The sequence below is a fragment of the Panthera leo genome, chromosome A3 (assembly GCF_018350215.1).
Source record: "Panthera leo isolate Ple1 chromosome A3, P.leo_Ple1_pat1.1, whole genome shotgun sequence".
Lineage (NCBI taxonomy): Eukaryota > Metazoa > Chordata > Mammalia > Carnivora > Felidae > Panthera > Panthera leo.
In genome coordinates, this window is record NC_056681.1 from 914,601 (window position 1) to 982,246 (window position 67,646).

Here is a 67,646-nt window from a genome sequence, read left to right on the forward strand (position 1 = left end):
CTCCCAGCCCTGGCTTTCATCCCGTGGCCGGCACAGCCGAGGAGCCACAGCTGGGGGACCCGGTGTCATTCCCCTCCCCCGCCCCAAGGCGACGTCAATAGTATCCCCGTGACCCTGGGGAAACGTTTCCCCGGGGGGGCTTGGGGGGGCACGTGCTGTCCCTGGGCTCTCCCTCTTTCTCCGGAGCCCTTAGGCCCCGAGTACCGGGGAAGGGGGGGAGGACAGTGTATTCAGAGGCCACCCGGAGGCCAAGGAGTCTGTTCCTCATGTTGATGGTCAAAATCGTACCTCCCAGACCCCCTGACTAAAGGGGTGCCGTGTGGCAGGTAGGAGCTGGGCCTGGAGCCCCGCCTGGCCCGCGAGGTCTGGGTCCAGAGGTACTTGGCGGCCTGGAGAGAAGAGTCACGTTCGGAACCGAGCACAGACCAAGCATCCGGTCCGAGGACTGGTCGCCGCCCAGGCCCGGTCGCTGGTCCCGGTCGGCCGTGGTGCCGGGGCACAGCCACACCCTCACCCGCTCTGTGAGGCGCCTGTGACGCGGACCCTGACTGGGGCCGGAAGGTCCTCGCTCCCAGGAACGGGATAGAGACCCGAGGTTCTGAATGTCCCGCCCCATCTGCCGGGCTCTGACAGGCACCTGCCCGCTGGGGGCCGTCCGGGCGGCCTTCCGCAAGAGGCAGATGTCACATGTAGTCCCCTCAGTCCTTACGGAGTCGGACCCGGCTCCAGATGTGCGGCGGTGGTGGCGGGAGGGCCCTGGCACTGGCCCAGCCGCGGACACTCGTTTCTGGATCAGGAGAGACCGCGGAGCCGCTGGGACGGAGACGCTGCCTTTCCCTTCCCTGTTTTTGTTTCTTTGTTGTGCTTTCTTGAGACTCAATAAATAATGTCAGAAAATCACACACAAAAACCTAAGTACCGGGTTCCCCTCACGCCAAATGAAGGGACGACACACACTATTTTGTCGTATTTGCCTCCAGGGTTTTGCTTTTTGGATCGAGGCAGATTTCACATGTGACCAAAGTGCACGATCTCAGCCCTCACCTCGGGGAGTTTTACCAGACGAGACACCAAGGACCCGGGACTCCGCTCCACACTGAGGGCGCCACGGTCGCCCGGAAAGCCCACCGGGCCCCTTCTGGTCGTGAGTGGAGCCCTGCGGCACGGGGTCCACGGGCATCGCCGAGACCCCTCGTGGTCCTGGGGCTGCCAGTAAACGCAAAGGAGCTGCTCAGCGCTGTTCTCCACCCGAGCAAACGGAAACGCGTTTTCTTGCCCGTCACCTGTGAGCAGACCGTCCTTCCCGTTTTCGAGGATTATGGCTCAGGCCGCTGTGACCACACAGGACCGTGCCCTGAACTCTCTTCGTATTAACCACATTCTTATGTTCTGTATCTTGTGACGTTTGTCATCTCGGGGGCCTGGGGACAGACGCCCCCCAGGGCCAGCCCATTTTGGGGGTGGTGGACATTTGCCTGGAGCGGGACATGTGTGTGCCACACTCCCTCCCCACCCCCCCCCCACCCCCGCCTGGGGCCAGGCGTCACCACCGGCCACTCCGAGCCGCTACTCCCAGCCGTGACACCCAAGTCACCCAGGGCCAGGTCCCAGGCAACGAGGGCGGCCCTGTGCGCCCTGCACTGCAGGTCCCTGGCCCAGGCCTTCCCCTCACCCTGCCTGGTGGCCCTGTGGGCATGGCGTGCCCTCTGGGGAAATTGAGTCAGATCCTTCTTTCAACGGCACTGGTCTCTCCGTGGCATCACGTGGTCACCTGCACCAGCTGAGACGGGGCATAGAGAACTGTGGGCGCGCACGTGTGCGAGGTCCAAAGCGACCGTGCACCTCCCCCTTCTCGCCAAGTTTCTAAGTCCCTCGACGGCACCTGGGGCAGCAGACCAAGCTGGCCAGGGCATGTGGACACGCCCTGTGGCACGTGGCCCGCAGCGGCAGGCCTGGGAGTTTCCATGGAGACCTTGTGGCCCACAAAGCAGAAACTGCTTAGTACCTGAACCTTTACGGGCCGGGCCCGTGGTCCCAGTGTGCGTCCCCACATCAGTGACTGACCTTTCCTACGGTCCTGTGCTCTGGGACTTTTTATTCTAGAGTTTTCCCTTTCCATCTGAATAACAATGGTAAGTTGGGGGTGGGGTTCCTGCCGGGTTACCGCAGATCATGCCAGATGCTGTCCACCCGGCTGGCAGGGGTCCCATCCCTCAACTGCCGCCGCGTCTGGATATCTGCCTGTCGCACGGGTGTAGCGACAAGGGCATAGCTTGACCTGTTTTCTCTGGCTGACCGTACAGCCGGCCCCCAGCCCCCAGCCCCCAGCCCTCCATTAGTCCTGCCTCTTCTGGAATTTCCCGGAGAGGGGATCACACAGTGTGCGCTCGTGCCGGCTTCCTTCCCTCAGCCTGAGTCCACACTCCATCCACGTGCCACACCGGCCACCATCGGCGTGTCCCGGCTGCTCTGTGGGTTGCCGTGGGAGGATACACCGGTCTTTATTCATCTGTCTCCCAGTCGATGGCATTCGGGCTGTTTCCAGTTTGGGGCTGTTAGTATTTCTTTCTTTCTTTTAAGTTTATTTATTTTGAGAGACAGAGTGGAGGAGAAGAGAGAGGGAGGGAGAGAGAATCCCAAGGAGGCTGTATGCTGTCCCTGCCGAGCCCGATGCAGGGCTTGAACTCAGACTGTGAGATCGTGACCTGAGCCAAAACCAAGAGTTGGATGCTTAATCGACTGTGCCCTCCAGGCGTCCCTGGGACAGCTAGTATTTCTGCTATGAGCATCTTGGGGCATGTTTTGGTACATTTGTGCATTTCTACTGGCTGTAACCCAGGGAACGGACCGCTCTGTGCCCCGCGGGATCCGCCGTGGTCAGGTGGTTGGCCCACAGGCTGTGTCACTTTGCCTCCCTGCATCAGGGCCCGGTTGCCCCGTCCACAGCAAGGGTTGTCATCTGTGCCTTTGGTGGGGACACAGCTGTGCCTCCCTGTGCCGTCCCCTGCATTTCGGTAGCTAAGTAGTGAGGTGGGTTTCTTATCGAATGTTAATCGACTCTTCCAGAAAATGCCCATCACTGGCCTTTGTCAGCTCCCTTTGACCAGCTTCAATGCTGGTCTCTAACGTAATTCTGTTGTAGACAGAGAACTACTCGGTTTGATCTGAAATTTGTGACACTTGTTTTGGGCCAGCCTTCCACATGTGCTTGACGGGGAGGTGTCGCTTGCTGTGGTCTGGGGAAAGTTCTAGCAATGCCGGCCAGGTCAGGTCAGGGGAGAGGTCTGCTCTGGTCTTCTGTCTGCTTTCTCTCTCGATTCCCGTGCGGGTGTTAGTGCCACTGAGGACAGCTGTGGGTCTGTCCCCTGCTCCTCGGTCAGCGTTTGCTTCCTGTATTCTGCAGCCCTGTCACGTCGAGGGCTGCCGTGTCCTCCCGGTGAGCAGCCCCCTTGGCCTCATGTCACGTCCCCTTCCTCTCTGGCCCATTCTGTGTTTTGAAGTCTACCTTTGCTGACAACAACATAGCCACTCAGCTTCCACCTTTAACCGCTAACCTGACTCTTGTCGCTGTTTACGACGTGGACAACCCATGGCTACCACCCAAGTGGATGGATGGAACACGTCCATCTACCTTCCCTGCGCCTCCCCGGGAAGCCGCTGCCCTGACCGCCATTGCACTAGAGCCTTCGTGTGTTCTAGAACCTCACGTAAATGGAGGACTCTCCTTTGTGCACAGCCTGTTTGCTTCAGCGGGCTTTGCCGTTCATCCCCGGTAGTACGTGTGTGATTTGCTTGTGTCTGTGAATACTCCGCCATTTGTTTATTCATTGATGGACGCTTGGATTGTTTCCTGTTTGGAGCTATGACGGATCATGCTGCTTCCCGTGCGCGCACGCACACGCGTCTTTGTGTGGACATGTTTTCATTTCTCTGGCGCAAATACCTACTAGAACTTCGGGGCCCCGGAAGGCCCCAGGAGGTGTTTCCAGAAGCTTCCCAGCCATGTGGCCTCGCACCCCTGCAACAGCCTCAGAGACACCGGGTGTGGGTTGCACTGCATGAGTGGCTTTCTCGTCTCTGAAGACCAGGGCTGCTGAGCGCCGTGTCGTGGATTCACTGACCGCCCGTGTGTCTTGCTTAGTGAAGTGTTGAAATCTTTTCTCATTACACATCGCCTTCTTTTAATGAGTTGTTAATATTTCTTTCCCATCTGTGACTACAATTTTCATTTCCTTAATGGTGTCTTTTGAAGAAAAGTTTTTAATTTTGATGAAGTGCAATTTATTATTTTTTTCCTTCTATGGTTATTGCTTTATGGACCCTGCTTAAGAAATCTGTGCCTATCCCGAGGTTTTGAGTATGTACTTCTAGATTTCCTTCTAGAAAGCTTCGTTTTAGCTTTTATGTTTCGGTTTATCACACTTTCCGAGCCAGCTTTTGCACGTGGCATTCGATGAGGGTGGTTCATGATTCAAATCTCCAGCTGCCTCTGCACCATTTTCAGAAAACACTATCCTTCCCCGTGGAAACGCCCAGAATGACCACCTCGTACATTCTCCCGGCTTCCGGGTGCTCTAGTCCAACCCTGGCTGCTCCGAGCTGGCTAGAGGCAGAAAGCTGGGTCGTGCCTCTCAGCACAGTTTGGAAGTTCACTCATATTTATTGTAATTTCTGCTACACTGGGAAATGCTTCTGTTTACATGTTCTATCCCCTCCCATAAAGGAAATGCTAATCTCGAAGGTTACACGTTCTATTTTCTTCCTCCTCATGGCTGCTGCCAAGATTTATATGTTCCAAGAGTTTAATAAATTGATATCAGGCTGCCCATCTCCGAATAAAGCAAGCGCATTGGTTGCCTTCAGGAATCCTGGCCTCCCACGCACCAGCCACAGCGGAACAATCTAGAAGTGCAGAATTTGTCCACGTGGAGGGCTTCATTGTCCAGTCGGCAGTGAACTTCATCACGTGTCTCAGGGACTGGGCTTTCCTGTGTATTGGATCTAATTTCTGGTTATTTTCCCCTTTCTGGGGGGGCTCCCTCCCCCCCTCAGGGGGAAGGTGTTTCCCCTTCTGAGACTTTGTGGACTCGGGACATGTTTTTGCCCCATTCATTCCAGTGATAATTCACTGGATGTGACACTTGAGTGCTTTCCCTCAACACTTCGGGTCACCATGCTCCCGCCTTGGACACCAAGCTGACTCATTCTTCCAAGAAGTATTTCCGTTCGCTTCACCATGTTTTGCATTAAAGAGTCTAAGGGAGTATTTTCACAATCGATCCCATCCAGCTCTCTGAGCCCTTCAGTGTGAGGTCTGAGATCTTCTCTAATTTTCTAATTTTTAAAAACTGCCTATTTGAACATTCGCCAGTCCTCGCTTCCCACCTCTTCCCACTTGGACCACCCCCCCACCCCCCACGTGGATGCCAACACTCGAATTCTCTGTTTCATCCTTTTCTGAGCCTGAGGGGAGACGTCTTCAAGCTGACCCTGCAGCCCGGCTTCGGCGCGTGTCCGTAACCGCCCGCCCGCCCGCCTCGCTGATACTTCTCCTTTTGCAACCTCCATGCCGTGTTTCCGGCTGTCTGTCCTTTCTACTTACTGATTCTGGCTTCGTGTCGTTACATCAATCCTTCCCTCTTTGAACTTGGGAGTTTTAGGTTAATGGGCCCAAGAGGACATCCTTGTCGGTCCTTGTTGGTCTGGTGGGCGCGGCACGGTCTCCCCGGGGCGTGGCCCTGTCCCTCCGATGTCGTTTTCCCTGTTACTTGTCTCCTGGACCCGAGAGTCGTGCCGCACGTGAGCACGTGTGCGGCGCGTTCATCCGGACACGCACGTGTGGAGGGATTGGGGGTGCTGCGGTGGGCTCCCACAGACCCGCACGGTCAGCCACACCGGAGGCAGGGCCGGGGAGGGCGGGCGGCAGGGTTGCGCTCTCCCCAGCCCGCTGGGCCGGGACGTCGAAGGTTGGGGACGGGGGGGGTGAGCTGGTGCCTGCTCCCCCGCCTGGGCTCTCGTGTCCCGGCTGCACCCCGCCTCCTTGAGCAGACGGTCCAGAGCGGGCGTCTCCCCCGGTCCCTTCTCTGACCGTGCCGCTCCTGGGCCAAGCCTGCCTGCAGCCCAGGGAGCCAGCCCCAAGGCTTCCGCTCACACTGAGATGGTGGCCGACACGCTGCCCGCCTGAGACCGGACCCAGCACCCCTCTCCGGTGGGCTCCCGCCCCAGATGCCTCCCGCAGTCGCTCCGCCACCGCCCCTCCTCCCAGGCTCGGCCTCCCGCCTGCTCTCGTCACCTCCGTCTCAGCTCGCAACGATGAGGCCCTGACCCCACGGGGCTCCCTGAGTTCTTACCCACAGATCATGTATAACAGAACAGACTGCGGGTCCCATCAGTTCCTTGCTCAGAAGCCCTGGTGACCCGCTCCTGAGTCCAGACCACACACCCCTCCCCCACCCCCCCACCCCCCTCCCCGTGCCGTCCCCCGGGTCTGTCAGAGCCGAACTTGCTCCTGGCCCCGGGCTCAGCTGTCTCTGTCCCGGCCGCTCCGTCCTGTGTAGCCTCCTGCCGTTTCTGGGTGGTGCTGTGGGTTCAGGCCCCCCACGTGCTGTGCCCCTGCTGGAACCTTCTCCCATCTTCCACTCCCCACTTTGTTCCTGTCTCTGCGCAAATGTCACCTCGGAAGCTTATGTTGGCCTCCGCGTCTGAAGGAGGCCCGCCCCAAATTCTTCCCAGTTTAGAAAATGACGTGGTGTTTATAGGCCACAGCAGGTGAGGTTTCCAGGTAAGTAAGGGTCAGGGGCGGCCAGGGTGGTGTCCAGGCTGGTGGGCTGGAGAAGGGGGGTGCTGGCAGTGACAAGGCACGGGGCCAGCAGGTCAGGGTCCCCAGGGACTCAAGCGCATGGGAGGCGAGCCGGACGCTATGTCGTTACTGAGGGGATGCTACTAGGGAGAGAGGAGCCCCCTGACACCGGCCCGGGAAGGTCACATCAGCGAGTGTTTGACAGGGGGTTGGGCACCGATCTCCAAGCCCCCCCGGGTCACTCAATGCGGCTGAGAAACCACGTCCTGGGCAGGGCCTGAACTGTGGGGGTGCCGGGGCACTGAGTCACAAGGTCACAGGAGGCTGCAGGGGCGGCGGGGCGGCAGGGGGGGGGGGTCCCTCAAGCCACGGAAGGATGCCGGCTTGTCTCTCTGAGGGTGGGGGTGGGGCGACTTGGACTCGACTGGGCAGGGACGGACTCCGGGTCCCAGGGACGCCCCTCCCTGCAGTGAGCAGGCCACTCCCTTGCTGAGCACGCTGTACTTTATCTGAGTGTGGAAACAGTACAGAGGGAAGGCCCCCCACCCCCACCTTCTGCCTCCAGGCCCCTCCCGGGACTCGCTTTCCAGGCTGCTCCTGCAGGGTCCAGGGAGGGGCAGGGTCACTCTGGGCAGCACGGGGGCCGTCCTGGCAGGAGAGAGGGTGAACAGTCTGAGGGAGGCGGCAGCCAGCCGGACGGCAGCAGCCCCGCCCACCTGGCACCGAGGACCCAAGCCCCCAGGGTCCCCGTGCCTCCAGCTGGGCCACGAGCCCCGGGCACGAACCTTTCCCCAGGATGCTGCTGCCAGGTGCCCCCGGCCCTGATCCTTTCGCCCACCCGATCCACCCTCCTGCCCTGCTAACCCCTGACTCGGGCCTCCCTGGGCTCTCCTGGCTCCCCCTGACGTGTCTCCAGGTCTGCTGGGCCCCCCAAGGCCCAGGAACCCCCACTCGTGTTCTATCCCAAGCCGCTTCACCAGCTCCTGAGCCATCTGTCCGTGCTGCACCCCCGCCTCCCAGCAGCCCCCCGGGAGCTCCTCCTCCCCGAAGGTGGGGGGCTCACCTGTTCCCCCCAGGGGTCCGGGAGGCTCACTCCCTTTCAGCCGAGGGCTGCTCCTCTGACCAAGGGCTCCGGGCTCACCTGAGCGGAAGGGGGTGTGCTGGAACCGGGGTGCGTATGGTAACGGTCTCCCTTCTCAGGGACCCTGTTCTGACCGAGGGGAGGTGGGCACCCGACCCCAAGCAGGCACGTGTTGTTGGGTCAGTGGCCAAGGTTAACTGAGGGGGGGCCTCGTGACAGCACTTGCAGCCTTGTCCACGAGGCTGGGTACAAAGAAGGGTATTTATGCCAAAGGCAGTGTCTGGGGCACTCTGACGGACCGTGGGGGGCAGGGCTTCCCGCAGGGGAGCCCCTCTCCCCTCCCAACGCCCAGCCCAGGGGGTGAAGCAGGACCCCGCGGTCCTGCCCATGGGGCGGCACCACAGCCCCACCCCATCCAGGCCCACGAGCTCTGTCTCCCCTGATCAGCCTCCCATCCATCTCGGCACCTGAGCCGTGACCGGCGCCACGGCCCCAGTCGGATGGACGAACGCGTGACAAGGTCATTAGACCAAGCCTCCTGCTGCATCAGAGCAAGGAGAGAGAGAGCACGTGGGAAGGACAGGAGGGAGGGGACGGCAGGGCAGGAGGTGGCCCTAATCTTGGGCTTCCCGGTAGGAAGGGAAAGGGGGCCCTCTGAGGACCCCGGGGAAACCAGGCCGCGTCCAGTCCTGCCTTAGCAACCTCTGTGTGGGCTCAGGGGCCCTGCCTCCGCACCCCGGCCCAGGGAGGGTGCAGGGGATGCCGGGGCCACACGGAACTCCCAGCCGGGGACTGGGAGGGAGCTGCAGTTGCCCCCACACCCCCCGCAAGGGGGCCAGTACCTCCGTCCTCAGGGTGGGGGCCGTCTCGTCCTCCTCTTCCAGGGAGCCAGGCCTCACCGTGAGAGCTGGGGTGTCCGAGGGCCTGCAAGATGGGCCTGGGGGCCCTGGCGCTCTCATGGTGGAACTTCAGCACGTGAGCTGGGGATAGGGGTGGAGGGGTGACAGCAGGGCGGGGCGTGGGACAGGGGGACTCCCCGCTCCTTCCCCCGGATTCACTGGGGCATGGCCGAGGAGAAGGGCTGCATCAGGCTAGTGACGGGTGCCCGCGGTCCCTTTCGGCCCGGCTGGGGTGAGACAGAGGCCGCACGGGGGTGGGGGTGGGGGGCTCTGGCACCCTCACGAGGAGGCCGCACCACTCACTCTGGATGGCAGACTCGCAGGCCTGGTTCACGAGCTGGTAGATGGTGGCCAGGGACTGCGGCTCCCCCTGCAGGGCAGATGGGCCATGTGGCCAAGTGCTGTGCCCAGTGGCACAGGGGCGGTGCCTCCCACACACCCCCCAGGAAGCACCTGGACCCTGGACAGGGGCCTCACTCACCTTCTCTCCTCGCTCCCCTTTGGGCCCCGGCAGCCCCTGAAATAGAGGAAGAGGAGAAAAGCGGGTCAGCACAGAGAAGTCAACCCGCCTGGACCCTGTCCCGGGCCGGGTGAGGGCTGCATGCTGGGGGCCGCTGCTCCCGACTCTAGGGAGCTGGCAACGCAGAGTCCCCCGCAGCTGGGACACGGGCCCGGACGCCAGCTGGGCCTGCCCGGGGCCTGCCTTCCTCCACCTCCCAGCTGAGCCCTTGCCTAGCTGTGGGACCAGGCCTGCCCCACACCCTGGGGCCCCCAGGCCCGCCCTGTTCCCTGGCCGGTCCCATCTCGGGCTCCCTCTGCTGCAGATCAGTTCCAAACCCAAGCTCCCAAAGTGGCCCTGACTGGGCGGGAAGGAGGCATTTACCCAAATTTGCTCCCCCGCCTCCCATCTTTGCTGAGTGGCTGGCCGGTAGGTGGGAAGGGGACTTACCGTGAGCCCCACAGGCCCCGGGAGTCCTCTCTGCCCTCCGGAGCCCCTGGCCCCCACCGTGCCCTGGAAGCCCTGCAGGGGTGCAGAGGGTGTGGCCGTGGCCCCCCCCCCCCCCCCCCCCGACCCGGAGGACGTGGGTCCTCCTCCCTCCAGCCTTGGCTCCCTGAGGACTGGGTCCCTGCCCCCTGCAGGCCAGGCCGGGCCTCCTCACCTGCCTCAGAGCTTGTCCAGGCCAGGTACCCAGGGCAGAGGCCCTCCCACCCCACCCCACTTGGCACTGGCCGTCCCGAGTATGACCACTGTCGCCCCCCACCCCAGGGACAGCTCCCCGGCACTGAGCCCAGCACAGACCCCGGAACCACAGGCTGGGGAGGGGAGGTGCCTCTGAGCGAGGCCGCGGAGAAGGAGAAGACGGCCCCGGTCATTTCCCCGCCGCCAGCCTCACGCGTCCACCCTGCCTCGGTCTACCCTGGAGCCCAGGCACTTTCCTGCCACACGGACCGAGGGTGACTGGGGCCATGCTAACGTGGCGTTTCCGACCTGCCCAGCGGAGGTGAGGAAGACCCTCGCTTGGAGCCACCCCTGGGCACTCGCGCGCCCTGCGGAGCCCCACCAGGTAACAGCCCAGGAGAGAGAGGCGTCCCCAGGTCACCTGCGGGGGAAGGGGCTGCAGCCACAGGGCAGGCTCTGACCTGATCGGCCCTAGGAAGTGGGGGGAGCCTCTCAGGAGGACCTACCCTCGGGCCCGGAGGTCCAGGCAGGCCAGCACTCCCCTCCAGACCCCTCATTCCCTGAAGAAAGAGGACAGGGCGGGCTAGGGCAGAGGGCGGCCTGGTGCCCCCACACGCCCCTCCCGCGGTGGCCCACGTCACCCCCACAGACAGAACCCAGCACCCAGGGACCCACACCTCTGAGCGGGGGGCAAGGCCAGCCAAGCTCAGGGCCTGCCCCCGGCCCCTGGCAGTGACCACCCTCCCCTCCCTGCTGGGGAGGCCCCTGCACCCACAGTCTCTATCTGAGATCCACCGCCCCCCCCGCCCCACCCCACCACAGGCTTCTCTCCCACCTTAGGTCCCTGGAGGCCGACCTTCCCGGGAGGGCCCTGGTGACCAGGATGGCCCTAGAAGGAACAGAGACAGCTGGCCAGGCTGAGGCCCCATCCCGGAGACCCAGGTCCCCAGCCCGTGCCCTCCCTGCCCACACACTCAGAGCAGCGTCTGATCCCACTACCTGCAAACCCGGGGCTCCGTGGTCCCCCTTCTCTCCTTTGACCCCTGGCGGACCCTGGAGAGGAAAGGGACTCAGTCTGTCCCAGAGGAGCGGGGGAGGCAGCCGGGGGGAGGGGGAGGGGAGACAGCACCTACCACAGGCCCCTGCACGGTTCGGCCCTGGGTCCCTGGCGACCCCTGCTGACCCCCAGGACCCTCAGGTCCCGTCTGTCCAGGTGGCCCGGGCTCTCCCTGCAGACACAGGCGAGGGAGGGGCTAAGAAGGCCTCCACCCTGCCCTCAGTGGCCCCCCTGGCCCTCCAGCTGACCGTGGCAGCCAGACCCAGCCCTACAGAGACGCCCTCCCCTCACTGCCCACCCCGGGAGGGGTCCTGCTGGGACCTGCTCGACAGCCGGGGACTGACCCCGGCCACTTCTCCGGGTCACAGAGCCAGTGACCCCGTTCTGCCTTCCTGACCGGGAGGGGTACAGAAAGCCCTGTGGCAGAGCCGACCTGGACAGGCCAGTCAGAGCTCTGACGCCCCAGCACTAGGCTCTGTCCTCTCTGGAGTGTGCCACGGGATCCCTAAGGGCCAGGGACAGACTCTCTTTCCACCGTTTGAGATTCCAGGGCAAAATCAATGCTTTCAAAGAATTTTTGTGAATTTAGCATATAAGTGTACCAAACTCCCTAAAGAAAACTGCAGACATTCTCATGTCTGAATATCAATGAGAAAATCCTAAGTAAAACGTCAGCAAACAGAACCCTGCAGCACACGAACGGGTGACAAGTACGCGGTTTAACGGGTACAGGAAGAGTTCAGTGTCAGGAATGCGCTAAAATCATTCGCCAAACTAAGAGCTCCAGGAGAAAGAATTATTTGGCTGTGTCCAGCTGAGGCAGCACCAGATCTTAATATCCACCCTTGATTTTCTAAATCTCCTAATAAATAGGAACACCCAGAGGTGACTGTCACACAACAAAATCTATCTGTCCCCGCGCGAGCTCCACACCAGCGGGGGGCAAACCGGTCACAACGCAGATCACAGACATGTGGCTAACGTCCATAATCTGTCGAGTGCTCCCAAGAATTAATACGAAAAATAACCCAGCGGCAAGGGTTCCAAGGACATTTGTCAAGGGGAAAACTCCAGCAAGTTCCAGCAACTCCCACAGGGTGTTGGAGCTCCTGTAGGAGAACTGCCAACGCACTTCACCTGTCAGGTTGCTCAAGGTCAATGACGTCGCGATTTCTGGGGTCGGGGGTGGGAAACGGGCCCCTCACTGGGGAGGGCACTTTGCTTCTGGCTGTGGGGCCCCACCCTCCGGCCCCACAGGACCCCCCACAACTCACCCTGGGGCCTGGGAAGCCCGGTTCTCCTGGGACTCCGTTCCTTCCGGGGAGGCCCTACCAGGACACAGACCGGGCTGAGCTTCCGCGGCGCCCACCCGAGGGCCCCGCTGCGCTGCCCCCCGGGGACTACAGTCCCCCAGTTCAGGTGGGGGAGGGGAGGGGTCTTCCAGGGCCAGGCCTAGCCCGCCCTCCCCGCCGCCCCCCACCGCCCACAGCTGCCGGGTACACCAGACCAGTTCTGGCGGGTCTCCGTTCAAATTGCGGCCCCTGCCCGGTGCGGTCCGCGGACGGCCAGGCCAGAGCCCTGCGCTTGAGCGACGCTCCCGCCACACGGGCCCCGGAGCCTCGGGGCTGGCAGGGGTGCGGGCCCCGCCCCACGGTGGTGTCCCACAGCCGGAGCACCTGGGACGGAGGCCGCCCACATGGCTGCGACTCACTGCCGGGCCACATCGCACCCACCGGCCACCACCAGCACAGTGCCGCAGACTGACTGGGCCGACTGGCCCCCCCCCCCCGCCCCACAGGGTTGGCTCAGGGGAGGGAAGCGGAGGGAAGGAGAGGCTGGCTGGGAGGGGTCTCACGAGGCAGGGGGGTGGGGCCGCTGGGGGGCTCGTGAGAACATCCCATCTTTGCGCAGGCTGGCTCGGCTGCTCGGCGGTGTGAGTGAGGGGGCAGCGGGCTTTGCCAGGAGCCCAGGTCACCCGGGGAGCCGATGATGGACTCACCGGAGGTCCCTGGGGCCCCGGGGGCCCCGGGGTCTGCGAGGAACAGGCACAAGAGGAAGAGAAGGCAGGGCAGCTCTCTCCATCCTTCTGGGAGGAAGGAGACCCCACTCATTAAGTGGACCCCCACCTGTTCCTGTCTGACCTAGAGCTCGGACAGCCAGACAGCTGGGTTCCAGGACGCCGGGGAGGCTGGGAGTGAGGGGCGGGGAGCTGGTCCCCGGTGCCCTCCCCCCCCCCAACCCCCGCTGCCGGCTGCCCTGCACGGGCCCTCTCCCAGTCCCTCCCAATCCCCAGCATGCCCAAGCCCCGTGTGGGTACAGCGTGAGGAGCCCTGCCCACATCTTCATGGTGCGGAGGCTGCCCGAGTCTCTGGCAGTCCCTCTGGCTTTGCTGGATGAGCCCCTTCCTTCCTGGCCAGCTGTCTACACCCCAACTGCGCCCACAGAGAAGGGAAGTGGCCCCCGAGTACACAGCAGTGGCCACCCCTGCAGCTGGCAGCTTCCTGACGCACTCCAGCCTGCCTTGGCCTCCAGGGTCTCTTGCATTCAGCTGCCCGGGGCTCTGGCTCTGACCAGAGGCCACCTCCTCCAGGAAGGCTGCCCTGCTTTCTCCCGGTGCCGTGCTGGTGCGCCTCCTCTCTACCCCCAGACTCTGCGCCCTTGGCAGGCACTGTCCCACCTACCGACGCAGGGAGCTCGCAGCACATGTCTTCCTCCGCCCAGGAGTCATTGCACACGATCTGCAGCATCTGGAGCTGGAACTATAATGCAAAGCAGGGTCAGCCAGATACGGTTGTGGGCTCTGGGGCGCCCCCTCCAGCCCGGTGCAGCAGGACGAAGCCCATGCTCACCGTGGCTGAACTGCTCCGGGGCCCGCGGGCCTTGGCCAACCGTCCCAGCATGACGAAGCCAGTAACAGGTGGGCTGCCTGCCTCCCCCATGGGCCTCTCAGCCACCTTCCGGCAGTCCACATAGAGCCTGACCTTGGAGCGGCCCACAGCCACATGCACCTGCCAGAGAGACACCACCATGGGTTCCCCCTGCAGCCCCGGCGGGGGTGAGCACCCATCTGTGGCCACAAGGCCAGGCCAGATGGGGAGGAAAGGGCCCATTTACCTGGGGGTCAGGATCCTGACTCCATCCTGGGTCGAATGGGACACCCCCTCACTGGGCCTCAGTTTCCCCTTTGTATAATGGAGCAAACTACACGTGTTGCAGACCCCTCCCAGGGATTCCTGGGACCGGGGAAGGGTTGGGATGCTCTCTGACCCAAACTAAGACATCTGTCATAGAGGGGATCAGAGGGACAGAGGCTTGGACAGGACAAGATGACTTTAGAGGAAAGTGGGAGGGAGTGGGGGGCAGCAGATGGTCTTAGAGGAAGTGCACTTCAGTCTTTCGGGAACCTTCCAGGACCTTGTGGAAGCTTCCAAAGAATATCCTCCTCACTTCGGGCAGGTCAAAGGTGACCTCTTGCAAGGTGGCCCTGGGGTCGTGGTTGAAGTAGGTCAGAGACTTCCTGCCGGCTGCAGGGGAGGGGTGAGGGACATGTGAGACCCCCCAAACAGAACAGGACAGCCCCACGACAGGGCAGCGTGCAAAGTCAAATGCACCCCAAGCCTCGGGGACCCGAGCTACAGACATGGCCCCTGTTTGGGACTCCTGCCTCCCGGTGATGGCGGCCCCGGCCTGGCCTGGAGGCAGGGTTTCTCAGGACCCACAGCCCTGGCCCCACCGCCCTGCCTCTGGGCTGACCATCCAGCAAGACCCCCAGGACGGGCTGGGAGTGCTCGGCCGTCATCTGCCACAGTGCAAAGGTCTCGCGGGGTGTCTCGGGCAGCAGACGCAGGAGGAAGACAACCGTGTGTTCCGGTGGGAGGGCGGCCAGGTGGACGTCACTGTTGGGACACAGGCGGGGGCCGCTGCAGGCCTGGGAGGAGACGGGGTCCCGCCATGCAGAGACTGCAGAGAGGGTTCTGTGACGGCGCTGGGCCCCTCCTGTCTCCAATCCCCAACAGTAACAAGGGGTATACAAGGGACAGAAGTGCCCCTGGGCTGGTGGGGGCTCAACAAGATGGGCCCTGAGGACGCAGCCCACAGCCCCCTGCGCCCTGAGGCCTGGCCGGGATGGAAGGCCCTGCCACAGCCAGTGTTCACGACAATCCTGGGCAGGGTCCGCCAAGACCCCATTCTCCAGGGCCTCTGCATGGATGGAGAGGAGGCAGGTCAAGGAGGTTCAGCAGGAGGGTCTCTGGGCCCGATCCCTGGGGTCAGGAACCCACAGGCAGCCCTGCCCTCAGGAGTCGCTCCCACTGACCTGAGCTTGTTGGGAGGGGAGTGCTCAGAGGGGTTCTGTGCCAGTGCTGGGGCTCCCAGGGCATGCTGAGGGCTGGGGAGGGCAGGGAACAGGGTGTGATCACCCAGTGAAACTGTTCCTAGAGACCTCCAGCCTTGTTCTTTGCCCTTCATTTGCTCTTGGGATAACAAAGAGCCCAAAAGACCCAGCCCTGCCCATTTCTGTGGTTCTTTAAGTAAACTGACCCCAGGGCCTTGGCACAGGCTGTTCCTTCTTCCTGAGTGCGCTTCCTTTCCCCATTGTCTCCCTGCCCTTACTTGTTTGCCACTTTCTTGGGGAGTCTTCCCGATCCCATTACAGGGAGGGACCCTTTCTACTCTTAGGAGCCCAGAGCCCCATTTGTGGCAGCTATCATGTGGGCGGGGGGCACCTGTGCTGGGCGACCTCACCTGGGGTGGATGATCACATCTGGAGTGGGGGCCACCCCAGCAGAAACATCTGCCCCCACCTCTTGGGCTGTGAGCTCCAGAGGGCAGACAAACATGAAGCGCCCAGCGTGAGGGCCCTGGGACAAGGCTGTCATTTGCAGAAAAGGGGTAAATCACAGGAGAGCTGCCCCCACAGTGATTAACAACGGTGGTGGCATCCAGGTAGGGTTTGCTCTGAGAGTCGGAGCGCAAGCCTCGGGCTCGAGCCCCACATTAGAGCTTGGACGGGAGGAAAAGCCAGGCTTCAGCCACCCCCACAAACGTGAAACCCGTATGCCGCCTAAAGGAGAAGTTAACACAGGAACAGATCGGGGCCTGGGTGGCACAGGGAAGCCATGAGTTCAGGGGTGAGGCCGCGGCCGTGCCTGCTGCACCTGCTGTGCCCGCTGGACTGGGGAGAAAGTCCTGAATCTTAGCAGCGTTGGCCGAGTTTTGCAAAATTATCTATTTTGTATTTTTCAAATTTCCATTACAAAGCATACGACTGCGTTGACAATTTACAACATTCTAACTTAAGAAGAGGCTTTGCTGTGTGTGTCACAGTTGCGATTTTGATTCAAGATCTCTCCACAAGCAGGGGAGGGCGGCTGTTAGACGTCAGGAATCACGCGGCCGTTTTCGTGCTCACATAGCAGCCGCTCGCTAAAACCAGGCATCTGCCTGCCTGGAGCCCACACGGGAGGCAGGGCTTCCCAAGGAGACAAATGGGGGCCACTGTGCGGAAGTCTGCAAGTCTGATGGATGCCTGGGCCACACGGAACAGGACCCACTCGTGGCCTCATTCCACCCATGCAAGATTTGTTCAGTTGGAAAACGCTGCTCGCCGGGGTTGGGGGGGGGGGACGTCCGCCTGGTTGGCTCCGGGGGACCGAGCGGCAGGACCTCCCCAGGACCCACCCCCACTGTGCAGCTGCCCCCCATCTCGGGCCGCGGTCTGTCCCCTGTCCTCCCACCTGGCCCGGCGCGTCAGCTGGGCATCCTTGAAGAGTGTGAAGGTCCTGGCGCGGCCGAATGCCGAGGGCTCCATGGCGACGCCGCGGATAGACGCATACTCCTTTTCCACCAGACCAAAGGCCGCCATGAGGTCAAAGCCTGGGACAGGAAGCAACACCAGGGGACGATCAGAGACGAAAGGTGAGGGCCGGAGGGGCAGGACGCAAAGAGAAGGCAGCAGGAGTCAGGGGAGAGGAGGGGAGACGCAAAGACAGGACGCCCATCGACGGGAGGAAGGTGATCAGGGGGCCCACAGGTGGACGCGTACTCGGGGTGCCCGCCCGCTGGCCTCCCCCTCTGGTGCACAGCCCCCGACCTCCCGGCAGAGGCGAGGGTGCACACGGGTGGGTCACACCGCCCGCCCCGGCCCGGCGGGCTCCCAGCGTCTGCACCTTCTGTGATGCTAAGGGCACAAAGTGAAGGGGAAATCTTATTTGCTGCATGCTCAGCGCGGCCACAGGCCTGGGGCAGGAGCGGGAGCAGGACGGAGAAGCCTCAGCTCCCTGCCAGGAGTGGCGCCGCCTCGCAGCTCACGGTGGCCCCCGAGGGACGCTCGGCCCTGGAGACACAGGCCTCCACCGCCCCCGCTCTGCACGTGTGTGCCTGACCACGGGCGGCTCTCACGTCGGCCCCGCGTCTGGGAGCGTCTCAGACCCACGAAGCACTGAAGACGCTGTGTGAGCCCCGTGCTCGGCCCCTCACCCGGCTCGAGTCAGCAGAGAGGCTCGAGGAGGCCACACAGGACCCAGGGCTTCGTCTGCCCTGCCGTGTCCCAGCTGTGACCGTGGACATGCCTCAGCAACCCCGACGGTGAGGCAGGAAGAAAGCTCTGGCCAGCCTCATCCCCACTCTCCCCTGCGCAGGTGAGACTGGGGCCTCCGACGACCACAGGACCTTGTTTCTTGTCACTGCCCCTTTGTGGCGGGTGGGGTCCCAGGCCACCCTCCTCAGACGGTTGTGAGAGGAGGGGGGGACAGGTGGGGGGTGCGGAGGGTCAGCTGTCACACAAGGGCAGGCCTACCTGAGAGGGAGCCATCTGGGCTGAGGGCAGGGCAGGCTGCTGGGAGGCAACAAGGAGTCGGTCAGGGCCAGGCTGGCACGAGGCCCCGCCCCACCTGGGGAGCGCCCTGCCCTGAAGTCCGCAGATGCCCTGGAGATGCTGGTCTTCAGCCTGCGGTCTCCACGCCTCAGGGTAGGATGGACATGATGTCCCGCTCCCTCGGGGACCTCACTTCCACCCCCTGCAAGACAGCACGCACCCAGGGGCGCTCCCACTGGGCACCGAACCCTGAGGGTACTGGCCACCCGATGTGCCCCAGGTGGCAGGGCCAAGGAGACGGACACACCGACCTGGGGACACCTCGACTGGGGGACATGCCAACCTGGGGACAGGCTGACCTGGGGACATGCCGACCTGGGGTCATGCCGACCTGGGGACACCTCGACTGGGGGACATGCCAACCTGGGGTCATGCCAACCTGGGGACACCTCGACCTGGGGACACGCCGACCCGGGGACACACCGGCCAGGTCCTTGGCTGTGCAGGCTTCCTCCGCTGCCAGGGGCACAGTGGGTGCTTAGAAGTTGTTCATGAGCCAGTAAAGGCACCACTGAGTAGGGAGACCCCCATCCCCAGAGGCATTCAAGCCAAAACTAGATGGCCCTACGGGGGGGACACAGAGGGAGACTGGAGTGGCCCAGCTCAGTGGCCTCAGTGGGCCCTCTGCTCTGCAGTGTGTGACCCGGTGTCCTCAGCTGGTCCTGCCTGTGGGTGGCCATCCCCCAGGGCCGACTGAGGCCACATCCCTGTACTCCGTGCGTCGAGGGAGGCCAGCCCGGGCCCCTCGCCTGCCCTGTCTGTGAGGTACAGCCAGCTTGCCCGGGACTCCCGCCGGGCTGGACGGGACTCCCGCCTGGCACCCCCAGACGCAGAGATGGGAGAATTATGAGCCCGTTCCCCAGCTTTGAGCATTGCTGGCAAGGTTCCAACCAGGAGCCCCCAGCCACATCAGCCTGCATGCATTGCATTCACCAGCATGGTCCTAACCCCTGGGTTGGTGTTTGCGCTGTCCAATGGGAACAGGTTCCATGAGAACCCTGATTGCCCTTCTGGTAGTTGGGCAGTGCTCGGCACAGCCTGGGGCAGGACTCCAGTAAGGAGGCCCACGGGTTCTAGGCTCCCAGGGGCCTGGCTGGGTGTGAGGGTCTGGGGCTTGGCTGGGGCCTGGCTGGGTGTGAGGGTCTGGGGCCTGGCTGAGGCCGGGCTGGGTCTGGGGTCTTGGCTGGGGCCTGGCTGGGTGTGAGGGTCAGGGGCCTGGCTGAGGCCTGGCTGGGTCTGGGGTCCTGGCTGGGGCCTGGCTGGGTCTGGGGTCCTGGCTGGGGCCTGGCTGGGTCTGGGGTCCTGGCTGGGGCCTGGCTGGGTCTGGGGTCCTGGCTGGGGCCTGGCTGGGTCTGGGGTCCTGGCTGGGGCCTGGCTGGATGTGAGGGTCTGGGGCCTGGCTGAGGCCTGGCTGGGTCTGGGGTCCTGGCTGAGCCTGGCTGGGTGTGAGGGTCTGGGGCCTGGCTGAGGCCTGGCTGGGTGTGAGGGTCTGGGGCCTGGCTGAGGCCTGGCTGGGTGTGAGGGTCTGGGGCCTGGCTGAGGCCTGGCTGGGTCTGGGGCCTGGCTGGGGCCTGGCTGGGTCTGGGGCCTGGCTGGGTCTGGGGTGCTGGCTGCGGCCTGGCTGGGTCTGGGGTCCTGGCTGGGGCCTGGCTGGGTGTGAGGGTCGGGGGCCTGGCTGAGGCCTGGCTGGGTGTGAGGGTCTGGGGCCTGGCTGAGGCCTGGCTGGGTGTGAGGGTCTGGGGCCTGGCTGAGGCCTGGCTGGGTCTGGGGCCTGGCTGGGGCCTGGCTGTGTCTGGGGCCTGGCTGGGTCTGGGGTGCTGGCTGCGGCCTGGCTGGGTCTGGGGTCCTGGCTGGGGCCTGGCTGGGTGTGAGGGTCGGGGGCCTGGCTGGGGCCTGGGGGTCTTGGCTGGGGCCTGGCTGGGTGTGAGGGTCTGGGACCTGGCTGAGGCCTGGCTGGGTCTGGGGTCTTGGCTGGGCTTGGCTGGGTGTGAGGGTCGGGGGCCTGGCTGAGGCCTGGCTGGGTCTGGGGTCCTGGCTGGGGCCTGGCTGGGTCTGGGGTCCTGGCTGGGGCCTGGCTGGGTCTGGGGTCCTGGCTGGGGCCTAGCTTGGTCTGGGGTCCTGGCTGGGGCCTGGCTGGGTCTGGGGTCCTGACTGGGGCCTGGCTGGGTGTGAGGGTCATGAGCCTGGCTGGGGCCTGGCTGGGTGTGAGGGTCTGGGGCCTGGCTGAGGCCTGGCTGGGTCTGGGGTCCTGGCTGGGCCTGGCTGGGTGTGAGGGTCATGAGCCTGGCTGGGGCCTGGCTGGGTGTGAGGGTCTGGGGCCTGGCTGGGGCCTGGCTGGGTGTGAGGGTCTGGGGCCTGGCTGAGGCCTGGCTGGGTCTGGGGTCCTGGCTGGGCCTGGCTGGGTGTGAGGGTCATGAGCCTGGCTGGGGCCTGGCTGGGTGTGAGGGTCTGGGGCCTGGCTGAGGCCTGGCTGGGTGTGAGGGTCTGGGGCCTGGCTGAGGCCTGGCTGGGTCTGGGGTCCTGGCTGGGCCTGGCTGGGTGTGAGGGTCATGAGCCTGGCTGGGGCCTGGCTGGGTGTGAGGGTCTGGGGCCTGGCTGGGGCCTGGCTGGGTGTGAGGGTCTGGGGCCTGGCTGGGGCCTGGCTGGGTCTGGGGCCTGGCTGGGGCCTAGCTGGGTCTAGGGCCTGGCTGGGTCTGGGGCCTGGCTGGGTCTGGGGTCCTGGCTGGGGCCTGGCTGGGTGTGAGGGTCTGGGGCCTGGCTGCGGCCTGGCTGGGTGTGAGGGTCTGGGGCCTGGCTGGGGCCTGGCTGGGTGTGAGGGTCTGGGGCCTGGCTGAGGCCTGGCTGGGTCTGGGGCCTGGCTGGGGCCTAGCTGGGTCTAGGGCCTGGCTGGGTCTGGGGCCTGGCTGGGTCTGGGGCCTGGCTGGGTCTGGGGTCCTGGCTGGGGCCTGGCTGGGTGTGAGGGTCTGGGGCCTGGCTGAGGCCTGGCTGGGTGTGAGGGTCTGGGGCCTGGCTGGGGCCTGGCTGGGTGTGAGGGTCTGGGACCTGGCTGAGGCCTGGCTGGGTCTGGGGTCCTGGCTGGGGCCTGGCTGGATGTGAGGGTCTGGGGCCTGGCTGAGGCCTGGCTGGGTCTGGGGTCCTGGCTGGGCCTGGCTGGGTGTGAGGGTCATGAGCCTGGCTGGGGCCTGGCTGGGTGTGAGGGTCTGGGGCCTGGCTGGGGCCTGGCTGGGTCTGGGGCCTGGCTGGGGCCTAGCTGGGTCTAGGGCCTGGCTGGGTCTGGGGCCTGGCTGGGTCTGGGGTCCTAGCTGGGGCCTGGCTGGGTCTGGGGTCCTGGCTGGGGCCTGGCTGGGTGTGAGGGTCATGAGCCTGGCTGGGGCCTGGCTGGGTGTGAGGGTCTGGGGCCTGGCTGAGGCCTGGCTGGGTGTGAGGGTCTGGGGCCTGGCTGGGGCCTGGCTGGGTGTGAGGGTTGGGGGCCTGGCTGGGTCTGGGGCCTGGCTGGGTCTGGGGTCCTGGCTGGGGCCTGGCTGGGTGTGAGGGTCTGGGGCCTGGCTGAGGCCTGGCTGGGTGTGAGGGTCTGGGGCCTGGCTGGGGCCTGGCTGGGTGTGAGGGTCTGGGGCCTGGCTGGGGCCTGGCTGGGTCTGGGGCCTGGCTGGGGCCTAGCTGGGTCTAGGGCCTGGCTGGGTCTGGGGCCTGGCTGGGTCTGGGGCCTGGCTGGGTCTGGGGTCCTGGCTGGGGCCTGGCTGGGTGTGAGGGTCTGGGGCCTGGCTGAGGCCTGGCTGGGTGTGAGGGTCTGGGGCCTGGCTGGGGCCTGGCTGGGTGTGAGGGTCTGGGACCTGGCTGAGGCCTGGCTGGGTCTGGGGTCCTGGCTGGGGCCTGGCTGGATGTGAGGGTCTGGGGCCTGGCTGAGGCCTGGCTGGGTCTGGGGTCCTGGCTGGGCCTGGCTGGGTGTGAGGGTCATGAGCCTGGCTGGGGCCTGGCTGGGTGTGAGGGTCTGGGGCCTGGCTGGGGCCTGGCTGGGTCTGGGGCCTGGCTGGGGCCTAGCTGGGTCTAGGGCCCGGCTGGGTCTGGGGCCTGGCTGGGTCTGGGGTCCTAGCTGGGGCCTGGCTGGGTCTGGGGTCCTGGCTGGGGCCTGGCTGGGTGTGAGGGTCATGAGCCTGGCTGGGGCCTGGCTGGGTGTGAGGGTCTGGGGCCTGGCTGAGGCCTGGCTGGGTGTGAGGGTCTGGGGCCTGGCTGGGGCCTGGCTGGGTGTGAGGGTTGGGGGCCTGGCTGGGTCTGGGGCCTGGCTGGGGCCTGGCTGGGTGTGAGGGTCGGGGCCTGGCTGGGGCCTGGCTGGATCTGCGGTCCTGGCTGGGGCCTGGCTGGGTGTGAGGGTCGGGGGCCTGGCTGGGGCCTGGGGGTCTCGGTGCCCACTCACCCGTGTGGCCTATGGCAGACACAGGCCTGCTCTCTCCCGCTCCATAGACCGCGGAGACCAGGACCCTGTACTTGCTGGCCGCCAGCAGGTTGGGGAGCGTCACGTGATTGCTGAGTCCTGGAACAGAGATCTGGGGGGGGGGGGGAGGGCGGGGGGGACACGGTCACCTAAGCCGCCTCCTCTGGAGCGTCTCTGCTCTCGCTTGTCTGCATCCGTCACAGAGGGGCGACCGCCCTCAACACACAGGGCGGCTGTGTCTCCCCCGGGACCCGGGGGCGCTCGATGGGCCGTGGCCTCCCTGCGGGGCCGAGACCCACCGACTTCTCGGGCCCCGAGCCTGAGGCTGGCACGTAGGTGAGCCGGTAGTGGAGGACGTGGCCGCTCGGAGGGGTCCAGCTGACTTGCAGGCTGTCGGGTGACTTGGACGCCAGGGCCAGGTCAGAGGGCGGGCTCCGGTGCGCTGTGAGGCAGGCGCCACCCTGGGGGCTCAGGCCGGGCCTGGAGGGTGGCCGGCATGCCCCGCGGGGGTCTGTCCCTGCTCCCCCCGCCCCCACCCTCCCACCACGTCCTGCGGCGCAGACGGGACCACTGGGCACCGGGTCAGCTCCAGGATAGTCCTGAGCACTCTGTCATACCAGGTAACCCGAAACTTCGGCTGCCCCTGAACACCTGCCTGGAGGGCTCAGGGGGGAACCCGTGGACCCAAGTGGTCAGGCCAGAGGGTTGGGGACTCAGGGAGCTGCCTGTCAATGGCTCTGGAGCTCAAGGCCCTGGGCCCCTGGAGCTGGGAGGGTCCGGGGTCCCTCTGGGCGGTCACCTACGGGGGGTGTAGCGGAGGGACACCGGGTCACTGCGGGCCCCGTCCCTGTAGTAGGCCAGGATGGTGATCTCGTACTCCAAGTGGCTCCGCAGGCCAGGCAGGACTGCCACGTCCCGGTGCCCTGGGACAGAGATCTGTGGAGAGGAGGGACAGGCGTCCGCCCCGCGAAGAGGTGTCCTCTCCCTGGGGCTCGGCTCACAGGCCGCGGGCAGGCAGCCGTCCCCGGGACGAAGCACGAGGGTCTGAGCCCTCCCGGAGCCCGGCTTTGGGAGATGGTCCTCCTCTCCCCAGCCCACACCTCGTGGGCCTTCCCGTCTCCCAGGGGCGTCCACTTGATCTGGTACACAAGGACGCCGGAAGCCGCTGCGGCCGTCCACTCCAGTCGAACCTCGTCCCCAGGGAGCTCTGTCACCGAGAGCTGGCTCGGGCTGGGGACTTTCCCTGGAAGACGGGGCGGGGAGACTGAGGCTGGGGGGACGGGGCCTGGAGAAGCGGATGCTGTGAGGAGGTGGCCTCCGCACCCCTGCCCCTCAAGACTCATCAGAAACATCCTAACGCACCCGGGAAGGAGATTTCACCGATGCAGGACCACGCTTGGGGGTGACTGCCCCATGGGGGGCAGAGGGGATCCCCAGACCCCACCCAGCAGCCATGCCCACATTTTCCCCCTTTGCCCAGGACCCGGCAGGCTGGGCACAAGCCCTGGTTCTAGAGGTGCCCGGGGTCGTGCCCTCGCGGGCCCTACACCCCATCGTCACACCTGTCCAGGCACGTGTGCCCCCGGCTCAGCACTGCGCAGGGCAGCTATGTGTTGCTGTGAACCATCCGTCGGGTGGAGGTGTGGAGCGGCCTGGGGGCCCCGGGCAACCGCAGCCCACTCACGCGTAGTCAGGCGGCCGGTCAGCACGGAAGAACTGCCCCCGGGGTAGAGGCAGGTGACGAGGACAGAATATGCAGTGGAGGAGGACAGAGGGCCCACGGTGGCCGAGGTGGCGTTGCCGGGAGCCTCCACCTGTGAGCCGGCAGGCACGTGGGTGGAGGCCTGGAGCCAACTGCCCCCGCCAGGGAGGAGACCCCGGCCTGGGACCCGCCAGGGGGACGGCCCGCGACGGCCCCGAGTGGGGGAGTGAGTGTGCACTGGGAGCGGGGAGCCCAGCACACGTGGGGCCTCCCGGGGCCTCCCCCCCTCTGCCCCCCCACCCGTAGAGAGTCCAGCCAGCCTGTCAGGACAGCACGAACCCTGCACACCTCGTCACGCGTGTCATTTAGGTGTATGGGTCCAATTCCCGGCCTCCCACCGGTCTCCTCCCACCCCTGCGGACTGGCCCCCAGGTGGACATGGTCCGTGACGCTCCGCAGCAGGCCAAGGCTGGCGCCCGGGGGCCCAGCCAACACCCAACAACTGTGAATGTGGGGGTGGAGGTGCTGAGGGTGCTGGGTCCCCCCCCACCCTGTTCACCTCATTCCCGCTGGACACCACGCCCCCCAAGGGCCCCTGGGCAGGTGCTGCTCTCACCTCCCCTGAATGGCTGCCGTCACTGGAGGCAAAGCTGATCCTGAACAGGCGCACGGGCTTCGAGACGCCCTCCCAGGAAACACGGGCTGAGTCGTGACTGACATCTGAGAAGCTGAGGTGTCCGGGGGGCACGAGGGTGGCTGCAGAGCGCGTCGAGGCTTCAGGGACCAGCCAGCACCCTGTCCCCAAGTGTATGGGGGTGGGTGGGCAGGGGCTAGGGCTGCTGGGGCCACCAGAGGGGTCTGCGGTCCCCCACTGGTGGAAGGCTGGGGGGAGCCAGAGTGGGGCATTTGCCCGGTGGGCGGGCACTCACAGGTCCTGGCACGGATGCCCCGAGCCTCGCTGGCCTCGGCCCCTCGCAGGCTCTGTACCCAGACATCATAGTCCCTGCCGGGCTCCAGGCCGTCCAGCAGCACCTCGGGCTGCCCCACCCGCACCTGCGGGGACGTGGCGCTCATGTTGGCCCCTGCCCGCCACCCTCCCCACCCCACCTGCCCCCAGCCCCGGGCACCCTCCTCCGCCTCCCCTTCCGGCTGGCCTCGAACCTCTCTCCCCTCCTCTTGGCCCTTGGCGGAGGCCGACAGGCACCGCACCAGGTACCGTGTGGCCCCGGCCGACGGCTGCCAGGTGAGGCGGATGGTCCTGGGTGTCACTGCGGCCAGGGCCAGCGCCTGGGGCGGAGGCAGAGGCGCTGGGGGAAGGCAGAAAGGAAGAGAGCAGCACTTTCCAGGAAGCGCGCACGCGAAAAGGAGGCCCCTCGCTAGAATACCCGCGGGGCTGGGTCAGCGCAGACCTTGCGACGGGGCCGCTGGAGGCAGGTGGGAAGAAAGGCCCACAGACCATTCTGTCTGTCCCCACTTTTCACTTTGGGCCGAGTCTCCAGCTCACAGCTCTGGGGAATCACAGCCGCCTTGTGGGTTTCTGTTTAAGGCTACCTGCCCTGAGGGTGGGGAGGCCAGGGCCCCTAGGTTAGCAACCCCTTAAAGACGCCCTGCGCTGAATGGTCCCACCTACACAGAAGGTCCAGAAATGGCCAATCCACGGAGGCAGAAAGCAGACTGGAGTCACCAGGAGCTGGGGGACTGGGGGCAACAGCCAGGGGCACACAGCTTCTTGCAGGTGAGGACAACGCACTACAGTGGACTGTGGTGACCCTCAGGGGCCAGACCAACAACCGAGGAGTCTCACACTTGGGAGTTGCACGACATGTGATTCGTTTCCCAATAAAGCTGTTAAAGGGGGCTCATGGCCGGCCAGGTAGGACGGGAGCTCCGTAAAAGGTTTGGGCAGCTCAGAAGAAGACACTGAGGGTCAGAGAGGCCCAGAGACTGGGCCGAGGCCGGGCCTGCCCGCGGCATCGCCCTTGCTGGTATGAGGCTCCAAGGGGAGGCTGCAGGCAGGGTAGCCCCTGAACCCCAAGCCCGGCCGGCTCCACCCCACCCACCTGTGGTCACGAGGCGCCTCAGGCCCTCTCCGAACCCAGCCCGGAGGACAGGGAGCACAGACACCAAGTACTGCGTGCCGGCCGTCAGGTTGTGAAGCTCCGTGGACGAGGCGGGCCCCTCCACCACAACCTACAACAGGAGTCTCAGTGGAGCCGGGAGTGGGCGCAGGGGGCGGGCGCAGGGGGCACAGGGGGTAGGCGCAGGGGGCGCACGCAGGGGGCGGGTGTAGGGGGTGCAGCGGGTGCAGGGCAGGGAGACAGTCAGCTCCGGTGGGGGCTGTGGTCAGTCCTTGCTTCCCACGTGGCGGCACCCCCGGCCCCGGCGGCCATCAGAGCACCCCACGCGCTCCACCTTCTGCCCCTGGCCGCCCGAGCCTGTCCTCGGGGCTCCGGCCCCGTGGCCGCCGCAGGTCTGGCGGGACCACCCTTGCCACGCTCTCTCCGTGATGGCCGTGTCACGTGTGGCCCTGACTGGAGCCACGTCTCACCTCCCTGGGGGCGCCACCCCTGGAAGGCTGCCACACGATCCGATACTTGAGGGGCAGCTGGGGGGCTGGAGTCCAGGACAGGTGGACGCTGGAGGAGGTCACCTGGGTCACGACCAGGCTGGTGGGAGTGAAGAGGGTGTCCGGGGAGGAGGGGCTGCCCGCTGTCGATGTAACTGTGGGACAGGGGGGAGAGTGGCCAACAGCCCAGCGGGCAGCCTGTGTTACCGGCTCCCCCTGCCCTCCCTGGCAGGCGCTTCCGGGAGGGGCAGGTGTCGTCCTGGCTGCAGACACCCTCAGAGCCCCGAGACCCGAGGAGAGAGGGAGTGCAGGGCGTACCCGCAACCGCCCTGCCCCTTTGCTCGAAGCGGGCGGCAGGGCCGGGCAGGGCTGCAGCCAGCTAAGGGGGCCCTGCCCTGCCACCGCCACCCGCCACTCACCCGGGGCCCTGCTCCTGCCCTGGACCTTCTGGCAGATGAGGCGGCTGAGCAAGCCGGCCAAGGTGCCCAGCTGGGGAAAGTCCTGCACATTGTGGACGGTGATGTCCAGCGGCCGGGACGCCAGGAGCTGTAACTCGGCCTCGTCCGCGTTCTTCACGCCTGGTCACAGGGTACGGCGGTGAGGACGCCCCGGCCCCGCCCACCAGGCGCCGTTGCCCCGTCTTACAGCCGAGACCGCCGGGCCCCTCGCCTGAGTCGCCCCGCAGTTCGAGGGGCCTTCCCAAGCCCCGTACCCAAGATCCTGCGGGCCCCAGAGCCGGGTCACCTGCCAGGCCCCCCCGAGAGACTGCAGCTGGGCGCTGCTGCGGGTGGGGCTGGACCCCCGAAGGCCCCTTGCGGGCTGTGCCCTGCTTGCCTGGGTCTCTATGGGGTCTGGGGCCGGGAGGGAGGCCAGCGTGCTTTCCTCAGAGGCCCACAAACCCCCAGACTTTCCCGTGAACCCGGGGCCTGGGACACACCTGCACGAGGGGGGCTGGGGCACCAAGGAGGCCCACTGCCCCCAGGAGCCCCCCACACCCGCAGTTCCTTTCTCGAGGGACAGAGGTGATAACTGACCCATGGCGCGAGCAGAACAAGGTCGCTGGGGGTGCTGGGCGCCCGTGGAGCCCAGAGCACGGAGCACACACAGTGGGGCAGGTGCACACGGGGTGTGCAAACCGGGAGCCCCATGTCTGCGCGCCCCCTTGAGCGCCCACGGGCGCGCAGCTCCTCGAGCAGGGACCGTCCTCCCTGTGGCACGGGCGCCACGAGACCTCCAGCCCGGGTGGACAAGTAGGGGTGCAAACGGACCCTGCGGCCGGGGCTGCCACGCCGCGAGAACCCCGGTGGGGGGCCAGGGGCCACTCACCCACAGCAAAGATGTCAACACCCAGGTCCTTGAGGGCACGGCCAGCGGCACGGGCATCATCTTGGGACTTGCCGTCCGTCACCAGAATCACCGCCGTGGCCGCCTCTGGACGGGACCCCGCCCCCGGCCGCAGGTTCTGCTCCAGCACGTGTGACAGGGCCAGGCCTTGGGCACAGCGGTGGTAAAGGGCACGCGGCCCCGGGTGCCCCTCCCGGTGCCCTCCCTGCCCGGGGCCACCCCACCGGCCGCTGACCCCAGCACGGTGCCCGCTGAGTCAGTCCTGGCCCCTCCAGGGGGAGGGGCACCCAGAGGCAGGGACCACCCCCTTCCCTCAAAGCACCGCGAGACCCAGGGTCTGCCCGTGGGAGACGGCAACCCCCGTTTTCATCAAAGGTCAGCAAGGAGAGATTTGCTTTTTACAAAGATGTGACTCAGGCTCAGCGCCCACATAGCACTTGGCTGGATCAGCGTGCAAGTTTCCAAATCTGGGAGGCTGACCCGCGGGACGGAGACCTGAAAACAGAAACCCCCGGGGTGGGGCCGCTGGGGGCCCAGGCAGACCTGTGAACGTGTTTCCCCCTTTGTAGCGGAGGCTGCGGACAGCGGCCAGCACGTCCTCCTTGGCGCCGAAGGTGCTGAGATCCCACTCAGTCTGGGGGTCTCCGCTGTACTGAGTCAGGCCTGCAGCGGGGGCAGGGCGGGTGAGCGGAGGCCCCACGCGCAGCCTCGCCGGACGCCAGGGAGGCCCCCGTGTTCCACACTGAGAGGTCACCAGAACGTGCCCCGAGGAGCCAGCTGTCCCACCTGCCCCTGTGGGGATCCCCCCCCCAACCTGGCTGTCCCACCTGCCCCCGTGGGGACCTCCCCCCTGCCTGGCTGTCCCACATGCCCCTGTGGGGACGCCCCTGCCTGGCCTGGCGGGGTCAGCCTGTCAGCTACGGGTGAGACCCACTGGTGGGGCTCTCCTGTTTCCCCAGGAGGCTCTGGGCCTCTGCCCTGACTTCCAGTTCCTCAGAGCTGGGCGTCCCCTGCATGCTGGTAGGACTTGTGGGGACACCTGGGGGGGGGGGCAGGGCCACAAGGCAGGCAAGGGGCCGGTACCCACCGACTTGGACTTTATCCGGCCCGATGTCAAAGGGCTCGATGACGCTGGCCAGGAAATCTTTGACCTGCTGGAAGTGGCTGTGGCCGATACTCCAGGACCCGTCCACCAGGAAGATCATGTCCACAGGCGTAGGGGGTGTGCAGCGGAACTGGGGGCTGGCTGGGGGGGAGGGAGGGTGGCGAGGAGCTGGGCCAGGCCCACAACACCACAGGGCTACCCCCCCAGCGGCTCCGGGCCAGCTCCAGCCCCCCTGGATCTCCTTCCCTGGGGCCGAGGGAGGGGGAGGGGCCACGGGGCTCTGGCTGGAGTGAGGGGGGTGACCGAGTCCCTACGTCGGTCCCTGTGTTGGCCCCCCGAGCACCCCCAGAGAGGGTTAGTGAGACGCCCAGGTGCTCCGGCGGCCTTGGCAGTGCCGGTCCCTGTGTGCAGTTGTCCACGTGGGGGCGGGCCAAGGGGGTGCCCACTGGGGCGGGTGGGGGTCAGCATGGCTGGCAGCTCTGGGCTGAGGTCTCACTGGCTTGTCCCATGACCTAGGAGCTCTCTGGAGACGACGGAGCCACTGCCCGGGTCAGGGGTTTCCTGAGAGTCCGCACAGACAAGTCCTCCGGGCTGAGCGCCCACCCCCCCACCCCGTGACAGACCCCTCGTGAAGACTCCCAGGTAGGGGAAGTGCAAGGAGACCCCCCTCTAATGGGGGACACAGTCCCGCCTACAGGGCCTCACGGGCCCACCAAAAATGCCCCAGCTGTCTGCCCTGCCCTGGGTCACACGGGAGCAGCCACCTGGGAGCAGGCAGGGGCTGGTGCCCTGGTTGCTTACCTGGCTTCTCGGTCTTTCCCTCGGGGGCCCTGGGGTGGCTCTGCCTCTTCAGATCTTTGGTGGGCTGAGAAGGGGCCTTGCCCCCGGGGCCCCTGGGCGGGCGCTGCTCCTCACGGAGCAGTCCTGGGGGGACACGGCTGTGTGTCAGCTCTTACCCGCCGCATGCGGGCAGGAAGCAAGGCACACTGGGGCCCGTGCGCACCCCCAGCGGTGACCTGTGCCCCCTGATCTGCGTGAAGCCAGGAGAGCGGCCGGCACGCTCCAGGTCAAGCTGGAATGTGGGGTCCCCCGGGAGGAAGCGCCCCGCCCCATGAACAGAGCCCGGCAGAGGCGGAAGGTTGCTCCCTTCCCCAGCGACTTACCCTCATCCCACCGGGAGCTGCCAAGAGTGGGCGGGTCTTGGCTCGGGGACGAGGCGACTGGGGGCTCTGGGGCTGGGCTCCCCACGTGGGAGGGCGTGGGCTCCGGGGCTGCCCCCAGGGGCCTCTTCAGCTCCTCTACTGCAGAGAGGGACAAGGGGCTGTCAGGACCGCCCCCCAGGTGGGAGCAGAGCCCGGGGGCTACCGGGGAGCCACAGCTCCAGCCAGAGCAGGGCCAGGGTCCCGCTCCTCCCCACGCGCAGGCTCTGCGGCTGGGCTCCAGGGGCGGGGTGAGGGACTTACTCACAAACTCCCTCTGCGCCAGCAGGGTGGTCCCTGAGCCAGTAAGCCGGAAGATCTGCGCGGTGTAGCCCTTGGAGGGGCTCAGGCCCCCCACCGTGGCCTTGGGGGCCTTCGTGGTCAGCATCACGTCCTGCTCCGCGTCCCCTGGGGTGGGGAGAGAACAGGGAGGGGGGAGGTCTTTGCTCCTCTCTGTGGGGTCTGACGGGAGGGACCGCACTCTGAGGAACGAACTGAAAGGGAATGCCTGTGCGTGGCTCCGTGGCAGCAACACGTCCGTGTCCTTGACGAGGACTTACCCTCCGTGATTTATGCACACGTCCTCCGGGCGCCCAGCACAGCGTCCTCGGGGACACCTTGAGGACGTGAACATGGGGGCACACGGAGAGAGGAAGACGGGGGAGTCGGGGCCCCCGCTCTGCCCTCAGCACTGTGGTTGGACCGCATGGTGCCAGCCCGTAAACACCTCCGTGGGTCTGAGGCCGAGGCTGAGTTTCAAGCATGAAAAACAAGCAAAATCCCAAAGGGGACGCGGCTGTCTGCTCAGAGGAGACACTGAAGCGGGTGTCAGGGGGCGCCGGGCACCGGTCCCATCTCCCGTGCCAGGCAGGGAAAGGGGTAGGAAGGGCCGGCACCCCTGCAGGTGGAGAGAAGGCCGACTCTGCCCTGTTGTGTGGCCAGCCTGCACTGGGGGCGCGCGAAATCCAAGGAATCGCGGAATTGCCGCTGTCGTAATTAGGAGCCACTTTGTCAGGCATTCACTGTGTGTGCGTCACGTTCATCAAGCTGCGTGATTTTTCACAAACCCACTGCCCCCACTTTGTAGGAGGGAAAACTGAGGCCCCAAGGACCAAGCCACATAGTCACTCAATGGTGGAATCGGGATTTAACCCCGTCTGTCGGACGCCAAGCCCACCTGCCCAGGTGTGTGATTAGCGAGCAGTCGATGGCGGGATTCACGTGTGCATGTGTGCACGTGCGTGCGGGCGCGGACACACACACACACACACACACACACACACACACACCCTGCCCTGGCCCGGTGCTCACGCCACACAACAGGGCCTCGGGGATTCTGGACTCCTGGCTTCTTGGGATCAGCTCTGCGCACGCTCAGCCCCTCCCAAAGGCTGCCGTTTCTCTCCTCCAACCCCTCTCGGGTCCCACCGCCTGCCCCTCACCCCCACCCCACTGGCAATGCAGCTGGCTTCACGTAGCCAGGGCCTCACCCACGCTAGGTCCTAATCCCGCACCCCCACAAACTCTTACAGGCCTGTCATCGTTAAAAGGAGCCAAGTATTTTGCGAAGGTGGAGCCCTGAAAAGATCGCAGGCGAGCAGCTCTGACGTGTGAGCTCAGTAAGCGCTGACTGAGGCGGCTGTCGCTCTCGGCTTTACTGCAGGGCACCTGCCCACCTGTCCGCCCCGGCGCGTAGACCACGGGCAACGGCGGACTTGGTAGACCACACGACCCTCCGTCCGTAAGAGCTAGAAGAACTGGGTGCAGGACTTTTAAAGAAGCTGCTTGCCGAGAGCTGCTGCGGCCATGATCCAAAACCCAGAGCAGGGATGCAGCCGCTAGGGCGCCCCTACAGCAGGCCTGGCCGGGGCCGTGCTACAGGCTGAGTGCTGGCATCCCCCCAAAATCCACACGTTGACCTCCTGCCCTCTAAGGTGACCGTGTTAGGAGGTGAGGCCACTGCGAGGTGAGCGGTTGTGAAGGTGGAGCCCCTGTGAGGCGGTCAGTGCCCCTCTGAAGAAGCCCCGGGAGTGGGCACAGAGACAGGACAGCTGTCTGTAAACCAGGAAGAGGGTCCTTACCAAGAACCCAACTGTGCCAACACCCTGACCTCAGATGTCCAGCCCCCCAAACTGTAGGGACTGAATGTTGTTTAGGCTGCCCAGTCTGGAGTGCTTTGTCAGAACAGCCTGAACTGGCAACGCAGGGGGTCTGGAAGAGAGGCCATGAGGACAAAGGTTATGGGGGCTTAAGAAGCAAGAATAGGAAGTCTGGGCTGGAAGTGAACTCTTGGCACACGCCCCCTCCCCGAGTTTTTGGGTTGAAACCATAAAGATCTATCCTTAAGAGCAAGGGTTAACGGGAATAGACCAGCCCTTGAAGGGACTGGAGCCCAGCTTCAAATACTTTCAACCTCTAAAATTCAACAAAGATTACCCCAAACTGCTATTCCCATTGCCTCTGTCAGAAACACAATTTTTTTCTTTTTTTTTTTTTTTAAATTGTTTTAAACATGTATTTATTTTTGAGACAGAGAGAGACAGAGCATGAATGGGGGAGGGTCAGAGAGAGAGGGAGACACAGAATCCGAGGCAGGCTCCAGGCTCCGAGCTGTCAGCACAGAGCCCGACGCGGGGCTTGAACTCACAGACCATGAGATCATGACCTGAGCCGAAGTTGGATGCTGAACCGATTGAGCCACTCAGGCACCCCACAATTTTTTTTTCTGGAGGAAGACAATGTTACATAAGGTCATAAATTATTTCTGTAAGCTTTCACAACGGCTGGTACTCAATGCAACATAACCAGGTGTACAAGGAACAAGAGGAAGTGATAGAAAGTTAAGAGAAACAACAGACAATAGGAAGAGACCACTGATTTTTCTGGACAAGTTATGGGGCTTTTAAATAATTATGCAAACTAGTTTGAAGATTTAGGGATAAGCCTATGAAGTTAGGTGTCAAACTAGAAACAGTAAAAAAGAAATTCGAATGTAAAAACCAAATGGATATTTTCCAAATGGAAATTCTAGGATGGAAAAACAAAAACTTGAAGTTAGGAATTCTAAAAATGACTTAACAGCTTCTTACGCACAAACGAAGAGATGAATAGTGGAGTATAGGTCAGAATAAAAACACAACATTAAGAACGGAGAAATAAAAGAATTAAAAATATAGAAGAAAATAAGAGGCACAGATACAGGAGAGGGCCCACATGTGTGATGAGAGTCCCACAGAGAGAAAAGACAGCAAACAGGGCACAAGTGATATTTGCATAGACTTGGCTAAAGAATTCTCCAAAATTGTACGACAGTAAGACCCAGACCCAACAAGCCCCGTGAATCTGCAGCGAGGTAAGAAGAGACCCACACCAAGAACATCAGATTAAGTGTGCTCAAAATTAAACAGAGGGAAAAATCAGAAGGCAGTCAGGAGGAAGGAAAGCGAGGAATTATATCTCACAGGGCAATAATCAGGCTGGTAGCTGAATTCTCAAGAAAACACAATAAAAGCCAGAAGACGGTAAAAGGATTCTTCAAAGTGCCGAAAGAAAGTGCCCACTCCAAATTCTATACCCAGCAACAGTATCTTTCAAGAACAAAGAATGAAGACATTTTCAGGCAAACAACAAAACAAAAGCCCAGAGAATTTGCATCTGGCAGATTTTCAGGCAGGAAAAAAAAAAAATCTCAGATTGGAAGACTCTGGAAGGAATAAAGAAAAGGGGTGTACATGTGAGTTGGTCTAAATTAACGTCACATCAACTACAGTAATTAAAATGTGCTCTGAGATTTAATATAGATACAGAATTAATGTGCATAGAAAGGGGATGAATGTGGCTGTGATGATCAGAGGCCTTGTCTCTACCGGGGGAAAGGCGGTGTAGCGGCCAAGTACAGGACTTGCTCACAAGTTAATGTCCTTGCTGGTGGTCGTCTCCAGGGTGATCGCCACATGAATAAAGGAACCATAACTACCAAGATGATGGGGACACGGAATAATAATGAAAAGTGTTCAATAATCTCATACGTACTGATCGATCCTAACCTCACAAAAAAAAGAGACACCAGACACTGTGTACCTCCATTTGTGGCACAGTAGAAACTGCATAGAATCACTTATAAGAATTTCTGTCAACAAAATGTAACCAGATTGGAATTTGACCAACTTCTGGGACACAAGTGCCAGTCTACAGGAGATACAGGGAGAGAGGAATGGTGTACGTGGCACCATGGAGATGCCATCAGCAAAACACACAATGTCGGGAAAGCGATCTTCTTTACTCAACGAATAAACGTCAAAGAAAAGGGGAGAGAGGAAACAGGTTGTAGAGTAAAGACTACTTGAGACATAGGAACCACATAAAATGCGTGGATTCTGTTGGGATAGCAATTCAAAGAAGTCAAGTATAAAAAGTATTTATCAGACAAACTGGAAGATGAGAACACAAGAAAATATTTAATGGCACCTCTGAAACATTTTTACTTTTTAGGCATGCTACTACTGGAGTTATTTCAGAGTCCTTCCTCTTAGACAAAACTACTAAAATATTCATAGACGGGATTATATGACTACATGACGTCTTGGATTTGCTTTAAGATAACGTAATATATAGAAGGAGTTGGAGAGAGATCACGAAATATTGGCCACATATTGATAACGGTTGAGACTAAGTCATGAGAATGTGAAGTTCATTATACCACACTCTCTTTTAGGTGTTTATTTCTTCCATAAAAATTCAGTTTCAGAGAGGACAAGGAGAGAAAAAAATCATAACAACAAAAGATAAATTGGAAAATGTTAGATTTAAACCCAAATACGTCAGTAATTTCATTAAATGTAAATGGGAAAAAAAAATCTCAGTTAAAAGGCAAAGATTGTCACACAGGAAAACCAACACCAATTATGTGCTCCTTGGAAGGCGCATCTATGGTGACAGGTGACAGAAGGCTGAGTAGATGATGTAGTGCAGGCAGCGCCCAGCAGAGCCAGTGGCCCTGGTGCAGAGGGACACCTGACGAGAGGTAATGGGCAGCACTCCACAGCAAGATGGAGTCATGCCAGACTCACACGCACCTATTCACATGCACCTGAACACAGCCTAACATACAAAGTCCACTGAGGCAAGCAGAGGAAGACGTTTCTACAAGCCAAGCAGGGGTTAAAGTGCTTCTCTCAGTGACTAATAGGATAAGTAGACCAAAAGCATTAACAAAAATAGAAAAGATTTGGGGTGCCTGGGTGGCTCAGTCGGTTGAGCGTCCAACTTTGGCTCGGGTCATGATCTCACAGCTCTGCGAGTTCAAGCCCTGCGTCAAGCTCTGTGCTGACAGCTCAGAGCCTGGACCCTGCTTCGGATTCTGTGTCTCCCTCTCTCTCTGTCCCTCCCCCGAGCACACTCTTTCCCTCTTTCTCTTTCTCTCTCTCCCTCTCTTTCAAAAAATAAACATTAAAAAAAGTTTAGGGGTGCCTCAGTGGTTCGGTCGGTTGAGCGTCCAACTTTGGCTCAGGTCATGATTTCACAATTTATAGGTTCGAGCCCCACGTCGGGCTCTGTGCTGACAGCTTGGAGCCTGGAGCCTGCTTCCGATTCTGTGTCTCCCTCTCTCTCTGCTCAACCCCTGCTTGTGCTCTCTGTCTTTCAAAAATGAATAAGCATTAAAAAAAAATAGAAAAGATTTGAAAAACAGGATGAGCAGCCTTGGCTTAATTAAAATATTAGAAAACTACCCCCAAGTCAGAAAGGGGTCATTCTTGGGAGCAGAGACAGATTGGAGCCGGGGGAGGGGCCTGAGTGGGGTGGGGGAGCCCCTTCCCCCTCCGGGGTGTGCCACTTCCTGCAATTACACTCTCAGGGTTGGTGTCAAATCTCAGTTTTTGAAGTTTTTAAGACCAGCAGCCAACATCACGCTGGGGGTGCTCTGTGGCTGTACCTTCGCAGGGCTCTCGGCCCCCCCTCCTGCAAAATGTCCGTTAGGGAGGCGTGCAGAATTCTGGAGGGGAAGCTTGAGGACGGACTCGTTTCTTCGAGAGATACCGGTTGACCCCTTCTGGGCATGCCGGATGTGGGGACACAGCGGCGGGACCCTTAAAGGCTCTTCTCCCGCCACGTTCCCCGTGCCAGTGGGGCAGACGCACACGGGTGTGGGACGACGGGCAGGGCACTGGCACCCCTCCCAGGGGCACCTTACCTGCCATGGGCTTCACCTGCACCAGGTAGCCAAGGCTGCTCCCCTCCGACTCTGACCACTTCATCTGCAGCCGGTCCTCAGGCAGCACCGCCAGCCTCAGGCGGCCGCTCTCTGGGGAGACAGCACCAGGTGGTCAGGGCTGACCCGAGGACAGCACCAGAGAGTTTGCGCCCCCTAAAGCCCCCACCCCAGGTGCCTTGGCCCCACTGGGGACAACTGGAGAACCGAGGCCCCATCTGGGGCTGAGAGGGACCACCTGCTAGAGCCAAGGAGGGAGGCCTGGCCGGCTCTGCCGAACGGGGCCCAGGCCAGCATCCAGGATTGGCGGGAACAGCCTGGTTGGCATCCCCAGCGTGGAGCCCGTGTGGTGGCTGCTGCCCTGGGGCCCGGAGCTGCCTGATTCCCCCACCGCCACCCCCCAGAGTCCACATAGCCCTGGAGGGGAGCTGCGGCCGTCCTGGGAGGAGGAGGGTGGCGGAGGACGGGCCCTGGGACACAGACTGGCCCCCCGGGGAAGCTTCCGGGAGCTCTGTGGCGGGGATGGCTATTTTTGGAAAACAGGGACAGAGATGGGCCTCTTCTGGATGCCCCTACTGAGAGACGGGGTGTGGGGAGCAGGGCAGGGGTTGGGGGGGGTCCCAAGGCAGGCACAATGACCAGTGGTTCAGAGTGGGAAACAGCTGGGCTGGGCCCCCGGATGGGCCAGGCTGCTCGCTGGGAGCACCAGGGAACGTCTGATGGGGCAGCCATAAAAAGCCATTTGTGAGCAGGGACCCCCCCACCCCCCAGCTCCTGCTCATGAAAAGGCTTCTGTGTCTTGCTGGGCCGCTGACACCCTGGGGGAGGCATCCCAGCTGCCTTTGGGGTCTGCATGTCAGGGGCCGTGGTGGGGCACAGGGCGGACAGCGGGGCGCCTGTCCCCTCAGCAGGGCCATCCCCGGGGAAGACAGCCCAGACATGTGGGCCCCCACCCACCCTGCCCTCCTAGGGGCCGGGAGACCATCCGTCGTACTGAATGAGTCCTGACCTCAAGGTCTGTGGGCTCACAAGTGACTTGGCCCCACCTTGGGGTGGTCCTGTCAGAGCCACGGGGACCCGGGACACGACCCAGCGGCAGTTGCCAACGTGCAACACCAGAACTAAGGAGACGTGCCACAAAAGAGTGGTTGTGGACTCCACACCAGGTGTGGCCACGCGTGTGCCCCGCTGCCGTGACCGTGTCAACAGAGACCACGAGTCAGACGCAAGGGGACTTGGGCAGTAATCCTGGCAGTGACGTGTGGCCTCCTGCCCTCACACGACTCGGGGGAGCCCCCTCGGCGGGGGGCACAGCCAGGGCGCTGGCGGCCAGACACCGGTCCTCCCAGAATCCATCCAAACCAGCACCCCGCACGGGGAACACGGCAAGGAAGTCCGTCCGGCTCCGCAGCCGTGTCCCTTTGGAGTCACGTCACTCCCCCAAAACACGTCACTCCCACAGGGAAACACTGTAAATGCCCAAGAGGAAGCGATCGGACTGAAAAGGCCCCCGGCTAGACGCGGTGCAGCGGCCACAGGCGCTGGCCACGCGGGTGCCGAGGACAGAGGCAGGGCGGCCCTGCCTTCTCCCAGTGCCTGCAATTGCCAGAAGCAGGCGGCAGAGAGCAGAGAACGGTGCTCTCCTCCGAGGGGACAGGAGGAAAAGGGGCTCCACTTTCTACTCTAGATTTGTGCCGTCTGGAAACTTCCTGCTGAGGAGGTGTCCTGAATAACGCAAAACACAACACGACTGTAGGAACTGGATGCAAAACGTGTGAATAACTGCGATAAAAACAAACGAGAAAACAACAGCATCCCCGGGCTGGGCCGGAAGACGGCAAGGCCAAAGGTCCAGCAAAAAGCGGAGGGCGACGCTTTGGGCAGAGGAGCACAGGTGGCCCCCGGCGTCCCGTCTTTCCTCAAGAGCACGACTTCGGCTTGGGACGGCGGCTCCCGGGGAGGGTCAGGAGCAGGAGGCAGAGCAGTGGGGCCTGTGCCCCGGGCGGGTGTGGCCTGGGCTGGGGTTGGGCGCGGACTGGGGCCACCTTCCCAGGAAGCACCCCCGCCACGTCCTTACCTTGTCTCTGGCCGAGTCCCACGGCAACACCCAGCCACAGCCAGAGGCAGACCCCGAGGTGGGGGCACACAAGGGCACTCGTGGCGCACCGCCTGTGGGAGACGAGGTCCGTCCATCCAATCACTCCTGACCACCCCAAGTGCAGTGATCTGGGGAGTCCTACACCCCACAACCGCCCACACCCTGCCCACAGCAGACCGGTGTCCTGCATGACCTTTGTGGAGAGGTCAGCCGCCCTTCCCCCGCCCGCCCCCAGATGCATGTGGCCGTCACAGCCTCTGCTCCTACCTTCCACCCCCAGGACACCCTCACAGGCGGGCCTGGGTCCTGACTGCTGGCCCGGTCCCTCTCTCGTCATTAGAACAGACTGCTCCCAGGGCCAAGGGGTCTGGGGAGGGAGCTGAGGCCAGGTAGGGGCAGCCTATGGTGTCAGGGCGGGGACTGGGCCCCCAGACTGAGCACAGCCCCTAGGATCGCGTAGGGCCCCTCGGCCAGCCCCAGGACCAGCTTCTCAGCAGGAAGTACAGGTCCTCGGAGGTGGGGAGGGGCCGCCGTCCCACCCGCGGCTGCACACAGCCTGGGGACTGCCTCTGCTGACAGTGCAGAGGGGACACACAGCACAGAACCTCAGGACCCCCGCCAGTCCAGCCACACCCAGGGGAGGTGGGAGCCAGGACCGTCTCACGGAACTGCCCAGCTTATGGGCGTCCTCGGGGCCGCGGAGGGCCAGAGGGCAACACACGGGCTATCTGGACGCTCCAGGTCCCGGGACCTGCCTGATCCACGTCCTGAAGCCAGACCCCTCCGCCCCCGAGAAGCCTGACCGGACCCAGTGGGACTCCTTCCAGGAGCACAGAGGTCACGACTGTGAACAGGAACCCTCTGGACAGTCTGCCCTCCCTGCCCCAGGACTTGTTGAAAAGGCAAGATCGTCCTCACATCACAGACCCAGCAGACCGCTGGTGGCCCTCCTCATCCCCCAGCCCCCAGGACCACAGGTGAGTCACCAACCTCCTCCTGGGTGCGGGTGGCATCGCTCGGTCGGTCCCTGTGCACTCACATCCAGTCTGGTCCCACTGCAGCCACGAGGGGCCGGGGCTTATGAAGGCCCCTTTCCTCAAGACGTCACCGCCTCGGCCCAGCCCCCACCCCGCCTCCCCCCCGCCTCCTCCTCTCCCCAGGCTCTCCGCCCTTCCCATCTACAGCCCAAGATGGGGGTACAGAGTCCCAGTGCGTAGGACCTCATCACCGCAGGGCAGGGGGCTCTCGGGGGTGGGAGAGGGTGCACCAGCCAAATGCCTTTATCCCTCATTCCACAGGGTCTGCCCCAAAGAGGGGCTCACGGGGGAGGCACCTCAGGGACACGGCCACCACGTGTGGTCTCAGCACCAGGCTAGGGGTGACGGGCGTAGGTACCTCCGGCAGGCTAGCAGGGTGGGGACGTATCAGCCTCCGCTTCCTCCCTGCTCCTCCTCAATGGGCCCCGGCGCCCAGGCCCATGCCCACACTGGCCCCTTCCCAAAAACCTCTGCTGCCCCACTGGCCTCGCAACAGCCCTCCCCCTGGTCTGCAAGGGCCAGCCCGGTGTGGCCCCGTCCACGTGGACAGCCCCAGGCCCAATGCTTGGGCAGGGACGCTGACCAGACCGGACCCCGCCCCAGCCCCACCCGACTCGGAATCGCCCCACCAAGGAGCCGATGGGTGAGCAGAGCTGACTAGCAGTTGGTCGCCAGGGGCTGGCAGCCGCTCTGGGTCCAGCTTCCCGAGACAGAAGCACTTTGGCGGGTGGGCACAGCCTGGGGCTCTTGGGCGGGGAGGCCAGAATCTGAGACCTGGTACTCACTGCAAGCTGGGAGCATTTGGGGGGGCGAAGGTCAGGGGCTGGGTGCTGCTGGGGGGGGCCCTTACCCAAGACCCATGGGGGCTTATCCCCTCCCCAGACTCCTGGCCACAGGGAAGACCCCGCAGGACTAGCCGGCGCCCCTGCCTCACGCCTGCCGGTCTACCAGCCCCAAACCCGGGAACACTGGGGGGGGGGGGGGGCCCACGGTCCCAGGCCTGGGCCAGGAAACTGGGGCGGCTCCATCCCAGGTGGCCGAGTGCCCCTCCCCGGTCCTGGCTGCGCGGTGGGCCCAGCTGCGCAGTCAGTGCTCCTGCGGCCGGGACGGGCCTCAGACCCTGGGCCACACGAGCTCTCTGACATAGCCAGGGAGCGCCTGTGCCCAAGGACCCGAGCCGGACAGCGGGACGCTGTAGTGCAGAAGGACGCAGCACCCGGGAGCTGGCCCTGCCCGGTCCTGGGACCCACACCCCAGCCAAGCCCCGCACGCCTCAGTGGGGCCCAGCAGCCACGGACAGCCGTGCCCCGGGCCTACCGTGTCTGTCCGTGGCTCACAGGTGCTCAGGACACACGTCTGCACTCACACGCACCCACCGAGGCGCCACCTGCACGCGCACAAGCCGGTCGGCTCCTCGGTGCCCTTGGCTGGACCCTGTCCGCCCCTCACCCAGTGCTTGCCCATCACCTGTGATGCCCCTGAACCCCCCGAACCAGTTAGCAGCATCGGGGCCGCCCAGGACCCCGAGAGGACGGGACAGTACAGTACCGGGTGCTGGCCCCTGGCTGAGCAGGGCCCCATCACCCTTCCAGAAACAGCACAGCAGCCTGCCCGCGGGCTGGCACGTCGCCCCCGTCACGGGCCCTCACTCCGGCGTGCACAGGTCCTCCCCCCATCCTGGCCTCAGGGGAAACTGGCCCTCGGCACGGAGAAGCCTCCTGCGTGGCCCCCGACATCCACCCTCGGGGCTGCGGGGGCCGGGCCGCCCCTGACCACACCCGGTGGCTCAGACACAGCAGACACGCCAAAGGGCAGGGCCCCCACCGCCCAGTCATCCCCACCCAGACGGCCCCCGGGAAGGCCCCGGCTCTGGGTGTGAGGGGTCAGGGCCCGCCGGGCGGCTGAACTGGGCCACAGCAGAGGTGGACTTGTGTGAGGGCTTGGCCGGCAGGGCGCACAAAATGCCACGGTCGTGGGCAAGGCCGGAGGGAAGGGAGCTGAGGGGGTCTGGCCTTCACGTGCACCCGCCGGTCCGTCCTGGCGTCCGGCGAGGGGTCTGGGGCCGAGATGGCGGAGCCAACCGGGAGGCCTCGACTGGCGGTGGTCCTACCAGTCCCTGGTCAGCCTGGCGTCCCGCAGCCGGGGTCTGGGTGGGACCCCTCACAGGCAGCCAGGGGGGCCGAGGGCGGCTTCGCAGCCTCCGGCCCCCTCTCTCACCAGGCTGGCCGCCAGCACAGCGGGTGAGGCCCACGGCGATGCAGCCAAGAACTGACCCAGGACTGCCCCATGCCCCCTGGGCCCCACCCAGACCTGCCTTCCCGCTTGGCACCCTCTGTCTTCTGCCCCGGACAGGATGGCCCACGGGAGACCACCCAGGAAGAAAGCTCCGGTTCTGGAAACTCCACTCAGCATCCCCTGGCTGTGCCTCCCTCTGGCCCCACTTCTGCCCAGAGCCAGGCAAGCTGCCACGGGCCCCGGGTCCCAGGCAGACACCCACTGGAGACCTCTCTGCCCCCCCGGGAGGCGTCCCACCTGCACCTCCAAGAGCCCCAGGCCCCGCCCAGCCCGTCCCCGCATCTGCAAGCACACGCTGAAAGTGGCCTTCGGGGCACTCACCCAGGTCACTCTGTTCCCATGTGCCAGTGACCCCTGCACAGGAGAGCACCAGACCACCGCCCAAGCCCTCAGCCAACACAGCCTGTGGCCGCGGGCACCCCACCCGGGCTCCACCTGGCACAGCACCAAGGGCATCGGTCTGTCGCCCTAAGGGTCTTGGACCACCGCATCCCAGCACCCCAGGAGGGGTCTGGGAGAACACCCCCTTGGCCAGAACACGTCTGAAGATACAGCACAGACCTGACCGCTGCACTCGGCATGACAAAGAAACTCACTCTCAGCGTGGCCTCCCAGAGAAGAACTTACTGGAAGAGTAACGGCCTGAGCGCCGGCCACCGAAGCCTCCGGGGCCGACAGCAGAGCCCCCGGTTCCCACCCCGACGGAGGAGGAGGTTCCAGTGCAGAAATCAAACCCACGTCCCACAGGACACCGACCCCGGAGGATGCCCGTAGGGGTGACAGCTGGCCCCGAGCACTCTCCTGAGCACCGGCACCCTGTGACGCTCGTTCCCAGGACGGCAGACCGAGCACGGGGCCTCTCATCACCCTGAGGTTCTGACCTCTGATCCGGGTACAGAGGCCGCCGGCTCAGTGACCGACACCCCCAAACGGCAGCCAAACACCGCAGGTGCTCCACACTGGGTGTCCCTGTCCCCCCACAGCTGTCTCCTACAGGGAGAGCCGTGGGCCGGGAGGCCGTGCCACGCCGGCCCATCACACGCCCCAGACCTGACACGGGTGGTCACGGCCTGGCTGCCGCCAAGCGTCCTGCCGGGCCAGCCTGTCCCGCGACATGAATGGCTAGCAGCGTCCAGAGCACAGAGGGGCCACATCCCGCACGAGTCATGCCAGGACTGAGGCACACGCGGCACCTGGTCAGAGGTTGGCTGACAGCCACGTAAGGGTCAGGAGGCGGGTGCGGGAGAACAGGCACCACAGCCGAGAGTCGCGTGCAGGCGCGTCACGCTGACGGGAGAATGACCCGTTAGTACGAGGCCGTGACCGTGGAGGTGGGACGGCCACGTGGTGGCTGACGGCCACGTGCGCTCTGGGTGGACAAGGAGACCCAAACGACGCTGCAGGCCAGGCCGCGGGCGCAACACGCACTGGCAGGGACGGGGCGCCGGTGGCCCAGCCTGACGGGAACTCCCTCCTTGCCGCAGACGGCCGGGGCGGCTTCCGAACGTGGAAACAAACCCGGGACAGCACCGCGTGCTACTCGTCTGTGAGCCCCGAGAAGGGAGCCCAGCCCCCCTGCCACGCACCCCCACACCTGGCTGGGGGCCAGCCCGGCTCAGACAGGAACGTGCTGGCGTCCCTCCCCCGCTTTGACGTCCCTGTTGCTCAGCCGTCCGGGCCATCCCGGGGTGCTGCCCTCAGTCCAAGCGCAGACAGGAGGCCTGGGCGTTGGGGACGAGGCCAGAGGCCCTGGGGTGTGCGTGGCCGCGCACGGAGGCCTGGAGAGGTGACACAGGAGAGAGGGACAGGCGGTGACCAAGGGCCAGGAGGGCGAGGTGGGCGGTCCGCAGCGCCAGCCCCGGTGTCCCTTCTGGATTTCCACACGGAGGACCCGGGGCAGGGTCCTCAGAAGCCCCGACCAGAAGACGCCTGGGCTGAGGCGCTGGAGAGAGAGCACACGTTTCGCGTCACGACACTGCACGGGCTGCGGTGCGGCCACTCGGGAGGGTTTATTAGCAAGGGCGTTACGGGAACGACGGGGCGGCCTGCCTCCCGCGGGGGCGGGACCCCGCCCTCCTCGTCGCCAGGCCACCACAGGAGGGCCAGTGCCCACGTGAGCGGGCAGCCCCGCCCACAGGCTCCCACCCGAGATGCCGTCTTCGTGCCACAGCTGGTTTCTTGGGTCAGACGGGAGGAGACGTGGGGACCAAGTGCAGATGCGGTGGCCGTCCCAGCTGCTGGGGGCCGGTGCGCGGCGGGGCCTACCAGTCCTGGTTGTCCCAGCCCTCGTCCACCGGAGCCGCCGGCGGCACCGCCTTCTTGGGGGCCTTGGCTCTGCCCTCCCCGCTGCCCCCCCAGGCCTCCCCGAGGTCGCTGTTGTCGCTGTTCCTGTTGTTGGACGCGGAGCCCGAGCCCCACACGTCCCAGCTGTCCGAGCTCCGCTTCTCGGCCGAGGCGTCCGCACACGTCCAGCTGTCGCTGCTTGGGGACCTGTGGCCCCTGGCGGGGTCGGCGCTCCCGAAGGTCTCCCAGAAGCTCTGGTCGACGGTGTTCTGGGGGTTGTCCCCACTGCCGCTTCGGTAGCTCTGGCCCTCCGGGGGTCTCGGGGGGAGAGAGGGAGACTGAGGACCAGCCAGAGCCACCAGGCCCTCCCTCGGCGTGCTCCCCAGTGTCCTCCCCGAGATGGGGCTCAGGGCCCCATCTGGCGTGACGTCCACACCAGAGCTCAGGGCGGCTCTGCCTTGGAGCTGAGGGCACGGAACCCTCTGGAAGAACCTGGGCAGGCCCCTTGTGGCCAGAGCCCAGCTCCGCCAGTCCTACCCCACAAGAAGCATGTCCCGGTGACTGAGGGAACAAGGCCTCTCGTGCCCCCAACGGGCCCCCTGACCCCAAGTGCTCAGGCCCCACATGGTCCAGAGGGTGCCCCCAACGGGCCCCCTGGCGCAGTCATGCTACCCAAACCTCGAGACAGAACGTCAGGAAGACACGTGGTGCGAGTTCTCCCTGCCCAGCCGGCCCCAAGCGGACGGTGAACGAGGGGACAGCATCCACCCGCCGGACCCGAGACCGCACACGAGGGCTCAGCGCCCGTCTCCAGACTGAACCCCTACGCCCATCCCTCAGGGGCCCGGGTACAGCCACACTGAGCACGGGGTCCAGAGCAAGAGGTCGGGCTGCCAGCTGGCTCTGGGGGCTGCTGCAACCCCTGCACCCCTGGGGGTGATGTGCCCCCAGAGACCTTGTGGGAAGAAACCCAGGGAAAGGGGGCTCCTGCCTTCAGGACAGAGGGACGGGGGCAGCAGCATACCTGTCCGAGGGGTCCTCCGCTCTCCCAGAGAAAAAGGTGGTGACGTCCCGCCAGCCCCTACTGCCGGCCCCCTGGACCTAGAAGGGACAGAGGAGGCAGCTGAGCGGGGTCCTCACGCACAGCACACACGGCCTTTCACTTAAAGCCCCCGAGAGGCTCAGAAACGCAAGCAGCGTGGCAGGGGCTTAGGGCCCCGCTGTCTCACACTCCCCCCTCCCCCCCCCCCCCCCCCCCCCCCAGCTCGCCGGGGCGGCCGGTGGCCAGGGACGCCCACGGGCACAGAGAGGCCCAGGGCTCAGCAGCTCCAGGAGACGCCGAGCAGGCGAAGGCCCCTGCACGCCCTCGCGGAGCGTCAAGGTCGGCACTCACCAAGGAAAGGGCAGCGGCAGCAAAACAAGGGCAGAAGAAAAAGAAGCGACAGGTTAGCGGACGGACGGAAGCCGCGTCAAGCCGTCTCCACATTCCTGTGGCGCCGGCACCGCAGGGCCTCTCTGACCCTCCTCCTGCGTCAGCGGGCGCTCAGCCCCTTCCCGCGCTCGGCTCCGGGCGCCCCGGAATGTGGAGACTGGCTTCCAGCGGCGCCCGGGGGGCCCGCCCTACCTTGGACGCCAACTGAGAGACCCCACTGGACACATCCTCAAAAATCTTTCCCTCCTTCACCTGCGTGGGTTAAAACAGCACCTTCAGCGGAGCGGCGGAAGCCGCACGGTCGCCCGTCTCTGACAAAGGACCGACGCAAACTGAAGAGCCCTGTGGCAGCAGCCGCGTGGGACCCTATCTCCCCCCTGGGCTGCCCCCTCCCCAGACGTGAAGGCGCCGGGGCCACTGACTCCAGCCCAGCCTGGTTTAACGCGGCGTCCTCCCTGGCAGGGGACTGTGTCACCGACAACCTCCTGAGGACAGACCGACAATGTCCGAGGTCCCCAGCCCGCGAGAGCTTCCCGCGCTCGGTCAGCTGGGTCCCCACAGGAGGGCAGGACTCACCACCCCCCCCTCCCCCCCCTGCCGAGTAGGAGCTGACGGATAGAGCCCCCTACACCAGCTGCTCCCCTGGACGAGGGCCCACTGGGGGCCGAGGGCCACGTTACCTTCTCCTGGGCGGGTTTGAGGACGTTCTCGTTCAGACTGTGGCCCAGCTCCGAAGCCTGTGCAAACAGGGGCAAGTCAGGGGAGCTCCCCAGGCAGCGCGTCCCCCAGGGCACGGGTTGGCATGGTGGCCACGAGCTTGGCCGACAGAGGGCAGGCGGGAGACGGTGAGCGGCCCGGCAGCACACAGATGCCTCCCGCGCTCCTGGCGCTGCGCTAGGAGCGGCCCCCGGGCACGCTGGCTGTGGGGCGGCCAGAGACCACCGTCCCAGGCCTCCTCGCTCCAGACGGAGAGGCTCAGAGAGGCAGCAAGTAGTCGGGAGCCCGCCCCAGCCGGTGGCCACCTCCAAGTGTTCCCAGCAGAGCCCCCGCGATCCCGGCCCATGAAGACCACCGCCGTGCCGGCTACAGGTCCCAGGCTACCCCCTCGACGGGAACGCAGGCAGGCGCACCCACGGTCACCAGAGCAAAGGGGACGGAGCCAGAGGACGAGCCAAGGTGGGTGACTGGTGGGGTGTGGGGAGGGGGGGGACGACGGGGCAGCCAAGAGCACGTCAAGCAGCAGCAGCCTCGGTGGACCGGGTAGCCACGTGGGCGCCCAACGCTTGCCACCGGGATTCGCTCCTTCCAGTGATTTGGCTCGAGGTGATCAAGCCAGGAAATGAAAATCCTGCCAAGCAGCTCCTGGCGCCCCGGCAAAAGCAATGTCCCCGGTTCCCGACTCGAGAGCACCACGAGCGGGCCAGACGGGCCCAGTGGGCTGGCGAGGAGCGCCGAGGGTGTGCACACGTAAGCAAGGACACACGACAGGCCACCGTCCAGAACAGCTCAGGGCAAAGCAAGTGACGAGCGCAGAGACGGGGATAGGCATGCACGAGAACAGGCTCGGGCCTTACCGGCTCTGGCTGCTGCTTGGAGCCCCAAAACTTTACCGAGACAGCAAGGGAGCGGGTTGGGGGGCAGAGAGTGGGGTGGGGGGATAAAAGAGAGAGAGAGAGAGGGAAACAGAGAGAGAGAGAGAGAGAGACAGCGCGGGCGCTAGGAGCATTTGACATAGACCAGGAAGCACGTCCAAACATGTTAATAGCCTCACGTTCTCATGGCATCACCCCAGCAGGTGTCCCCAAAAGTGGCTTTGAGTACACACTTCTTGCCATCAGACCTCACTGCTTTCCACTCCCAACGTGCAACTCCCGGAACCGCAAGAGCGAGCGAGCCAGGAGCCCAGGAGGGGGGCCGGGTTTGAAATCACCCTCGGGCAGGCTCTGCTGCAGAAGTAACCATCCTCCCGCCTGGGACCGCCTCCAGGGCTGCCGCCTCCTGCACAGTCCTGACTCCCAACAGCAGACACAGGCGGCCCAGCTCCAGTACCCCTGGGGACTGCCGGGGCTACCAAGATTTGAAGGAAAAGGCCAAGGCCCAAGGCCCCCAACCACCGCCCACAAAGAGAACGCACTCACCGGGGAAGGATGAGTGTTATTTCCATAGAACCCAGACCCACCGTCCCAAAGAAGGGCCAGGCGCGGCCTGCGTGCGGCTGCCTACCCCCCTCCCCACAACGCATAGCCTCAGCAGCACCCAGCTTCCCTCCGCCAACCGCACAGGGGCCCTCCAGCAGTGCAGGGCCCAGGCTGCGATGGAGGGGTGATTTTAGCCCTGCAGGCCCCAGGCAGATGCGGCCTCTTACCCATCTGCACACGGACGTGGGAGCCTGGGCCAAGTGCGGGAGCACAGGCCTGTCCACACCTGAGCCACAGACACGTCCCCTCCCCCAAGCACACGGCCCAAGGAGGGCACACCAGGCAGAGTCCAAACACCAACAGGACATCAGACTAGGAATTTTAACAGCACAGAACACAGAAGCTTCCTTTGTTACCTTCTGACTTGCTTGAGATCCGAATTTCGTTGCCTGAAAAGAAAATCGACGTGGCTTTGGGACCTCCTGTCCCAACGCCAGGCCCCAGGCTGCATCTCCGCAGGGCTGAGACAAAGCTCTGGCCTAAGTCTGTCTGCTGACAGCCACCCACCCCACAGTAGCTCCTGGAGCACGAGGCCGGCTCCCCGTCAGAGGAAGGCCATCGGGAGGGACACCCACACGGCACCCGGGCCTGGGGCAGCAGGCCCACCAGGAGGTGGTGGCCACCCCAGCCCTGTCACCTAGGGGCTTTCCCATGGCCCAGACCATACCACCTACTCGGCGCCCAGGGCAGTCATACAGCTCGCCCTAGCACGGCACCCCGCCACTAAGGAAGATTCCAGCCGAAAGACACCTGCACCCCTGTGCTGCACCTTCCGAAGCCAAGTACACAGAGACACCCAGCAGAGGCTGAAGCACCAGGGCCACAGGGCCTGGGCCCCTCAACGCTGAGCTCCTCCCAGACTGGGCAGGGCAGGATGCTGGGCACAGTGGCCCACGGGGACCACTGAGAAGCGTCCACAGCGACTTCACTCCAGCCCAGAGCCTGCCCAGGGCTCTCCCTTCTCGGGGTGACCTTCCTCAGCACGGCCACACTGGCCGGGCAACCTGCTGGACCCCACCCACAGCCTCCTCTCCAGGCTGACATCCCTAGACAGGTTTCTGGTCTGTTCTTTTCCAAGCACAGGTCCACTCTCCACTTGTCCTGACAAGATCCCTAACCCCATCGCTAAGGCAAGGGTGAGAGAATGGTCGGCTTGCACAAACGCTACTCTGTGCCCAGCAGCAGAACCTCGAAGGCCGGCAGGACCGCTCAGCCTACAGGGGTCACGACGTGCCCCACCTCAAGACGGCACGCATCTCTTAGGGCCGCTGGCCCTCAGCAAACAGCGCTGCCCTGACGTGGAGGCAGATGGCCGCTACAGAGCAGAGAACGGTGTGGCCCTGAGGTCTGCCGCGGCCTCGGGGGCTCCAGGCCAATGGCGCACAGCCTGGGCCTGGGAATGCTCTCCAACCGTCAGTTGGAGCCCCTTCAAGACCCTTCTGCACCCCCAGACCCCAGAGCAGCCCAGCCCGCCTGGGTCCTACGGGTGGAGCACTGGGGCGGGCTACTCACACCCTCCTTGGCAGCCGAGGCAAACTTGCTCGCTCCGGTGGTGAAACTGCTCCAGCCCTGAAAAGAGAGGCCACGGTGAGGCTGCGGGGGCGCCTCCCAGGCAGGCTTCATCTGCCACGCCGCCCACCTCTCGGCGGAGGGGCTGCCCGCGTCCGCATCCAGCTCCGCAGGAAGGCCGCCCCCACGGGGCTCTGTCCACAGCTGCAGCCCGGCCTCCCACAAAGAACGGGTTCCCACCGCGGCACGCCTGGACAGCACGCCCCCGACCGGTGGCCACGGCAGCCGGGACAGCGCCCGCGACTCTGCGGCGCTCCCCCAGCCCTGACCGTCCGGACCTCACCTCGAGCACGTGGCCATGCTTTCGTCTGCTCTCCACCCCCCACCTCCCCTCAAGGGGCAGGGGCCTGGCACCCAGTCTGTAGAGATGCCTGTTCTCTTTGCCCGAGTTCGAGGCTTCCCCCTGAGCCTCCAAATCCAGTCGAGACCGTTTAAAAACATAAACGGCTCACTTAAACCTCAGCTTCCCAACAGAGCCTCCTCCCCCCAAACAACGAGACAACTGCGTTCAGCTTCTTGCGTGAGAACTAAAACGCGGCAGGAGGGGACATGGAAACACGCACGTGCCCCGTACGGGCGGGGGTCTGTTTTTTCGCAGAGCAACTCTCAGGCAGCAGGCTGTCGGCTGGAGGCGTGCCTTTCCGCCCTGGAGCAGTGACCTCGGCTGCCCAGCGCCCCGGCAGGCCTTCCCCAGGCCGCCAAGGGCAGCGGGCACCCTTCCGAGGGTGCTAGAGCCCACACGGCTCAGCTGCCCGCTGTGCCCGGAGCTCTGTCAGGACAGGCACCACACAGAAAGTCGTGCTCTGAAGAACCCCTCCCCCGTTCACTGGAAACAAGGATCTCTAGTCACAGTGAAGAAAGCTCTCTGCGCGTGTGGACCTGAACGCACCAGGCGAATGAACCTGGTTGTAAAGAAAACAGGCCTCCTGCAGAGGGCGGTCCCCGGGGCAAGACGCGGTCCTCACCGAGCACAGGGACGACACGGCACTGCTGAGGAAGTCGTCTTCCCTCCTGGGGGGGGGCACTGTGTTCCCAAACCCGACGTAGCGGTTCTCCTGGGCCCTGACAGGGAGACACAGGCGCAGCCCCACTGCTCCCGACGGCCTCGGGACAAGAGGCCCCCAGACCCCGGATGGAGGTGGGGGACCCCCCTCCCTGAGTACGTGTATCCACAGCGGTGGGGGGGGGATGGCATGGGGTAGGCTACCCCCTGCTCACTGAAAAAGACCCTCCTGCTGCATTCAGTCGGGGCCCCCGGCCGGACCCACAGCCCCCAGACGGTTATGGCAAAAAGCGTTGAAGTTATTTGACAGCTCCGGAGACAAAAACTCGTTTACGTGTCAGGTTGGGTTCTTTTTTCCTTCTAAATGTTGGGCTTTCTCTCCAATCAAAACTGAGCTTCAAACCTGGGCTGGCCCAGGGACAGCAGTTCAGGACCCGCACGCAGACTCTGCACACAGCAATGGGCCCCACCACGGCCGGGGGACAGTCCCGCCCGGAGGGACCCCGCCCAGAGCCATCCAGCCACCAAACCCCTTGCTGCCCGCGGCCTCACCCCTGGTAGGAGCCGAGATCGCCATTCAGCCAGTCTTCAAACGCTTTGTCTGAGGAGCCGGTGGAGCTCTGTGGGTGGCCAGAGGCTCTGAAATGGGAGAGTCAAAGTTCAATGAGGCCGAGGGAGGTCGGGCAGGTGCCTGAGGGAACCAGGCGGGTCTCTGGGAGGTGCTCTCTCTCCACCAGGTCGCACTGGGGTCCTCCAAGAATGGAGCACCTGAGGCCAGCTGGCCTCCAGCTCTGTCCCAAAGGCAGCTCGGGCTCGGTGGCCGAGGCTGGCGACAAGCAAGCAGATACACTGTAGCCCCAGCTGGGGCCGCAAAGGGACCCCGAGAGCGGCTCCATCCTGCCCGTGCCGGCAGGGAAGCAGCCCAGAGGCTGGTGAGACTGAGGCTGAAGCAAGCACCCCGGCAGTGGCAGTGGGGCGGTGGCCTGGGCACCCCCGGTGCAAACAGGGAGCCTTCTCTAGACCGGCCACCCCAGAACAACGCCTCGGCCGTGCAGGAGGACACGGGATGTGCCGTGGGGACCAGCCTGACCACAGCATAGCTGCACTCGGGGGGGCGGGCCACCCTCCGAGAGGACAAAGGCCGCTTCCCAGAGATGCACACGTGTCACGGGCGTCTGGCAGAGCCTGCACCGAACGGGCCCTTGGGAGGTGGGGAGGTACCAGCTTCTACCTCAGGCACAACTTTACGCTTGCGTTTCTACCGAAAGCCTGTGTTGCTTCGGCAACCTAGAACGTTCTCTTTCCCACTGACTTTTGGGCGTGTCTCACAACGTGAGCCGTCACCACAACAGTAAGGGGATCCTGAGCTAAGATCAGGGCCAAGATCGGGGCCGAGATCGGGGCTGGGCCGAGAACAGCGCGGAGCCAGACGAGAGGAGCAGCTACCGGGGGGCAGTGGTCGCCAGCGCCTTGGGCTGGGGTGGGGTCCAGTTCTGGGCAGGCGAGGACTCCAGAGACCATTCTCTGCCTTCAGCTAGGGCGGCCACCTGCCAAGAGGACACAGGGATCAGAGAGCCTGCGGCTGCCAGGAGGGACCGGCGACGTCACCCGCTCCAGCATATGCTGCTCCCAGCCCCTCCCAGGCTCAGCGGCCACGGGCTGGGGCCACCCTGACACACGTCAACGGCAAGACCGACTGGGGCTCACGCTGGCGGCAGTGAACAGCGGTGCCGGTGAGTTCCCAGGCAGCGGCTCCAACCCCGAGGGACATGGTTCCTCCGGCAGGCGTGGCCGTCCTGGGATGGTCTGGCCACCACACAGAGATGTGGGAACGCGGTGCTCCCCCAGAGGGTGTGGGGAAGGCCCGTTCCCACCCCCGCCACTACACACCACCCGCCCCCACGTGGGACGAGGCGGCCCGCGAGTCCTGTCCGCAGGCGTATCAGGGTCCACAGAAGAATGCCAACGCCCAGACAACAGCCAGCAGGCAGGCCCCCGGCACGGCTGGTCAGCCTGTCCCCACCTTGTCCCTGAAGAGGGCTGCGGCCTTGCTGTTGTACTTCTCCTGCAGGGACCAGCACGGGTCATAGTCCTCCTGAGACTCCAGGAACTCTCGGAACTTCGCGTTCCCCCCAGCTCTCATCTTCTCGAGCTCCGCGTCCTTCCATTTGTCCATGGTAACAGAGCGCACAAAGCTAGAAGCCAGGCGCCGATCCAGTTAGCAGCACTGGGTACCCAGGAGCCGCCCCCCACGCCCGCCCCAACCAGGGCGTGGACAGGACACTTGAGCTCCCCCGGGGCGGAAGCCTGCCGCGATGCCCCCGAGGGCACGCAGAGCCAGCAAGGTGGCAAGTGTTGGTCCATCATCCCACACCCAGCAGTGGGCCCTCGACCGCGGCCGAGGATCCCCGGGGGGCCGGGGGTGCGGGGGGAGCAGGGCACTGACCTGAGGTGCACCCCAAGCCCGCGGTGCTTCCCCGAGCACTCCAGGCAGATCCAGATGCCATAGGTCACGCTCACCCACTGGGGGTTGAATGCTCCGCACTCAAAACACAGCTGCAGAGAAACCACATGCGACTCACCCAGGCACGCAGGGCAGAGCCCAGGGGCCCCAAAGGCCCCACAGGTGCCCCCAAGAGGGAGCGGGGGAGAGGCCGACTCAAGACCGGCAGCCACAGGGCGAGCTTTGAGGCTACAGGTCGCTTCCGAGAGGTTTGCTGAAGCTCAAAGCACCGAAGCAAAGCAGACGCTTACGTTGTTTTCATCTTGGGCTCTGACTTCTTTAAGAACTTTCCTGGTTCGTGGGCTGGCCATGGTGCTGAAAGGAGAGAAGAAACTTGAAAAACTTACAAACAGGTTACTTTACGAGAAGACCAATTAGGGCAAAGACACCATAACACACAGCTTCAAAGAAACCCCGCTGAGCTGCCTGGAAGCTCTGGGCAACACCCCTAACCTACTACAGGCAGCGTCGGGGAACCGCTCACACAAGGAAACTGTCCCCCACACTCTAAGAGAAACCTACAGCAGTCTGCATGCTCCCAGGCCAAAAGCAACGTGACTATGGAGAACAACGTAATCAGCAGCGTCCGCTTTGCTTAAGCATCATGCACCACTGAGACTCTGCAATCTGTACAACATCCTGTCTTGAGAAAATCCGTATCGAGGGGTGGTCTTTATAAAATGTGCACAGACTGGCCGCTAAATCTGACCGCCCGCCCGAAGGCCAACACACCAGACGTGGGCCAATAATCACGGAAGACGGGGAGCCCCAGGTTCTCTGCGCATCACACCTTCCACTCCCCAGCGGGCAGCGTGGGGCAGAAGTGGGAGCCCTAACTGAGGTGTGGAGAGGCTGACCTGTGGGAGGGTCTACGGGTAGGTCCTCTGTAGGGCCACTGTGATGGAGGTGACCGGTGGCATGACCACGGCAGGACAGACCTGCCACCCTGCCTCACGGGGACGCTGTCGGGAACAACAGCCACATAACTTGGGCTGAAGAGCGGAACCAACTCTGTACGGATCTCCTAGCTTTGGCAAAGTTCAAGGTCAACCCCTGGCCCGCTGAATTCACGACCAGGACCACTGACATAATAAGATTCGAGCCAGGAGCCAGCACAGCGCTGGACATAAAGCAACACCGTGGTTCTGCACACACCACGACCGCTCGGCCGTGGGCCCCAGGCCACCTCTCTGCCGCCTGGACAGACCCTCTACTGACGGTGCAGCCTACACAACCCAGGAGGAGCTTCTCTGCCCTGTATCTCACCTTTAACCTTAGTACACAGAACTAAGTCACAGACGGGAACGCCGACTCTCCACACAACTGACCTTTCTAAATCTGGAAGGCCACAACTTTGATGTTCCCGCTCTGAGGCTCGTTGAAGCAAGCAAGAAATGAACAGTTGTTTCTGGTTTTCGGTAACTGACGGAAACAAAACCCAGAGTTCACCCAAGGCTCCTCTGTGCTCTGCGGCTTTCTGTGCCGCGTGTGACAGTCCACCGAAAGCATCGGATCTTGAGGGCAAACACCTGAATCCGTAATCTGGGCCAGACTCATTCAAATGGGATACTGCTGTCACACTGAGCGCCTAGGTCACAGCACGGCATAGATGGGTAAGGGCACAGACAGGGAAGGAAGGGCACAGACACATAAGCGCACACTCTTGGAGAGACATCCTGCCGGGTCTGAGTCACCAAGCCCTCTCCACACATTCGTCTTGTGGCGGCCACTGGGGAAGCCCATGCAAGCTGGTGTGTGGGGCTGACATGCGTCCCTGCCCGATCAGGTCTCCGTACTCAGCCCTGTGCTCTTTCCTGAGGACTGTAGCTTCCCTCAGGGGTTCACATTCTGGTCAAGAGGGCACAGGCAAACAAAAGCCAGAACGGGGCTGAGCTTGCTCTGAATTGGAAACTGTGTAACAGAAAATTGGGCAGAGCAAATGTTTGCAGAACTAGCAGAAAGGTAACATGTGGAAGCTAAAAGACTTGATTTGGATTTAAAAGGAACTCCCCTTGGTGACCCGTTTGGAGGTGAGCATCCTTTAACCCTCTGAGATGCTAACTCTGATGCATGAAAACACCTCCTAACTTTCAAAACCATAAATAAGATTTATCCTGAGAAACAACCCAAAAAATCCTTAATGCTTGAAATCCAGATGGTAAAATGCAGCTTTCTGCAGGTGGACATAACTTCAGGAAACATTGAGCCAAACGAGGACACCTTTTCTTGGTTCATCAGGTAAGCCACTTGCTAACTGCTGAAAGCTGAGTCCTTAAGTTGGGACTTTCTCCATGTCTACCACTAAAAGTAGCTGAGGACGCTGCTCGGTGTCCAAGGCGCTTACACAGGTGACCAGGAGAAACAGAAAGCGCCCGAAGCACCCCTGTGGAAGCACAGACGATCTCCGAACCCCGGCCGGTAACGTCAGAGCTAATCACCCCCTGGGCCGTCGTCACCCTGCTGCACAGCGGTAACCAGAGCGTGGCAGGAGTGCCAGGCCCGCACTTAACGGGCACGATTACTCCTCAACACTGGCGACGAGGCCGATCACCAGGGCAGACAGGACGCATCCGCTTTACCTCCATCCACGCGAACCGAAACGGAACGGGTTGCTTCTGCCTCCCCGCGGGGGTCGTCCACGGCCAAGGGGCGGGAGCACAGGTGGCGAAGGGAGACCGGACGGCCCCCCTCCCCCGACCCTCACCCCCCCTCCCACGCTGGCCGGAACCCGTACTTGCCAGGGTGGAAGACGCCCAGACTCCAGCCCCGGCCCGACTGCACGCTCGTCCCGGCCAGCGCCAGCGCCCGAGGGAGGAAAGGGGCGAGCCGCGCCGGGGCCCGCGGCTGCGGGAGGATTCCAGCCCCCGAGGTGGGGGCGGCGGGCTGGGGGCGCGCGGGAGCGCCCGCCGAGGCGGACCGGGGAGCGGGCGCCGGGGGCCTCGGGTCACGCGCTTACCAGGCGGGGTCCGGGCTCGGTCTTGTGCGCGGGGTCGGCCGGGGTCCGCCGGGGTCCGCCGGGGTCGGCCGGGCTCGGGCGCGCCGCTAGCTGCTCCGGGGACGCTCGCCGGCCGCCCACCCCGCAGCCACCAGCTTCCGACTACGTTGCGCCTCTCAAGGCATCACGGGAAGCCGGGGGGCGGGCCGGTGGGCCGGACTTCCGCCTCCGCCTGCCGGGCCGGAGCGAGGCCCCGCCCCTGTCGCCATGGGGACGCGGCGCGGCCGGATTGCGGCCGGAGTGCGGCCGCTGAGCGTCCCGCGGGGCCCGGCCGCCCGCCCTCCCGCACGGCGGGCACGGAAAACGCGTTCCCGCCTGCTCTCGCCGGGATGATTCCGGGACAGCTTCCTCGCCGGTGGCTGACTGGGAAGACGCGGCGGGGGAGGGGGCAGCCGGCGGGCTCCCCGGGGCGGGCGGTTGCGGAGTCCGCGCGTGTGCGTGCGGTGGACGGCACGGCGCGCCTCGGGGACGCTGAGCCCCCGGACTCCGCCCTCCGTCGGCGGGGCCCACCCGGAAGCCACGGGGCCCGAGCCATTTGGGGTGGTCCGACGCGCACGCGGGTGGGAGCGCGCACGGAGCGGTGCGAATGCAGCGCCCCGAATACGTGCCGATGCGCCTGCAGCAAAGAGAACCCTGAAAAGTGTTGATGTCGGGGGAGCGGGAATTGCAAGCGATTTTTTGTTTGGTTTGTCCTTGGTGCTTTCTGCGCATACGCCACATCCCTGTAACTTTTGGAATGACCACGTATAAACGTTTTTATTGAGGTATGATGTGCAGTCAGTAACGGGTACCGTTGAACCACTTGACCAATGCCTACCCCAATGTAACCTCCCCCGCGATCGGCTAAATCAGCTAGGGAACATTCCCATCCAGGCAACCACTGTTTGCGTTTCATCCTCACACCTTACTTTCACCTGTTCCAGAAATCTGTATAAATACAGTCATGCAGTATGTACTGTTTCAAATGGCTTCTTTCAGTTAACATGATGTTTTCAAAATCCCACGGAGTCGTGCGTATCTGTCTCAGGGATTTCATAAGAGAGGAATCATGCAGTACACGAAAGAAGCTTCTTTCACGCAGTATGATGTTTTCAGATTCATCCATGCTGTAGCTGTGTCAGCACTTCGTGCCTTTTCATAACTTAAGAATATTCCACTGAATGCAATACCAGGGCGCCTGGGTGGCTCAGTCAGTTCAGTGTCCTACTCTTGATTTTGGCTCAGGTCATGATCTCACAGTTCGTGAGATTGAGCCCCTCCACATTGGTCTCTGCTGGGGGCGTGAGCCTGCTGAAGATTGTCTCTCTCCCTCTGCCCCTCTCCCCCGATCGCTCACTGTCTGCTTCTCTCAAAAAAATGCAGTATATGGGGCGCCTGGGTGGCTCATTCGGTTGAGCGTCCGACTTTACCTCAGGTCACGATCTCGCGGTTTGTGGGTTTGAGCCTCGCGTCAGGCTCTGTGCTGACAGCTCAGAGCCTGGAGCCTGCTTCTGATTCTGTGTCTCCCTCTGTCTCTGCCCCTCCCCTGCTCATGCTCTGTCTCTCTCTGTCTCAAAAATAAATAAAATTATTTTTTAAAAAAGTGCAGTATCAGTTTGTTTATCCATTCACATATTGGACACCAGAGTCATTTAAAAAATGTGATATTATGAATAAAACTGCCTCATTTATGTACAAGTCTCTTTTGAAGGCATATTTTTAAATTTATCTTGTTTAACCTAGAAGCAAGATTGCTGAGGATGGGCAGGTGTACTTTGAACTTTATGTGACATTGCCTGACAGTCTTCCAAAATGGTCTTCCACCCGCAGTAAGAGAGTTCCACGTCTTTGTTAACAACTGGGATCGTCAGTCCTTACACTGCAGCCATTCTGGTGGGCACACAGTGGGGTTTCCCTCCGCTGTTGGCTGAGAGCTGCTGTGGGTGCTTAGCTTACTTCCAGAACTCCCAGCCTGCCTTGTGATGGCTGAGCCTGAGCACCCTGCCAAAGCCAGAGGAAATCCTCAGGGAGGGGCCGCTGGCATTCACGGGAATGATGGCACCAGCAGGGTCCACGTGGTGGCAATATGAGACTGGATGGCAGCACAAGAGCCTGTGGCTGGAACTGTAGGTTCCCCGAGTTCAGAGGGTGAGAGCCGTGAGCCGTATTAGTTACAGTGGGCTTCTTGGAGGAGGTGGGCTGGGAAGGGTGAGCAGATGTGGAAAAGGAGGTGAGGAAAAGGGAAGGCAGTCCTGGACAGGGCAGAGAAGGGGCCGTCATTTGTCACCGGCTAGACCAAACAACCACCAGAGGCTGCCTGCTTGCAAGCACAGGCAAACCTACCGCAAACAGCATCTGGACGTGGTTTGCTGCTTTCTGTGATCTCAAGGCTCTTGCAGCGTCCAAATAACAGGAGAAAACGCTCATTGACAACAGCAGCATCTGGGCAATAAAGTGGTGAATGGTGCAGATTGTGCGGCTACAAACAGAACATGTTTTATTACTCCCTCTGAAATATTTAGATAATTTGTTTCTCTTTGACAACCACAGGCAGTCATTAATTGTCAGTTACAGTAATAGGATCAGTCTGTAGTTTCCTGGGGGGGGGGGGGCTTGAAGTTCTTGATGTGAATAGACCTGAAGGGAATGCCAAGGGTAGCAAAATGCAAGCCTCAGGGAAACAGCCACACAAAGTTGCAGAGCTCTTGGCGCCAGCCCAGCCACACCAGGTGAGCAGAAATGAAGTCCCCGCAAGCCGGGGAGTGTAGGTCATCTGCGAGGTCGCTGTGGGAGCTGGGGCAAATCACAGCACTTTGTCCTGACTCGGGTTCTCCACTGGGGAAGGGCAGTCTTCGATTCCCTTTCAGGCCAGGAGCGCGTACTTCCTGAGCACTTTCCCGAAGTCAGGCCCTGGGCTTGATAAGGAAGGCCTTGTAAAGCGGCACAACCACCATGCATGCTCTGATATGACCCATTGTTCAGATGACAAAACTGAGCTGCAGAACAAATAAGCAATTCTCCCAAGACGAAAAGGCAGCTCAATGGAGCCAAGGTTTGCACCCAGCTTCTTTGTAACAGCCTCCTCAGAGTAGAAGGCAGGTGTGTGGAGCTGGGCATCCCCGGGGCGGGGGGGGGGGGGGGGGGGGTAGCCAGGTGTGTCTCCGGGTGGGGACACCCAGCACCGGTCTCTGGCCTTGTCTGGGCCCCATAGCTAGGTCAGCTGGATCCAGGGGGTCCAGCCAGCTGCCAGCAGGGGTGGCAGAGGCTGAGGAAACAGCTGGAGCTTCACAGGGCTGGTGAGGGCCGTGTGTGTGCATGCGTGTATATGTCCGCATCTGTGAAGGTGTTTGGGTCTGCACGTGTGTGCATCAGGCATGTGTGTGCATGTGATGTGTGTGTGCTCGTGCGTGTAGGGGTGTGTGTTGTGTGCAAATGTACAGGTGCATTCGAGTCTGTGATGTGCGTGTGCATGCAGACGTGTATGCTTGTGCAGATGTGTACCTGTGTGCATCAGATGTCCGCGTGTGCCTGTGGCCGCTGCATACGTGTGCACAGGTATGGTGTATATGGGTCCGTGCCTGAGGCTCGTCAGGTTCAGTTTCATCGCACCGAGTCAAGCACCTGCACGGACGGAACCAAGGCTTCCTGGAGAGGCAGGTCCTGCCGTGTCCGCTCTGCACAGCTGCAGAGGCTGTGAGAGGGCGCCTGACCCCAGGGCAGTGGCCACAGCGCGACAATGCGGTCTGAGGCCGCTCAAACCCCAGAGGCCCCGGGGTCAGCCTCATTGGAACGTGGCGCGGTGAACGCGAGCAAAAGCGCAGCCAGCCCCCACGCGCAGGCGCCCCCCGGCAGCACCTCGCCCAGGGCTCCAGGACAAGGCTAGACGCAAAGCCTGCCTCGCCCTCCCTCGGAGCGCTCCTCCGCCGCGCGTCCCCCGGCGGGACCCACGGACCCGCGCGTGCGTGCGCCCGAAACCCATCGCGGACCCGCGCCGTTCCCCAGACGGCCACCGGGGGGCGGTGTGGGGCCTCGCGCGCTCCCGCCGCCAGCCCGCGGCCAGCGCCCCTTCCCTCCCCGGGAGCACCGCGCCTCCTGGTCCTCAGCCGGCTCGCGGGCAGGCCGGGAGCCTCCGGTATGGCGGGCCCAGCGGGCGTCTTGAAATGACATTCTCTAATGCCATCAACTGGCCGGGGCTCCGGGGCCACCAGGAGAGGCTGAGGCTGGCCCCAGATGTCACCAGAGCCCTCGGTGTCACTCTGGACTCTTGGCTCAGCTCAGGGGCCAAGGACCGACCTCAGCTGCTGGCAGGGGCTATTTCCCACGCATGTGAGGGATGGAGGAGGCCTGCAGGGAGGCCCCCGGGGCCCAGAATCAGCTCCTCCGTGATATCCAAGAATTGTTTAGACGATGAGAAAGGTGTACAGGTTCCCAGCAGGAGCGCCTGAGGCCAGGACCACCCGTTGGCTGACACGGCGTGAGCCCACTGCTGACTGGGTGCTGACCAGGTGCTGGATGCCGGCAGCGGCTTGTGCCCTGCGTCTCTCGGGCACGCGTGGGTCATGCGGATGTGACACCGTGGGGTCCTGCACTGTCTGGGGATCCAGGTGCTGCTGAGGCAGACGTTTGGGCCGGATCCCAGGGTGGAACTGAGCCTTCCTGGCGGCCGTGTGACGGGAGGAGACCCACAGAAATAAGGGACCCTCAGCCCTCAGTCCCCGGCCTTCTTCCTATTTGTTCCCAGCAGCGTGTGCATCACAACAAAATGCAGCTGTGGGGCTCAGGCTTTGTACTCGCTGACGGAGAAAACAGGTTACGTGGGGCGGGACCCAGGCTGGCCAGTGCTGGCCCCTGTGTAGGTTCTGGAGCACAGTGGATGCCGTGGTTTCCTCGTGGAGCCCCTCACCCAGGATGCACCCACCTCAGGTGTGGGCCCGTTGGATGCATCTGGCTCAGAGAAGCCCCGCCCCTCCTCCAGACTAGCTGTCCCCCAGGTTTGCACCACCCGCAGGGCTTCTCATAATAGCGGTGGCAGGAAGGGGGTACAAGGGAGAGGCGCCTTGTTGGTGGGTGCCTGGCTGGCTCTGGGGCATTTCCTGCTCTAGACACCCTCCCGCCGCCACCATGAGATCAGGCTGAGGCTGGTCTCCAGCTGAGACCACCCCCTGGCTTGGTTTTGCCTGCCCCATCCCGTGTCCCGCCAGCCCTTCTCCTGAGAACCCCTCGAGTGGCCAGTGGCACAGGAGACAAAGTCCCGGGCCCTGCTCCTAGGGACCCCAACCTGGGCGGACCCAGCCCTCCCAGCTGGCATTTGGGGTGGTCATTTGCTGTGACAGATGCCAGTGCCTCTTAGCAGAGGCAAAGGAGACACAGGCAGTCTCTCTGGGCTATCTCCTTTCCCTCATCTCTCCCACCTTCTCGGTCACTTCAACTGGTGAGTCACATCTGGTCACCATGACCACAGCCAAAAAGAGCCCCAAACCATATTGGGCCATGCCTAGACGCGAGAGCTGATGGCACAGCCCCATGATCTGTGGAGGCCAGGCTCCTTCCCTGCAATTCTCCCTTCTAGCCCCAGGAGTGGGAAGCATTCAGGGCAGAAGGCAGAGGCTCAGAGAGGCACAGTGTCTCACGTGAGATCACACAGCTTGTGCTTGGTGGTGTGGGACTGGGCCCAGGTTTCTCTGGCACAGAACCGCTGTGCCCCCCGGCCCCTGGGCTCACCCACTGCCACCAGGAATTCACTCAGTTTCCTGCCCAGATGCTGCCCACCATAGTCAGTCTCCAGGCCGCCAGGGAGCTCAGGCTCTGGTCTGGTGACCGCCCTGCCCCTGCAGTCCTGGAACTCAGGCCTTCCCACCCGCCCCCCCACCCCCACCCCAGCTCGCTGCTTGTGGGAATTGTGCTCATTCTTCTGGGTCCTCCTCCCTGCCCTGTCCGGCCCGCCTCGTGGTCTGGGAAGGCCAGCCCCGTGCCTTCGCCTCACCCTATCATTCCGTGTGCCTCACCCAGAGGTGCCTGGGGACAGATTCCTACACCCCAACTGCTGCCTCCCACTTTGCTCCAAGATCACAGCAGGTTCGAGCCACAAGCCAGAGGTCCTGGGTGGGAACGGGCTGAGTCTGGGGCCCCCCCACCCATGTGGCCAGGCGGGGACCTCACGGAGCTGGAAGGACACAGCCTGCAGCCCTAGGGCGTCATCCGGGGCCTCTTGGGTTCCCTCGCGGGCCCCTCCAGAGGTGGCCGTGGCAAGAAGTTTGGGGCGGACCCACCTCGCCTGATTTTCCCCAGTAAGCATACATCCTGCACTGCGCACTCCCCCTGGGCCTGTTTACAGCGGAACTTCAGCCTTCCTAACCGTGGGCACATGTGACGACGTCACGGCTTCTCTAACTGGGCGCTCTGCTATCGTCGCTATCGTTTTCTTATTAGTTTGCTTCATCCTTGCGCTTTGCTGGACGTCCGGGGGCAATGACCTCTCTGCACTCGTGTGTTTTTATGGCCTAGGTCTCCGAGTGGAAGCCTGGGTTAGTTCCGGGAGATTCTCACCCGTCGTTCCCGGAATCTGTGTACCGAGTGCCCGGTGGTCAGCATGCCTATTTCTCACGGCCTCTCCGTGCCGTGCCCCCCAGGCCGCTGGCCTTTGTCCTGCTATAAACACACATGCACGTCGCTGCCGTGTTGGGCTCCATCTCCTTCCTGGTTGGCAAGGCTGAGCACAGGCGCGCTGGACAGCGTGCGTCCCCTCCTGAGGACCCCTGTGTGTGTTCTCTGTGGTTCTCCGCCGCCGGGTCCGTCCTGCACCTGGAGGGAAGACGGTGAGAGGGGTTTGGGTTTCTCCAGGCCGGGGCTGCGGGGATCCTGCCTCCGGCCGGCCGGGCGGGAGGACTCAGCCCCTTGTGGAGAAGGGCCTGGCTGGCCCGGCCCCATCTGACTCTCTGCCACTCCTCTGAAAGATGCTGAGGACGAAGTGGGGCCTGGGGCACAAGGAAACAGAGGGGATGCCGGAGCGCGTGGCTCTGCTGATCTGAGAGGCTGTGCGCGGCTGCGGAGGGGCGACTGTTGGCGAGAACCCTGAGCCATCATTCCACTCTCCGCCCCGAGGAGCTTGCAGCTGTGCTGAGCGAGGCTCGTCCACACTGGCCGAGGAATCACAGCGGGGAATGTGCGGAGTCCGGGCCAGCTGCTCTGGAAGCAGGCCTGATGGCTCAGATCCTGGGCCCAGACGGTGAGGACCCACACGCACTGCCTCAGCCCCTCCCTCGCCCCTCGTAGTCAGGAATGCTTCTAGATTCAAGTTGCTCGACACAGAAAATCAACCCCAAATGGCGTAAACAACAAAGCAAAGTCATCGACTCATGTGATGAAAGGCCCAGTGGTAAATTGGCTTTCAGGCAAGGCTTGATCCAACAGCTCAACAATATTGTCAAGAACTAGGTTTCTTTGTGTCTGCTCTGCCGCCTCTTCCTTCTCCTAAGGTCCCAAGATGCAGCTTTTGAGGCTGCAAAATCCCCGGCTCGCATCCAGCTTCGTACCAGCATCCCTGGCAGTCCCTGCCATTGGGCTGGCTCTGGTCACATGTCCACTTCTAAGCCAATCACAGGCCCGGAGGATGGTCTGTGCTCACCCACCGTATCTGAGCCCCAAGCTCTGGCCCCAGGGGGAGGCTCCTTCCCCAGGACCGGAAGGATACCAAACAGCAGTCTGAGGAGCTGGGGAGCCAGAAGGAGAGACACTGGGGAGCGACCAGTCCACAACCTTGCACCTCCAGGCAGCCCGCCTCAGTGGCCTCTGTGTCCCCAGGACCCAGCATGAAGCCACTCAGTGACAGCTAGTGTGGTACAGATGCTGCTGTCAGCTGGGCAGGGGTCTGCCTGCGTCTTCTACTTTCCGACGGCCTCGGCTGCCGCTGGAAGGAAGAAGGGACAGGGGCAGAGACAGGTGGTTTGTCAGGAGAGGCAGGGACTCGGCCTGGGGTCGGGGAGAAAAAGGGGTGTAGGTCCAGGTGTGGGCATGTCCCGTTTGGAGCACCTGGGAAGACCTGAGGGGCTGGTGTGCAGACAGGAACAGCACCAGGGGCCTGGAAGGGAGATGAGCCACAGGCTCGTGGCCGGGGGGGGGGGGGATGGACAGGGGGGCCACCGACGTGGCCAGTGACGGGCAGATCAGGAACCGTAAATGCATCCCAGTCAAGGCTGGGGGCTGACAGTGCTCCTGGGCCGCAGGGAGGCCTGAGGTCTTCGTCGCCCACATGAGGCTCCTCACAGCAGCTCTCTGCTCGCAGAGGCAGAGATACCCGCTAGCTTCCCGCCACCGTGTGACCCTGGACCCGGCTCATGTCCCCGAGGTTCAGGGTCCTCACCTCAGAGGAGGCATCACCTCCGGGGGCCCACGGAGAGCACGTCAGACAAAGCAGACGGCGGTGTGCTGGGTCCCCGACTCACGTGTCAGGTGGTCCGTGTGAACCTGTACCAGCCCAGGCACACTGCGGCAACAGCCCGTGACAGTGTGAGACGTGACGATGACACTCAGCCCAGGGGGAGGCTGGGCCATGCTGGAGGGCAGACGAGGTGAGCTAGGCAGACCCTGCGGTCTGAGCTCCAGACTCAGGTCCCCTGGCCACGGGGGGTGGGAGGGGGGGGAGCACCGGGAGCCCCAGGCACTCCCAGGGCCACTGTGCGTGCGGCTCAGCAAGAGCCCTCTCCAAGTTTGCTCAAGGTTGTGTCCCCTCTTCCCGGAGGGTGAGAGCTGGAGGGCAGAGAGGTGCTGGCCAGGCCGGGGAGAGGCTGCACCAGGGCCCCAGGGACCAGAAAGCACCAGAAATGGAGGCCCAACAGCTCCGGGGCTTGGCCTCCTGCTGTCTGTCGGCAGAACTATAGGGGACGCGGCTGGGCCCTCGGTCCCTACAAGGCTGCCAGGAGCACGTGTCCTGGGCCCCCCTGAGGTTCAGGGGCACAAGCCCATCCATGCGGGAAACTCAGCAGATGCTGCTGGTGAAGGGGGATACTTTTCCTTCAGGACGGAGATGTTGGGTCCAGCTACAACTCGAAAGGGCTCCCTGTCTTTGCTCTTGTGCAGGAAACTGGACAGCAGACAAAGCCGTTTTCTTTCAAAGAAAGAACAGAATCGACAGCCCACCCATCGGGCTGCCTTTTATCCGGTGCGGATGAGGGGCCAAGCCGCCCCTCCGTGCGGTTCTGGGGATCGGCCTCTTCTTCTGGGAGGGGCTGTCGATAGCTAGAAATTTCTCCCAGTTTCATCTGAAAACATCTGTGTGTGCGGCAATGGACGTTGGTGAGAGCAGCGTCCAGTGGGCTGGTAGTGAAGGGGTTCCTCCAGCCGCGGTGAGCTGACCCCACACAGACCTCGCTGATGGCCACGCCCGGGACCCCAGGCACAGGGGCTTCTCCTGCTGTCTCCTAATGTCTGGAGCCTGTGAATGCGACCTTCTCTGGAAAAAAGATCTCTGTAGATGTGACTGAATTAAGGGTCCCGCTGTGAGATTGTCTGGTGTTGCCTGGGCGGGGCCTAATGGACTCACAAGTGCCCTTATAAGAGACTCGGGGGAGAGACAGAGAAGAAATGCCCCCTGAGGACAGAGACAGAGGCCACGGCCACAAGCCCGGGGACGTCAGGAGCCATGAGAGCTGGAAGTCGAGGATGGACCCCCCCCGCAGAGCTTCTGGGGGGAGCACCACCCCACCGACACCTTGATTTTGAACTTTCAGCCTCAGATCTGTATGGGAACAAATTTCTGCTGCCTTGAGCCTCAAGTTGGTAGTAAACTGTTACAGCGACCGTAGCAAGTTAATACATCCCGGTTACTCCGGAAGGAAAAGAGAGAGCACACGTGGTCCTGGCCCGCAGAGCCCTGGTGTCCTGCAGCCTCCAGCTGCCGGCCTTCTGAGCGTGACTGCTCCTCCCCAGGAAGAAACAGCCCCACACGCACTGAGCATCTGGAAACCAGGGGTGTCGCCCGGCTGTCCTAGTTCCGCCTTCCTGTTCCCTCCTGCCTCCCCGTTCGCCTAAGCCCGTGGGCAGTGCTGATGATCCCCGCCCCACTTTGATGACTGAGTCCTTGCTGCGTGTCAGGCTCCTCTCTGTCCCCCCAGCCCCTTGCACCGCGGGTGGGGGGGCCTGGACACCGCCCATCTCTGTCCTTTAGTTATGACTGACCACGTTGCGGTTTCTGGCTGCCCTGAATCCGATGAGGCAGCTGGGGGTCTCCGACTGTGGTCTTCTCATCTGGGGGTCTATGCAGAGTGAGGCATTGCTCACCTTGCTGGAACCGGAACCGTACTGCTCAGCCAGAAGGCACAGGAGATGAGGCACTACCCGGAATCTCACCGCCCAGAGGTGGCGGGGTCCCCACGCGGTGCAGCGCTGCCCACCGTGTGACCTGGGCAGGTCCGAGCCTGGTCATCTGTAACACGGTGACTCTGCACTCTGGGGGTCCCCCCGCCTTGCCCTAGCCGCGTGCGCCCCACCGTGGCAAGTGGGGTGGGGGTGTAAGGACACCGCGGACCCCGTGCAGACCCCACACATCAGAGGTCCGTGTTAGACCCCAGCCCCTCCAGCAGCACCGGAATTGCTGGAACAGTGATGGCTCAACCGATGCCCCCCCCCCCCCCCCGCAGGAGGAGGCCAGTGGGCTCCATCATTGCCCAGCATTCGAGTTCAAGAGGGAGAGCAAACCGTCTCTGGGACTTACTTCACTAGATGCGCTATTTTCAACATTCACCCACAGCATAGTCTGTATAGCACTTGACTTCTGCTTACACCGGAGGACTATTCTATTGTCCTGGAAAGACCTCATCTCAAGGAGTTTATTCATCTGTTGAGGGACACTTCAGCTGTTTCCTCTTTGGGCTGTTACAAATAACGCTGCTACAAACATCGCGCACGAGCTTTTGTGTGGGTGTTTCATTTCTCCCTGGTGAATGCCTAGAAGGAGGATCGCTTGTTCCCATGGTAACCGTGAGGTTAACCTTGCGAGGCGGTGGCCGGTTTTCTACTTTCACATCCCCGCCAGCAGGTGCAGGATTCTGGTCTGGGATTCCAGCCACCAGGGTGGGAAGTACCCTTTCCAGATACTTGTTGGGAACTACGGGCAGTTCGTTAGCCTCTCGTGTGGGCCCTGGGCTGTCCCTTCTTCTGTCCGCAGATGGCACGGTGACAGCCATCGTCCACGCGCCCTGGCACCGATGGGACAAGGTCCAGGGCCCAAGGGCTTATGCGCTGTCAGCTGGTGACCAGATCTGCCGTCCCGTCCCCTGGACCCCTGGATCTGTGTCGTCCAGGAGCCTACATGGCACCTTCCTTTTGAGAAAATGGGGACCACATTTTACAGCAGTGAGGGCTGTCCCAGGGGACATTCAGCTCTGCCTGGAGACATGTTTGATTGTTCTGGCTGGGGGGGATGCCACTGGCATCTAGTGGGAAGAGCCCAGGGATGCTGCTGGACCCCCATAGCGCCCAGGACCCCCGCAGCAGAGAGCCACTGCCCCATGATGTCCGCGATGCTGACTTTGAGAGGCCCCATTGTGTATTCCCACCCGTTCTTTTCACTGAAAAGGTTTTGATGAACATCTTTCTAGGAGGCCCCTTTACTCGCTGTGTTTTAAAGTGTCAAGACTTGCAAAGAAGGTCAAAGACCTTGGGTGGTGAGTCCAAGCTTCCCAAATGTCGTCTTGCCCCCCCTAGAGCCCCACACCCCGCTCCCAGTCTGCTGACTCATTGTGTCAGGAACTGGAGTTCATGGCGGGGGAGGGCTTCAGAGGCCCCTTCTGCTGCCCTAGCCCAGCCTTTTCCATC

At 63.2% G+C, this 67,646-nt stretch overlaps 2 protein-coding genes across 10 annotated transcripts; both read right to left on the reverse strand.

Annotated features, from left to right (window-relative positions):
* Window positions 1–7,287: 7,287 nt before the first annotated feature.
* COL20A1 (collagen type XX alpha 1 chain) lies at window positions 7,288–38,731 on the reverse strand. Its single transcript, XM_042930055.1, has 37 exons — window positions 38,703–38,731; window positions 38,521–38,612; window positions 36,426–36,536; window positions 30,500–30,643; window positions 30,221–30,337; window positions 29,019–29,177; window positions 28,475–28,594; window positions 27,914–28,078; window positions 27,007–27,165; window positions 26,570–26,742; window positions 26,082–26,211; window positions 25,183–25,328; window positions 24,951–25,074; window positions 24,638–24,777; window positions 24,004–24,133; window positions 23,420–23,562; window positions 23,123–23,255; window positions 22,619–22,761; window positions 22,302–22,431; window positions 17,813–17,848; window positions 16,752–16,890; window positions 14,770–14,912; window positions 14,431–14,540; window positions 13,866–14,024; window positions 13,698–13,775; window positions 13,016–13,102; window positions 12,291–12,344; window positions 11,093–11,188; window positions 10,959–11,012; window positions 10,795–10,848; window positions 10,466–10,519; window positions 9,729–9,800; window positions 9,261–9,296; window positions 9,083–9,149; window positions 8,723–8,860; window positions 7,863–7,940; window positions 7,288–7,447 (listed from the first exon to the last, which is right to left on the reverse strand). The coding sequence occupies exons 1-37, from the start codon at window positions 38,729–38,731 to the stop codon at window positions 7,422–7,424; spliced, it is 3,969 nt and encodes a 1,322-aa protein (XP_042785989.1). The 3' UTR covers window positions 7,288–7,421.
* A 5,132-nt stretch (window positions 38,732–43,863) lies between these two features.
* Window positions 43,864–56,191, reverse strand: ARFGAP1 (ADP ribosylation factor GTPase activating protein 1). 9 transcript variants are annotated; one of them, XM_042930442.1, is made up of 14 exons: window positions 55,818–56,183; window positions 54,190–54,283; window positions 53,113–53,176; window positions 52,805–52,914; window positions 52,382–52,553; window positions 51,805–51,905; window positions 50,911–50,997; window positions 50,321–50,417; window positions 49,299–49,355; window positions 48,143–48,175; window positions 46,269–46,325; window positions 45,781–45,840; window positions 45,181–45,257; window positions 43,864–44,474 (listed from the first exon to the last, which is right to left on the reverse strand). In XM_042930442.1, exons 3-14 carry the CDS (start codon window positions 53,170–53,172, stop codon window positions 44,135–44,137), a joined length of 1,251 nt encoding a protein of 416 aa, XP_042786376.1. In that variant the 5' UTR covers window positions 53,173–53,176; window positions 54,190–54,283; window positions 55,818–56,183; the 3' UTR covers window positions 43,864–44,134. The 9 variants fall into 9 exon arrangements, with proteins under 9 accessions (XP_042786376.1, XP_042786378.1, XP_042786375.1 ...); XM_042930444.1 differs by lacking the exon at window positions 54,190–54,283 and having other exon boundaries at window positions 45,181–45,251; window positions 55,818–56,185; XM_042930441.1 differs by lacking the exon at window positions 54,190–54,283 and having other exon boundaries at window positions 55,818–56,182.
* Window positions 56,192–67,646: the final 11,455 nt, after the last annotated feature.

Coding starts and splice junctions, on each gene's coding strand:
- COL20A1 (XM_042930055.1), bottom strand. CDS start 38,731: ATGCAGGACACCGGTCTGCTGTGGGCAGG. Junction 26,212..26,569: donor GGGGTGGCGCCCCCAGGGAG/GTGAGACGTGGC, acceptor CTCCTGTTGTAG/GTTGTGGTGGAGGGGCCCGC. Junction 7,448..7,862: donor CGGACCCCTGGGGGGAACAG/GTGAGCCCCCCA, acceptor CTCTCCTGCCAG/GACGGCCCCCGTGCTGCCCA.
- ARFGAP1 (XM_042930442.1), bottom strand. CDS start 53,172: ATGGCCAGCCCACGAACCAGGAAAGTTCTTAAAGAAGTCAGAGCCCAA. Junction 45,841..46,268: donor TCAAACCCGCCCAGGAGAAG/GTAACGTGGCCC, acceptor TAACCCACGCAG/GTGAAGGAGGGAAAGATTTT. Junction 44,475..45,180: donor GCGGAGGACCCCTCGGACAG/GTATGCTGCTGC, acceptor TCTCCCCCCGAG/ACCCCCGGAGGGCCAGAGCT.